The sequence below is a fragment of the Ziziphus jujuba genome, chromosome 3 (assembly GCF_031755915.1).
Source record: "Ziziphus jujuba cultivar Dongzao chromosome 3, ASM3175591v1".
Taxonomy (NCBI): domain Eukaryota; kingdom Viridiplantae; phylum Streptophyta; class Magnoliopsida; order Rosales; family Rhamnaceae; genus Ziziphus; species Ziziphus jujuba.
The window spans coordinates 13876985-13944932 of NC_083381.1; the positions used below are offsets into that span (position 1 = coordinate 13876985).

At 32.8% G+C, this 67948-nt stretch overlaps 2 protein-coding genes and 1 pseudogene across 3 annotated transcripts in view; all 3 read left to right on the forward strand.

Annotated features, from left to right (window-relative positions):
* LOC107422344 (pentatricopeptide repeat-containing protein At4g14050, mitochondrial) overlaps nt 1-295 on the forward strand; it is a 2330-nt gene extending 2035 nt beyond the window's left edge. The window contains exon 1 of the mRNA XM_025075459.3: nt 1-295. This exon is cut by the window's left edge and continues 2035 nt beyond it. The gene's annotated coding sequence lies outside the window, so the exon portion shown is untranslated.
* A 26398-nt stretch (nt 296-26693) lies between these two features.
* On the forward strand, nt 26694-28910 carry LOC125423186 (disease resistance protein RPM1-like; annotated as a pseudogene).
* A 3299-nt stretch (nt 28911-32209) lies between these two features.
* On the forward strand, nt 32210-36009 carry LOC107435805 (disease resistance protein RPM1-like). 2 transcript variants are annotated; one of them, XM_060815954.1, is made up of 3 exons: nt 32210-33579; nt 33664-35151; nt 35474-36009. In XM_060815954.1, the coding sequence occupies exons 1-2, from the start codon at nt 32328-32330 to the stop codon at nt 35115-35117; spliced, it is 2706 nt and encodes a 901-aa protein (XP_060671937.1). In that variant the 5' UTR covers nt 32210-32327; the 3' UTR covers nt 35118-35151; nt 35474-36009. The 2 variants fall into 2 exon arrangements, with proteins under 2 accessions (XP_060671937.1, XP_060671936.1); XM_060815953.1 differs by having other exon boundaries at nt 32210-35151.
* The last annotated feature ends 31939 nt before the right edge of the window (nt 36010-67948 follow it).

The following is a 67948-nucleotide window of genomic DNA, read 5'->3' on the forward strand; positions in this document are numbered from 1 at the left end:
ATTTAAGCTATCTCAGCTGCTTATTTGAAAGCTCTTGAAGTTACAATTTTCTTGGCCAAGCAATTATACATCAATTTGTGTAACTTGGTTTGTGCTCTATAATTCTTTTTCATTTTCTTAAATCATAGTTTGCTCTAGGTTTATAGTTTGTAACTTGCCTGCTTCATTTATTCTCTCCCAAAACATTTCCTGTTTTGTTTCTATCTATTACTTTCACATATGTACTCTTCCATGAAGATTCATTGACTTTGATAGCTACAAAATAGATAAGAAGTATCTGCTCACTTTAACTAAATATTCATGTGTATGATTTCATTTATTTTCCCAACTCCATTGTTCTTGATAATTTAATTGATTACTGGTATTTTACATTCCATTTGGACTTTGCTATCAGTATATCCATCTTTTGACTTGGTTTAGGAAAATATAATACACTTATTAATAGTTGGCTTGTGCTTCTTTCATGCTAACAACTTTAATTATTTTTTAAATATATATATACATACATACATACATATATATATATATATGTGTGTGTGTGTGTGTGTATTTATATCTTTATGTCCAGCGAGTACGCAAAAGTATAATAGAATCAGAAGTCAAAAATCTAATGAAGGAAAGCGAATTTAAAGTATTTTTAATGTAGCAATGGTTGTAATATTGCATTCATCTCCAATTCCTCCAACAAAAATGAATTAGTATAATTAATCTAATAGAACCAAAAAAAATAACCCACATTATGACATTATTAGCTAGAAGAAGACCAGGTCAAAAGTCTCCCGGTAATTTTTATGTCATATCATAACAAAGGGCTACTTGAACCATACCCACTTGCTGCTATAGATAAAAATTAAGAATCAAACTGCCTTGTATGGGCCCTGCATTTTAATTCAACCACTAACAATTATCTTGTTCTGCTCTCTTACTCTGAAATAGAGAGATTAATTCCAATAATTTAAATGACAAAGTTGCTTCCATTTTAACTAGATGCAGTGATGTATATTGGAGGATGGTCTGGTAGGGTTTCTTCTGCGATCAGGGCTTATTAAGGGTTTCGGTAAAGAATCTTAGATGAGTCCTGACATCAAGTGATGTTTCATTAGGCTTTCTTTTAAAGATTGTGCAGTAGAACTTCCCCAGGTAAAACCATCCAGAATTCCTGTTAGAATTCTTGAGGCAGATCTTATTAATTCTAGACTGAATATAAAAGATATTGGGTATTTTAACATAATATCATACAGAGAAAAGTATAAAATGACTGCTTCCGTTTTCCCTTTTTTTTGTTTATTTTATTTACATATAGTGTGTGTATATATATATATATATATATTACAGAACCATGCCAATTTTTGTTCAATAGAAACAAATATAATCACGTATATATAATAAATTATTTAATAGGTACCCCCCGCGTGGGTCTCTCTCACAAGCACATATCAATTAATGGTCCTATGGATCCTAAATGTGTTTGTGAAAAAGGCTTACGATAGACAGGATCTACTAAATAATTTTATTCACATAACTTTGAAAAACCTGGCTATATTGGGAGGTGGTCTTCATTGTCCGCAGTTGTGCGAGTACACAATCTGGCAAAAACGTGTCTATCAATAATATGCCTGAAGAAGTTGATTGTGGAGTTGATTACTTGTTTTCCCTTATCCATGATTGGTTTGATCTGTTGGTGGTTGCAGTGAAAAGTACATAGCGCGACAACGAACAGAATGCCAAAAATATTAATCAACAGCCAGTATATTTGATTACCGAGCAGGATGAAAAGAAGTAAATCACAGGCGAGGGTTCCAAGAGCTATAAATATCTTGTAATACATGGTCGAATTTTCATTAGAGATGTTTCTTTCAAGAATCATGTTGAGCAAAAGTACGGCGTAGATAAGTACCACCACAACGAAAAACGAAGTCATGGAGCTATGGTCTCTGAACAGAATCATTCCTATTCCTTGATACTTTATTCCCACAAGAGTAAGAAGCGATGTTATGATAAAGGCAAAAGCTGTATGAAACTCAATATTTGAGGGCCTTTGCACTTGCACGCTTGCAAAATCAAAGACAGAAACGGCAAAAGATTAAAACTGGTGGGAAATTTTTTCTCTTTTCTTTTAAAAAAAAAATAATAATAAGATTTATAATTTTAAGTACCTTTTTTTTATTAATATATCTTCTAAATTAAAACCAACAAAAAAATCTTCATGTACCCTTGTATCTTCTTTTACTTTTATTATTCTTTTCAAACCAAGTTTCATGCAGAAGAAATCATGAATTAACTTTTCAATATGGTATCTTTCGAATTCAAAGAGTTCCAACCGAATTGGTGAGGCGCAGAGAGGTTTGAATTAGTCTTATAAAGTTGGTACATACATATATATATATATATGCGCTGATTACCCCAGTTAATCAGTGCTTGGTTAGCATACACAAAAAAAAAAAAAAAAAAAAAAAAAAAAAAGGAAAAGAAATATCTTATATTTTGCATATAACATATAGATAATCTTCGATGACTTAGCTAATTAATTGAATGTTCTTATCAGTTTCGAGCTGAGATGAGTGTTGGTTGGATTGGAGTCAATAAGTAGTTTGTTAACACTGGTCGAGTTAGGATAAAGGATTGTATTAGGTTCGTCAAAAGCGAACCATGACTTACGTCCTGTTACTGTTTCTGATAGGATTAAAGAAGGTAGAGAAGGATATGGTCGTATATATATGGTCATATATATTGTAGTATATACGTAGGCTTAAGAATTTTGGTGCTACCCTTAGTTTATATTTGTAAAAAACAAGCTCATTAGGGCAAAAACTTAAAAACCGCAAAGATGAAAACAAAATAATAATAAAATAAAAAAACATTGTAAATATATATATGAAATTACCTCGATTCGGTGGTCTCCGGCATTTGGTCGTCTTCCTTTCGAACCAACTAGTTTTAGATGATGAACATAAAAGGACTAGTGTAATTGACTTCAGAAAAAGTTTCGCCCCTGACTTCCCATATTAATGGTATATGTACCATTGAAGCTCTATATATCATGTGGTCGCACCAAAGACCAAACTAGTCAAATGTGGGCCCTCCATACTTTTTGTTTCCTACTATTTAGTCTCCGCCTCCACCGCCACTTGATCCAAGCTCATCCTGATCCTTCAAAATTTTAAATTTTTGACGCCAAAACAAATCCAAACAAGCATCTAGTTAACAAATCGGTTTCACACTTGTCTCGCATCAATTTTCAATTAAACACTGTCACAACTCATGGTGTCTGAGCACACACATCACTTATGCTCTCCTAAGCTCTTCAACTCCCATCTTCTAGAATGAAGATGTCCACTTAAATTCAGTCAATTCAAAGTAACCAATTGCAACAAGAAACCTAGATTGACATTACAGGATTTTTTTTTTATGTTTTATATTACGTGCTTATTTAAAAGGAAAAGTCAATAAATTAACAAACTTATAGCAGCTAGGAAATTTGATGATTTTCGATAATGTTTTGTAAATTTAGAATTAATTAATTTGATGAATTTTAATTAATAAACTTTTTGTTTCCTACTGTTTAGCCTCCACCACCACCGCCACTTGATCCAAGCTTATCTTAAACCGTCTGAGCTTTCATACTTTTAATTTTTTGACACCAAAACAAATCTAAACGTGTATCTGGTAACAAATCGGTTCCACACTTGTCTCACATCAATTTTCAAACAAAAACTACGTCACAATTCATGACGTCTAGGCTCACACATCACTCCGCGCTCACCTAAGCTCTTCAATTCAGATCTTCTAGTTTGAAAATGTCCACTTAACTTCAATCGATACAAGAGTAACCAATTGTAACAAGAAATCTAGCTTGACATTAAAGGATTTTTTTTTTTTTTTTTAGTTTTTTATTTTTTTGGTTTTCTAATGTTTTGAATTACGTGCTTATTTAAAAGGAAAAGTCAATAAATTAACAAACTAATAGTAGTTAGGAAATTTGATGATTTTCAATAATGTTTTGTAAATTTAGAATTAATTAGTTTAATGAATTTTAATTAATAAACTTTTGTATATATACAGGGGCACAAGAATGACAAGGTATTACAAGCCACTTTTATTATCAAACACTTATTATTTTGTATAGTCCTCATGCTCCATTTTAGAGTTGAAGATGACTATGGATTATATTGCAGGGTGATAATTAGAATTACATTTATAGAATCCGTCCTAGTAGTCATTCCAGTATTCCCGTCTAAAAAAGTCATACTAGACAATTTTTAGAAAAATAAAAAATCCAATGGAATTTCATCTAAACCAAAAACAACCAGCACATGCAATATTTTATCACCACAATATATATGGGATCTTATAGCTTACGATTATAGCATTTTAAAAAAAATGCTGTCAATAATATAAAATAATAGCCATTTTAATCAATTTTTTATATGTTGAATAAAATTTTACTTTTCAATAACATTTTTAAATGCTATAGAAATCTTTAGCATTTTCAAATACTATGAATATACTTAAATAATATTTTTAAATGTTATCAAATATGCTTAACATATCATTTATGGTTGCTATTAAATTGGAAAATCCTAATACAGTGGCATTTATTTTAACCTCAATTTAATCTAAAATATTACAAATAAATAATTAATAACTAAGATAAATAAGCCATATACTATATTTATGTTACTTGTATGAGTGTTGCTGATTTATTAAATATTGTTACATAAATTATTTTATGATATTTTAAAGTTTATTGGATTATAATTTTGAAATAAAGTTTTTCTTTTTGATATTGTTAGTTGGATAAAAAGAAAAATAATATCAATTAAAGTTGTTAGTTATCCAAAACCAAAAAATTAAAAAAAAAATTTCCAAAATTCTTTCCAAAATTTTAAAAATAATATGTCATTTCTATTCTGCACTGTCGTTGTTGGCCTCAACTATGATCTCTTGGAACTTGTTTCTTAAATAAACTTTCTTTGAATTTTTTTTTTTAAATCTAAAGAAAATTGTGAAAATAAATATAATTATTATGTTTCTATTTTCATTTTTTATTTTTATGGAATTTTTGATATACTCAGCTGGGGACGGCAAGCACTTTGGAAACGTTATGTGGGCAAGCTTCTAAGTAGTACATGTTATACATATGCAGCTTTGGTGGATTGTTCTGATTATTTGCTGTGCTTTGCTTTTACCTCCATATTTCTCTGCTTTTACCTCTATATTTCTCTGCTTCTCGAATTCTAAAGCCTATAGGACCCTCTTTTTTTTTTATATATATATATATTTTTTACTTGCAGGTTTTTACACAATAGCAATAAGAGATGGAATCATTAACGAGGATTATATTTTTGGAATTGTTGTTGTCATTTGGGTTCCTCGATCAAGATTGAATGATCTTTTTTGTAATTGGTGCAGATATAGGAAAGAAACTTGGTTGTGCAAACCTCTTTTTTTTTTTTCCTTCTTCTCTCTCGTGTGTGTGTGTGTGTGTGTGTACATACAGATAACTTGGATTATTATATGTATATTTGTTTATCTTTTGAATAGTTGATAATAATTTATTAAAAAAATCAATTTAAAATTTTTGTTATTTATTTTTGAATATATTACCTTTATAATTGTTGTTTTTACTATTATCGACTTTAAATTTAAGATACCTTTCACTTCAAAAAAAAACAGTATAACTATTCAAATAATAATAATAATAATAATAAATTTGAAACATGAAAAGCACTCTTCTGACAACCAATGTCCAATGATACACGTCCACTTATATCATGACCCCCAGGTACACCACCAGGCCTGCTTTGTTTACACTTTATTTCAATATTCAATCAATTCTAGAGATTTTTCCAGAAGTCTAGTATTTGGCTCTAACAAGAAACCTAGTTAGCTAACGACCACAAAACCCTCCCCCCCCCCCCACCCCAACAAAAAAAAAAAAAAAAAAAAAACCTATCTGGCTTCGCCTTAATGTGCAGGGTTTTCAAAAATGGAAACAAGTTCTAATTTATTTTTTGTCAACATCAAACTCTTCACAATTAGACTTATTCAGATAAAGACTTCAATTATAAATTTAAAGATATATTTTTTAATGGCTATTATCACTACATTAATCTACCAATACAAATGCGGGAAGAATTTGCTTTTTCTCAACTTCTAGAAAAAGGATGACGCTTAGTCTTCTCAAGGCAACATACATCTATTTTTATATATTTTTTGTTTTTTAATTATTTTTTGCTAAATACATCCAAAATTTTTTGGACACTAAAATTTTCAATTTTAAGATTGCAAATATATTCTAAATTAAAAGAAAAGAGGATTTTATCCAGATCCAATTGAATTCAAAATCTAAAAGTATATTTTTAATGATATTACAATTAAGCTATATCTAAGAAATATATTAATCCAGTTAGCAAAATCATATTATCTAAGAACTTGGACTGTGGATATATATATATATATATATATATATATAGTCATATGATTTATGAATAATCCTCCAATCCAGTTTCCCCTTTAGGATAAAAAGTACCCATGCAGACAACCTAGGTTCAAGGGAAAATCTTGGTGGTGTCGTGCCAAGATTTGAGAATTCGTTATATCCTGAGAGACGACCGTTGGAAAACACCTACACCGATGAAATGAGAATAGTCTTAAGGTTACTGTGGTACCACACAGGCCCCAGACAGATCGTTCAACAAACATATCATCAAATACTGAGGACATATAGGTTCCTAATTGAATTTTGTTTATTTTCCTGTATCTTTATTAATCATTCCACATGTATATACATATATTATTCATATATTTTTTAAGGAGGCACGTGGCATCTCGGATGATGTGGCAGTCTACGTATCAGCTAACATCACACCACATGGCCCCACATAGGGTCAAACACATGGCATGCTCTCTAACAAACATGTGTCACTCCCTAGAGGTCAACACGTGCCACCTGTATCCAATCAAGACATGGCATCTCCTTAGTGCTCCATGTGGCACTTGTCAGAGTCCGACACGTGGTCGACATATGTCATCCTGCATAGCATGACACGTGGCTTCACAACTAGACGACATGTGACCTCACGACTGTGCGACACCTGGCGTCGCTAGTATGCGCCACATCGCCTTGCAACTGTGTGGCACTTGTCATCGCCTTATCTCACCGCATGGTACTTTCATATCATGACACATAGCATGCCCATATTCAATTGAGCCAGTATCAAATGGGCCAAGGTCTAATCTGAGCCTTGGTCTTGGGTTGAACAGTAACTTATTCTAATCACAAGTTGAGTTTTGGAACTGGGTCAGGTCCAATAGAATTTTAAATCAAGCCCATTAACCCAGAATCCAGCCCTTACGTAACACCCCATCCCAGAGTACATTGAAATTTTCTTAAGTTGACCGAAGTTGATCAGGTTTGATCGCCATTGACCGAAAGGGATTAAACTTTGAATTTTGACTCAGATAGAATTCTAGGTCAACCAAGGTACCATTGCAAAGTACACATTGACCCGAGTCCGTAGACTGGTAGCACATTGAACATGGAGCTACGGTTTGAAAGTTATGAGCAAAATAAGTTGAAGTCCGAACTGTCCAAGGGTGCTAGAGTTAACTTTTTATTCTTACAAAATTGAGCTTTGAATCATGTATGGTTGTGAAGTACACATCGATACAAGTTCATAGACTAGTGGCACACCTGATTTGGACTTGTGGTTTGAAAGTTACGGATCCGTAAAATTTTTCCCAGATAGGAGTTACTATTCATCAATCTATGAGTGTGTGTGTGTGTGTGTGTGTGTGTGAACAGTGGTGCCACGTGTCAAAAATCCAAACAACCCATGAGTGCACAGTGGCACCCATGGGAGGCTTTTTGATTGGGTGAACACGTGTGAGGTGGAAGGAGTAAAGGGAGAAGAGAGAAAAAGGAGAGAGAAAGAAAGAGAAAAAAGGGGAAGAATCGGCCACCATTCGTTGCCTAATTTTCGACCATCAAACCCTTGTACACACCACCCTACAAGCACCGCCTCTTCATTTCCAGCCAGCCACCCAAATTTCACGGCCAGATCGCCTGCGATGTGCCCGGATCGAGGCGTTTTTCGACGACAGCCCGATTTCCTTCTCCAGACCGATTTCTTCCAAATCAGACCTCCGTTTGCCTCACTGCAGGTTCTATCAGCTTACCCATCCTCCAATCTATCTCCCCATCAAAAATCACTGCCAGTGGCCACCGGACGCGCCGCCGGCGGTGACAGTTTCCAATGACCATGGCGGCTCATAAAAAAAACTTGATTCTGGTGAGTTCCTGATCATACCACCTACCCTTCCCCACTAATTCAACCTCCCTGTGTCCAAATCTGAGGTCGGCTTTCTTCAATTCATGGCAGTTTGTGAGATCCGAGGACATTAAATCTGAAAGTTTTCTGGCAAGATTACGGCCACCACAGGTCCGATCTCTGGAAGGTGAGACTCAATTTTTAATCCTTGCATTGTAAGCTTCGTTTCAATATATTATTTGTGAATTTTGGATACCGTTTGTGTTAGCTCTCATGGGTACCCGTGCATAATGTATCCGAATAAAATATTAATTTAATCGGTTTTGTGTAATATTAATATTTGAGGAGTACGTGTGAATTGTGGAATCGATCTCATAGAGGATCTTGATTGAACTGCATGCTCGAAGTGAGTGATCCGCTTCAAAAATTATTTTTGGATGTTAAATTAATTATATTTTTTGGGATATTTTAATCTTTGAAAGTCTTATTGTATGTTCACTATTAAATGAATTGCTAATTGAATTTTTGATGCCACAATTTGAATAAATTGAAATATATATGTACATTAAAACATATTTTGATTTTGATAAATTATGGAAATTTATTTTTATGAAATTTGATTTTAAGGAAATTGTGAATTTAATTTTATTCGAATTAGTGTTAAAATAAATTGTGAATTTTTATGTGATTTTAATGAAATTCTGTTTATCTTCAATTTTGAGGATTTAAGGATATTGTTTTAAAAATTATGTTTAAGAATATATTTGCACATTTGAATATTGTGGACTTAATTTATTTATGGTGTAATTGATGGAATTTAAGCAATGGATTTGTGATGATGATTTAAAAAGGAATGTAGAAAATTACGGATTTAAATGGAGAAAATAAATCCGGTAGTATTTTATATAAATATTGATTTTTATGATTTACAAGTTTTTAGATGCACCATACACATACTGATATTTTGTGTTGTGGATGTGATTAGCGTGCATGTGGATGTGATTAGCGCGCAGGTGGATATGATTAGCACGCAGGATTATTTATAAGGTTATCTTGTGATTGCTATCAGACCGAGGGTAGGTAAGTTTGATATTGGCCATAGCCACCCCCTTCCATGGCTAGGACGCCTGTTAGCAGCAGCACAATAAAATGCCAAGCGACCGTATGCCGGTTTCTCTTTTTAACTTTTTGTCAAGCTGTACTTGAGACGCTAGGTACTGTCGGGCATAGTTTGGTGCATCAAGTGATTTTCACGACATGATTTTCAAAATAAAATGTTTTAAAAATTGTTTTTAAATTAAAATCTATTTAATGGTGCTTTTCTTATTTGTTTCAAATATGTGATTTTAACATAGATTTTATGAAATTTTATTATGTTATTATTATCTATTTATATTAATGTTCTAAAATGCATCTTATCTTAATTTTACTATTTAAATTGGTTTGGTGTTTTAAAATAAATTCTATTATATTTTCACCATTTATTTTAAATTGATTTAAATATTTCTTTATTTAATTAATTGATCTATTCTATTTATTTAAATATTTCCTAGATTATTTAGATATGAATTTTATTGTGATTTTTGTTTTATTTGTTTATGATATTTTATTTACCATTTAGTAATTGATATAAAAAAATTTCTATTTTATTTCCATTATTATTTCTATTACAAATTTTGGATCTTTAAATTATTGTATTTTATTTGTAACTTATCTGAGTAATCATTTCTTGATTTTGGGGTATACAAATATTGGATTTTGTGAAAAATATTTTAAAAGGAGAACATTTCCAACTGATTGAACTGTAAGGGTTTTTGAGAGAAAAATATTATTTTTAAACTACTTATTATTTATTTACTTATTTATTATTAATTAATCATGTTTATTTTACTATCATATTATTATTATTATCATTGTTTAGTAGATTGGGTTACTCACTGAGATGGTTAGCATCTTATATCTTTAAATTTCGTTCCCCTAGATCCAGGTTAGTAGATGTTGATCGTCCAAACGTGTTTGATTTCGCTGTCGTATTCCGAGGAGTTCTTTCTTTCTTTTCCTCCCTATCTTGTAATAGTTCTTTTATCTTGTGTTGTATTAAATTTCATACATAGTTGTATCTTTATAATGCTTTGTATACTACTTTGGACATTTATTTATAATATTACACTGGTTCCCTGTTTATTTTTTGAAGTGCTGCAATTTGTGGAAAATAAATTGTAATAAGGTGGGAGGAATAAAGAGATATTGTTAGAAGTGTGTTTTCTGTGTAGAAAATTTGTTATAAGTCCTACCTTTACCTTTAAGGGAGATGCTGTCAGATTTTCCATTGGAAGGTTTGGTGGTATTTCTTTGGAATCAAGACTTGTCTAGGGTTCCAATGAGTGATCTTGGATGAGTCCTGACACCTTACCCATTTATCCGTTTTTTGACCCGTTTTCAACCTCCAGCAGGGTTTTTTCGATTCATTTCATTGATAAATGGGTCTACCAACCCAGTTTGAATTTTTTCTATATTTTTTCACTATTCCGGCCACAAAAAACAACCAAAAAATTCATAATATCATGAGCAAACAAATTTATGGAAAAAATTTTGACAAAACAAAAATAGATAAAAGCCCACCCACAAAATTACCTTCGGGTTCTTCAAAATATATATATATGTTTTTTTTTTTTTCCTTTTCAAACCTGTTACAAAAATGTAAATCCATAAACATGTATAAGAAATTAATCACCAAAACATCAACATAAATCAATTAAAACAAAAAAATAAAATTAAAAGCCCATCCACAAATTTATACATGAGTTTGAAACCAAAATTTTTAAAAAAAAAAAATTCTTCCTTTTCCATCAACAAATACATAGATCAAATATAAACAAAAATTCTAACATCTACATATATCTACATATATGGGTATAGTCTTAAGCTTGTAGAAAAATATATGAATAATATATGTATATACATGTTGAATGATTAATAAAAATACAAGAAAATAAACAAAAATAAATTAGGAATCTGTATGTCCTTAGTATTTGATGATCTGCTTATTGAACAATTTGTCCGAGGCCTGTGTGGTACCACAGTGCTCTTAAAACTATTTTCCTCCCACGGGTGCAGATGTTTTCCGATGTTCGTCTCTCAAGATATAACGGATTCTCAAATATCAGGCAAGACACCACCAATACTTTTCTCTCGAACTATCAGTATACCTTTGTTTTTCCACTCTTAAAGTGCCGAAAAAATTTTCTCTATCTGTTTTTTCAAAACTCACGTGAGGGAGAGAGCTAAAAAATCAATCCCTTTCCTATTTCGAAAAACCCTTTTTTCCAATTACAAAATGGTAAGCAATTAAAGGCCTATTACCACAATTATGGAAAATCATATCACACATTAATTACAAATCCGTTACACATTCTTTGTAGCGTTGGCAGACACTTCCCCCCCCCCCCCCCCCCCCCCTTTCCTTTTTGGGTGAAAGAATAGCCTTGGTAGACATGTGGCATGGCCTTGGAGACTTGAAAATGAAAATAGTTTTTATTTTTCTTTTTTACATTTTTCTTTTTTACATGGGATAAGATCAGTCATAAATCAGCTGCAAATTGACAATTCAACGATAGAATACTTCTATGATCACAAGGAAATAGACAAGACACACACAACATTTCAGAACTTCTTGCTTGTATGAGCTGCTCAGCCACTTTCCACAGTCTCAATGTTGTACATCTGGCCAGTTGAGTATTCCTTAGCAGTTGGAGGAGCAAGGGAAAAAGTTGGTAAAGATGTGTTTAAACCATTCAATAATATGATCAAACAATTTGTGTGCAAAGCTGAATACCCATTTTGCCTTATCCATGAGTGGTGTGCTTTCTTGGTAGGAGATATATATATATATATATATATATATATTATGTATAGCAGCACACAATATAAAACTAAAATTATATCAATCAATATCATACCGAGGCGCTTGATCAGTAAGCTGAGAAGTAATTGGGAGGCAATGGTTCCACAAATTAGATATATGTAGGTACAAATGTCTGAGGAGTTGTTCTCAAAAGCCTTCTTCACCAAACATAATGTGTACATACTTTCCATCATAATGAAAAACCATAACTTGAGGATATGATCCTTGAACAAAATCACTCCTAAACTTTGATTCTTTAATCCCAGAAGAACAAGCTCTGATCCTAAGATAATGCCAAAAGGTTTATGCAACTCCTCCCAGGACGACCCTTGCACCCCTTTGCAATATCAAAAGTATATGCTTTAATTTTTAAACCTTAAACAAAACTTAAAAACAAAATAATTTATGTTACATATAAACTTCAATGGCTTAGCTAAGTGAATAATGGAGCAACTAGTATGTTTGAGTGGCACGCTTAGGAAATTCTTTCAGAGGGGGCCCATTAGATTTTTATTTTTATTTTTCCCCTTGTGATACTAAAAAATAATTAAATAAAAATTTACAAATATTATTGTTTAAAAATAAGAAAAAAAGTTTAAAAAAAGACTTCATAATTAATTCTCTATAAAATGTCAAATGATAATAAAAAATATTTATATATATTTTTTAGTATAGATAAAGGGCCATTACGCTAATTAAACAAACACAATTAATGAAACCTTAAAAAAAATTTAAAAAAATAAAAGTCCAAATTAGACATGGTGAAGAAGAAATTTCCAGTTTTATAGCGGGCACAAAAAGTAAAAATGCAAATATATATATATAATAATATAAAAGTTATATGTGGGCATATATTTCTGATATACAAAAGCGCTTGCAACTTCAAAAACTCAAGTAATCCTTTTTGGGTTCCTATACCCTAACAGCACACCTCCACACCTAAGTCTTAATGTCCGTTTGGTATAGTTTATAAAAATAAAATTTTTATTTATAAAATTTTGTATTAAAAAGTTAATAAGTATTTAATTATAAATTTAAAAAAAACTACATTAAATGCTTATCAGGTTTTTTAGACAAAAAAAAAAAAGTTTTTAAAAAAAAATTTAAAATTTAGACTTTTTTAAAACAGTTTAAAAAAAAAATTTGTTAATAAATGCTTGTTGATTCTTACCAAACACCCTTATTTTCGGATAAAAGAGTTTTTGACAATCAAATGGAGCTTATGAGCTTTTAAAAAAAAAAAAAGAACATAAAAAAAAAACTCTACTAAACGGACTCCTGACCTCCATATATTGTTTCAAAATCTTCCCTATGCAAAGCAGAAATTGCAGTCGTGTAACTCTTCACCTAAAATTTCTATGCATATCTTCACAGTCTAGGTTGATAGACCACTATCTTCTTCCCTATCGGAGAATACTAATATTGTTATATATATATATATATATATATTTATATATATAGTTGTGCATGTGTGTGAAAATCCAATGGTCAAAAATATTTAAATCTTGAATTTTATTTGTAGATTCAAAAAAAAAAAATTATTGTAAACGACCAAAAAAAAAATAAAAAATATTGGTAGATCAAAAAATCATGGTTTAAAATATCCAAAATTTCCTCAAAATTTCTATTTTTTTAAGGGGAAGAAATAAAATTTAGATTCCAAGTGGAAATAGATAGAATTTCCATAATATTCATTGAAAATTTTGAAATTTCGCCAAAATTTCTATGAAAATTTTCATAAAAATATCCACATCAAATCTTTAATAATTTGGTTGAAAAATCTATAATTTCCATGAAAATTTCTCAAAGTTCCATGAAAATTTTTGAAATTTCCATTGAAATTTTGAAAATATCCATGGAAGTTTTTTTATTTTTTTTTTAAAAATTCGTAAATATTATTGATATTTAATAAAAAAATTTATCAAATTAACTCCATTGATAATTTTTTTACCCTCTAATTGCCTTTTAAACATTTAGTGATATAAGTAAAATAGAATGAATTGAATAGAATAAAATTAATAAGTTCTATTTATTGAATATCGATAAAGCGAAAATACAAAGATTATGCATTATATTTTTGAACCTAGAAAGTCTTATTATCAGGAGTATCTATTTTACAAATATGGGTAAATAGATGATGAAATATATACATGGAGATGTCACAACAAGAAGAGGATTCGATTTCTATGAATTTTGAATCAATAAGGATTGGAAGTCATTTTCATAACTCTTATTTAATGGATATTTATGGAATGTCATCAAGTAACAACTCATTGATACCATCTCAAACTCAATCATCAGAGAGTAGTGGTTATGCACTTAGTCAACCAATAATACAACATTCATACGGTCAGCGTATTAATAATCATATGCAAAATTATTAGGAAGGTACATATTTTCATAACTACTTCTCACATTTCACATCTCAAAATCAAAATAAAGAAGAAACTAATGATTTTCAACCATCCAGAAGTTCTATGTGATATTAAAATGACATTTATGAACTACAATATAATTGTAATAATGATTTTATGTCAGGACCCGTCCAGAATTCCTCCCCGGAACCCTAGACAAGCCCTGATCCCAGGGAAATACCACCGAACCTTCCAACGGAAAATCCGGCAGTACCTCCCCTAAGGATAGGACTAACCAAAAAAAATTACCTGCACTGAAAACACACTTCTATAAACATCCCCTTATTCCTCCCACAATAGTACAAATTGATTCCACAAATTTACAGCACTTCAAATAACAACAGCAGCAACCCAGTGCATAATAAAATATATAAGTGTCCCATACAGTATACAGAGCTTCATGAAGTACTACTAAGTATAGAATACAGCAAGAGTGAAAGAAATATTACAACTGCAATAAAAGAAGAACAGGGTACTTCACGAACTAAAACAGTGATGAAGATCAAGTCCGCTCCGGGTGAACACCGACAACCTGGTACTTAGAGGAACGGAATTTGAAAATATGAGATGCTAATCATCTCAGTGAGTGACCCTATCTACTATACAATATAATACCACGGTAATAAGTAGATAAATAATAATAAATTGGAAATAATAATTTCTCTCAAAACCCTTACAATTCTCTCGGTTGGAAAAGTTCCCCTTTTAAAACCTTTTCCCAAAACCCTTTGTTCGTATTCCTCAAAAACCAAGACATCAAATAAATACCAGAAACGGTAATAATTGTATTTTTGATTCCAATACAGTTTCAAAATATTTATTTTTAAAAAATCACAGTTCTGAAAATCAATTGATGCACCCACTATATACAAGTGGCGCCAACAGTACCCAGCGTCCCAAGGTACCGCCAGACAGGAGGTTATAGAAAGAAACCGGCATACGGTCGCGTGGCGTCCCACTGCGTCGCTGCTAACTGGTGTTCCGGCCATGGAGGGGTGGCCTACCCTCATCCGATGGCAACCACAGGACAACCTCATAATATCACCTGTGCGCTACTCACACCCATGCGCTAATCACATCCGTGTGCATAATATCCATATCACATATAAACAGAACACCAGTACGTGCACGGTGCATCTAAAAATCATAAAATCCACATATTTAATTTATATATCAAATTTCACATTTTTGCATAACATAGCGGGTTTATTCCATCCGCTTGAATCCAGAAATTCTCCACAAATTCTTTATAATCAACACCATAAATTCCATGATTTTCAAATCCACCAACTCCCAAATATTCACATTTTCCCAATAGCATAAATAATTCTTCGAAATATAATAATTAAATCTCACAATATCCCATGGGCATATTTTATAAAAATTGGAATCACCAACATAAACAAATATTTTCCTTGAAATATTTGAAAATCAAATCATGCCCGATTTAATGTTAAAACCACAAGAATTTCAAAATTCTCAAGACCATAAAATAATTTCACATGGCATAAATTTATATAATGCACATTTTCTTAAATCCAATAAATTCACCAATAATTCCACAATAAATCAAATAAATATTTGGCACATAGAAATTAAATTCCAAATATTCAGACCACACACAATAATCACAAATTTAAATTTCCGAAATTAATTTGAAGGTGGGTCACTCACCTGGAGCACGCAATTAACCTATGATCCACCATGGGATCAATTCCATGACTCACCCGTGCTCCTAAAACACAATTCACACACAGTCAAATAAATTAATATTTTAATCGGGTAAATAATACCCGGTACCCGGGGGAGTCAAACATAAACGTTATCCAAAATTGACAAATTATATGTCTATGGAAAGCTTGTGAGATGAGGATCACATTACCGACCTCCATTGAGTTCAATTCGACTGGCGGTGGCCGAAATTTGGTCGGAAAGATTCGGCCAGTTTTGATCCCTTTGTATCTTGCAAATCAATGGGAGTTGAGTTAATTGGAGCTCAGAATCAGAATCAGAGGGTCCAAATTAGTGGGAAAGGACCGGTTGCACGACCGGTGGCTACCGGAAAATGGCCAAACCAGCGACACACCGACCGCCGGCGTTGGAGGCCGATCCCGGCGCGTCCGCTGGCCATTCGGCCGGAAATTTGGCTGCCGGTGTCGCCCAGCTGTGGGCTTTCACGTCAGCCGGCGCGTGAGTGGTTCCGATGGTTGGAAAATGTGCAGCAGGGAGAGAGAGAGAGAGAGACGGCCGGTGGGAAGGAAGAAAGAAGGAAAGAAAGAAGAAGAAGAAGAAGAAGAAGAAGAAGAGGAGGAAGAAGAGGATCGGGCCCCTGGCCCTTTTTTCCCACGTGGGGGAAAAGAAAAGAAAAAGAAAAAGAAAAAGAAAAGAAAATAAAAAAGAATAAATTAAAAATAATTAAATAATATTAATAATAATATTATTATTTAAAATAATAATAAAATAATATGATTTTACACATGGTTGACATGTGGCTTCTCAACATGGTGACACATGGTCACCTTCATTAAGTCACACGTGGCACATCGTTACACGTTCAAAAATAATATTAAAATAATATAGTATTTTAAAAAAACTCTACAGATCCATAACTTTCAAACCACATTTTCAAATCGGACGTGCCGCTAGTCTACGGATCGACGAGTACTTCACAACCATGCATGAGTCAAAGCTCAACTTTGCATGAATAAAAGTTAACTCCGGCACCCCTTGGACAGTTTGGACCTCAACTTGTTTTGCTCATAACTTTCAAACCGTAGCTCCGTTTTCAACGTGCTACTAGTCTACGAACTCGTGCCAACGTGTACTTTGGAATGATACCTCAGTCAACCTAGAATTCCAACCGGGTCAAAAAGTCAACTTTTGACCCCTTGGTCAACGGTCAACAGTCAACCTCGGTCAACGTGTAAAAATTCCGACATGGTTCGGGACGGGGTGTTACATTTTATATATTTTAGTCAATAAATAATTTTATCATATATATATTTTTTGACATATATATTTTTATTAATAATAATTTATCTATGGTTATTAATGCTTATTATAAATTAATTCACCAAAAAGAATATAACATTCATTCAATATTTTGGCAAGTTTTATAATCGATTTGATAATTGATGGATTAAATAAGTTAATTATAAAGTTTCAATAAAAATTTTCATTTTTTAAAACAAATTTTCATAATTTTTTATCGATATTCGATATTTTTCAATATTTTAATGAAAATTTTTGTATTTTAAATTCTCAATATTTTAATTGATATCGATTTTTTGAACTTTGCGGAAGATTATATAACACAAATCCGAAAGTTAATTACCTCATCTGTCTCCCATGAGAAAATCTTGTATGAAGCGATGGTCAGGGAGAAAATCTTGTGTGAAGCAGTGTTACCAACTCAACTAATACCACTTCAAACTATTAAACGCCATATGTTAAAAAATATGCCATGACATATAAAAGAAACCAGCTCACCACCATTTTCTTTTTTTCTTTTTTTCTTTTTTGTTTTTTCCCCCCATAGACAAAACTTGCAGCCTTGTTTTCTTTGCCCTTTTGGAAGCCGTTTCTTCTTCTTCCTTTGGTTGTGGCCTGTCTTCTCCATCTCCATTGTGGATAAAAATAAACATTTGCAGCGTTGTACCTAATGAATATTTGTTTTTTTAGACTCTTTTCGAAAGATAAAACATTGCTTTTTTTTTTTAATTTAAAAGATAAAAATATGTAACATTTTGAGACGAGCTTGGGTAAAAATACACTTCTGTGATTGCGTCAATCTGAGGACGAATTTGGAAACCGATCTTTATTTCCATTATTCCTAGAAATTCAGAGCATCTAACTACAAGATCTCTCTTAGGTAAAGCCATCAATGAGAAGTTTCAAATCCACTTCATTATAGCTATCTGCAACCAAGAATGTCTTCCATCAATGAGCAAATCTTGGGCCACTTCCATCAACGAACAAACAAGATTTTGCTAACTCCAATCTAGAAAATCTTTAAATCATGGCAACAATTAAAAAGAGTTTTAAGATATATTTCTCTTTGTCTCTCATCAAATCAAACAATTTTGAGTCACTTCTAAACACCTCTCTATGCAACAGCTGAAATGGCAGAAGCTCTTGTTATGAAGAAGCCAACTACAATGAATGAAAGAAGAAAAGGTGTTGCAGACGCGAAGAACACGATGGTGCAAATATTTGTCTTTAAAATTAAAAAACTAAATAAAAAAAAAAACAAAGAGCTAGTGAGCTGGTTTTTTTCACATGACATGACCCATTTTTAAACACATGGCATTTAACCATTTGAAGTGGTACCAGCTGAGCTGGTAACACCGCTTCATACAAGATTTTCTCCCATGCAACAGCTGAAATGACAGAAGCTCTTGTTATGAAGAAGCCAGCTACAATGAATGAAAGAAGAAAAGGAGTTGCAGATAGCGAAGAACACAATGGTGCAAATATTTATCTTTAATTTAAAAAAATAAAAAAAATAAAAAGAGAGAGAGAGAGAGAGAGAGAGAGCTAGTGAGCCTGTTTTTTCACATACCATGAAACATTTTAAACATATGGCATTTAACCATTTGAAGTGGTACCAGCTAAGCTGGTAACACCGCTTCATACAAGATTTTTCTCCCATTCTGACATATAGTTGATCCTCTTTCCAATGAAGAAATTGATTGACCTTTAATTTAAAAAAAAAGAAAAAAAGAAAACAGAAAAGCTCGATTACCAGTGCAGAAAAAGAGTGATTCAAATGAGAGTTACTTACATCATTTCCATCGATTTCTTTTTTTTCCATAATTATCGACATTGTTGTTTTGTTATATGTTCGAATTTGGATAGGAGAATATAAAAAAGGATAAGAAGGTGGCTCTTGCATGCGACTTCTGCCGCTGATTCCATCAAGGGTTTCTTCCATCATTTTATTTGATGGGTACATAAAATGCACAAGTAATTAAAGAAAACCTTCTTTTTTTCTTTTTGCATAAAATTTTTAAATTTGCATAACATTGCGAAGTTGGCTTTGGTATTTATACTTATGCTGAAAATAAGAAAATAAATGAATTAAATTAAATTAAAGCTAAGATTTGCAATTTAGGGATACGAAAGGTGGCGAATTCAAAGAGAGAGTTAAGAGAGTAATAGCATAACAAAATTTGTTTTATTGCATTTTTTGGGGTCTACATCAAGGTATGTATCCATAAAATAAAACTGAAAAGCCTTTTAGATTTGCAATTTTGGGGTTAGAAAGGTTGCAAATTGAAAGAGAAAATCAATTTAAGAAACTAAAACAAAAATTGTTTTATTCAACTTTTTTTTTTTTTTTTGGTTGGGGTCTACATCAATAATTTCAGTTGGTATTATGTGGTTAGAAAGAGAAACAAGATGGCTCATTTGCTTGCTAAATTTGCTCTCACTTTAGAGTCTTTCCAGTCTTGGAATAATGTGAGACTGAATTGGTTCGTTCAAACTATTCAGTCTGATTTACGTATTGAAGTTTTTTTTTTTTTTAATTAATTAAATGTGAGTTTTATTCGCCAAAACCAAAAAAAAAAAAAAAAAAAAAGTACGTTTCCTTACAGAAAAGAGAAGAAAATTTAAAGCTTTAAGATTTGCAATTTTGGGGTTACAAAGGTGGCAAATTCAAAGAGAGACTCGGTTTAAGAGCGTATAACAAAATCTATTTTATCGCTTTTTTTTTTTTTTTAATCCTTTTTATATTGTTTTTGGGGTGCAAATTCGGATTATCTAGCCCAATCCAAGTCTAAAAATTCGGGCTTAGATAGGCTTGACTCGCCTCTTTTTTCTTTTTTCTTTTTTTTTCTGAACTAGAGAAAGAATTTAGATCAAATTAGATTGGATTCATATTCCAAATTTAAAAGCCTGCTATGCAATCCTATGGGTATCAAGTTGATTAGTTTTATAATGATGAAATAAAAATAATAGTTTAATAAATAGACAATGCTAGGAATATTAAATTTATTAATCGAATTTTTTATATCAAATGATGTGGTTGTTGATGTTGATGCTTCGTTCAATCCAGGAAATTCTAAGATAGGGATGGGTATTGTTGTAAGGAATACTGCTGGAGAACTTATGGGGGCTCTAGTAAACTTTTTGAAGCAGCTCAGTCTGTGCTTCATGCAGAGATTATTGCAATTCGGAAGGCTATGTTTTTTGTTCGGAGGCAGGTTTCAAGTGCAGTGAAATTATTAGTGACTGTCTTAATGCGGTTAATTTGGTGAACTCTGAAGCAGACGAAGATCACTTAGATCCATCTTGCTTTCTGGTAGAAGAAATAAAGCGACTGCTTTCTGCTCATGCAAAGTTGACGTGCTCCTTCAATTTTAGAGAAACCAATATTGCTGCACATTGTCTTCCGAACTATGCAAAAAGTTTATGTGTGTATAAATCTTGGCTTGAGGTTGGCCCTTCGTGGCTAAATCATGTCTTCCAAGCTGATAATTGTAACTGGTTTTCTTCATTAATAAAAGTATTCTGTTTCCTCCAAAAAAAAAAAAAAAATGATGTGGTTTTTTTATTATTGATTTATATATTGATAAATGTTTTAAAATTATGGAAAACAAAACCAATGAATAATAAAAAGTCATTGGATATCAAATAGTTGGTGAATATAGAATTACTCTTAATAAATTATTTTATCTTACCACAAACAATAAATAAATATAATTTAATATATAATAAATATTTATTATATATTACATAAAAATATAAAATAAAAAAATTATAAAATTATATCGGCCTGTATTTCAACTCGGACATCAGGCCTGGTGCATGATAAAAATTTAAAGTCCGAGTCCAATCCAAAAAGAAATGGGAGATTCAAGCTTGGGGCTAGATTTGGACCCCATTTTTGCACACTGCTTGTCTTAAAATAAGAAAAAGGGCGTCAGTGCTCTGCCATTGGAATGGCTAGCGATGGGTGTGCTTATTAAAAAGCCGAAGATTTGCCGGGAGGAATGAGCTGCAGAACATGTAGCTTCAGTTAGATATAATGGTGGTTCCATTAGAGTAACTAGTAGAGAAATTCAACATGCAATTAAAAGTATATTGGATGGTGCTTTTTATCTTAAAGAATCTAATAAAATAAATAGTAATTTTTTTTTTTTTATCAAATTCCATTACCACTTTTTATCATTACTTGTTATTTTTCATTTTCCAATAAACAATTACTTTTTATTTTTACCACATCCAATTATAATTTAAGTGTTTTTTATAGGAAAAAAAATATGAAATTAAATAAAATTATTAATTGTGATTGAAAATTGTAGGTACAATAAATATATATGTGTAAAATTTTTTATATAAAAAATGGGTTTGACTCTCTATATTTAAAAACTAAACTTCATTGTCAATTTTAATCTTTTAATTTAAAGAACCTATTAAAGTTATAAAAAATGGATATAGCTTTTTAAAATAAAAAAAATTAAAACTTTTAAAACATCTGTTGGAGATGCTCTTAATATAGTCGGGTGGCATGTAAAGTGTCATTAGCCTTCTAGATTTCTGAAGTATATGGCGTCCAAATAAGGATGGATACAGTCGTTTTTCTTTCTTTCTTTCTTTCTTTCTTTTTTTTTTTTTTTTTTTGTTTTTGAAAAAGGGATGGATGCATATCCAACTCAAGAAAAAAAGAAAATCTGCTTTTGAAAAAATCTAAATTAAAAGGGTAAGGATGTAAAGGGAATTTCATCTACTTTCTAGATAATGGGAGGACAAAAACCTAAAATTTGAAATTGGGAGCATGTATCTTCAATAAAAACATTTTTATGTCAATGTACAACCTTCCATTGATTATCAGATACGTAATATTTTTTTACTTATATCTTTTTACTTATTATCAGACATGTAATATTTTTTTATTTAGAATCCTCATATTTTAATTTATCATTATATAACATTGCAAGTGATTATAGGTGAAAATTTTAACCTGTTTGAACATGATAATTGAAAGTCATACCACATCAACATATATATCAGTTACATAAGATACTTTTTCGCCGTCAATGGATCATTGGGGCAGTTTAAGTACCTCCTGCTTGCTGGGTAATCCATACGCGATATCACCAGCCTTATAGTATTCTAGGCACTTGTCTTATTTAGCCCTGTCAACCATCTTGGACCTTTGGGCTGGGCTCTTGATGAACAGTACTTACCGCTGTACTACTTTTGAATGGGTCTAGTGGGCTTAAGACAGGGAGCCCATGCCATTTTCAAAGGCCCACAGAAAGTATAATTAATATACATATGTATACATACATATATATATATATATATATGAACTGACAGTCGGCATGCACACGTATATAAAGTTGATATTTTTCAAATACAAATATTAATTTTATTATATATTATATACATCAAAATCAATATTTATATTCAAAAAATATTAATTTTCAATACGATTTTTATACAAACGGTCGGCAACATAAAATTCTCTTTTATATATATATATATAAATCAAACAAACAAGGGCAATCAATTTCCCCGTTGGCCAATTAGAGAGGGATGCACGTGGAACTGTGGAAAAACACCACGTAAGGACCAGCCGCAATTGGAACACAAAGCAAGTATGACTTTCTTTTTTTCTTTATGACTATTTTGTTGAAAGTAAATCATTAAAAAATGATTATGACTTTCTTTTTTTTGAGAAATTTTTTTCTTTCTTACCGTTCTGTGCGAAGAAAATTTATTACAGATATAGACATTCAATGACGTGGACCGAGTCAAATGATTTGGTCTTTCTAAAGTCCAAATATCAGTCCAGCTATTTCGATTTTTTTTTTATAATTAAAGAATCAATATTAATCTTTTTTTAAAAAAATTTTATATCTATTAAAATAAAGTTGAATGTTAAAAAAAATTGTAAAAATTAATATTTTACAATTAAATGATATTATAAAAACACAATTCTGACATTTAAATTTTTTTTAAAACAAAAAACAGGGTTTTAAATATTTTGTATATTTAATTAGAATTCATTTTCCACCTTCAACATGATAAATTTGATTTCTATTTCGTCATTTTTGGATACTTAGGTCAAAGCATGATGCCCACACAATGTTTCCAAACTTTTTATTTCTCCATCAGCATTAATCAAAATATATTAATTTTGATCCTTAACCATTAATCCTAGCAAATTTTCTTTTTCTAGTTCTTGTTAACATCTAGAAAAATATCTTGATTAAACATCAATTCATCAGGAAAAAAATAATAATAATCATTATATATAGTTTAACTAATTTTGCTAATTTGTGTTTGTCAAAACCATATATTCAGTATAATTACCCAAAAAAGAAAATCACCGTATATTCAGAATGCAACCATAGAGAGGGAAAGTCAAAAAAATAAAAATAAATAATAAAAAAGGTCGTTCGGGTGTCTCCATCATCAAGGCAGGTAAACATAAAATAAAATAAATTAATAATAAATTAAATTAAATTAAGGGACCGAGAGTGTATCCGTGTTTTTCAAAGATATGCAACAGCAAATAACCGGTTATGGCCAGCAGTTACTTCTTCTTCTTCTTCTTCTTCTTCTTCTTCTTTTTCTTTGTTTTTTAAATTTTTTATTTTGATTAATTAATTATGTTAACTTTAAAATAGGTTAATGGGCTTATCAGTCTTTTTTTTTTTTTTGCCCCTATTACTTTGTCGCTTAAAAATTTAGACACTCTCAATTATATTAAATTAATATAAATATGCATGTTAATTTTAAAATAAACACTTATTCACTTTATTGCAAAAAAAAAAAAAAGAAAAAAAGAAAAAAAGAAAAAATAAAAACTTAGTAAAACAATTGATACCATGAATTTTTAATCAAACTTTATTCTTAAATAGTTACAATAAAAAATAAATCATTTTTTTTACTTCATATATATAATAAAGAGCAAAAACAAATTAATTAAAATATAATCTAAATAATTTAAATTAATAAAAAATATTAAAAATAAAATTAGTTAATATTAATTTATGGTAATATTACAAAATTGTAATTATTGTACTGAGTCTGAGTCATGTTATCAATTTCGTAGTCATATTAGGAAAATTGTAGTAATGTTACTTAGTGTGCGGCATGTTACTTATTTTGTGATTATGCTACAAAAATTACAATTATATTACAAAAATCGCTGTCATATTATTTAGTTTATTGCATGTTATCTATTTTATAGTCATGTTATGAAAATTATAGTCGTGTTACTAAAATTGTAGTTATATTACTTAGTTTGTTATCAATTTTGAGTAATTCATGTTATAAAAATTATAATCATATTACTTAATTTGTGGTATATTATGTATTTTATGATCATATTATAAAATTATGTTTACGTTACAAAAATTGTGATAATGTTAGTTTATGGCATGGTAGCTATTTTATGGTAATATTATGAAAATTTTAATCATGTTATTTAGAATTATTTTATTAAAATTATTAATGTAGAAGATGAATAATTATTTTTTTCCACACCCAGTATCTCAAACCCGCAATCTCTCATATGTGGGTGTAAGTGGTGTATCACTTGACTAAATAAAATAAAATAGATATTTTATTTATATCTAACTAGCTTATACTAAAATCAAAAGTTTTTTTTTCCGAAAAGTTTCTATTATCTAAAAAAAAAAAAAAAAAAAACTTTATCTTCTCTATAGTTATGTAACTTACAATTTTGTTCATGTCTTTTGATCATGTCTAGAAATAACAGAATTATAAAGTTTTTACTAGTGTGTTTCTCTGACTTGGTTTAATAATAAATCAGATTTTATTATTTTCGATCTTCTCTATTTACTATTCTATCATGGCCACCCCCTGAGACTTTGGGGGCCTTAGACCAACTTTATAGTTTAGTTTTTTTTTTTAATCAAGATTTAAAATAAAGAATATCATTTTTATTAGTAATACTAAATAAAAAACACACATATACTATATATGTATACATATCCTATGGGGTATTGAGAGATGTAAACTGAGTTTATTGAGATTGTATCCAGGAGTTCATCTCTATAAAATTCATCCAAACAAATGGAGAGCTTAAGTGAGGTTGGATTTTAAACTAAAAAAGTTGAAGATGGTTAGAAAGATTTAAAAGATAAGAAATAAGAAGAGTAAGCGTCTGAAGGAGATTTGTATGTTGTATTATATCAAAAAACTATAAATGTTAATCACAAAAAATCAGAGCTTTATTGAAAGGGAAAAAAGAACAAAAAAGAAAAAAAAAAAATTTTCATTTAAGCATATAGATGTCTAAACATTTCATTTATTTTCCCAATCATTATATTCTTCTTTATTTGGGGATAAGATCTTTTTTTTCCATTTTACTGTCCTCATTGTTGTCTAACTAGTGATATAATATCACCCATTTAAAATAACTAAGCCAAGAGACAGAGTAAACTAAGCTGAATGAGAGTAACTGTTTTTTTAAATGACTTAGCCTTATATCAGTAGCTGGATAGTAATGGGAACATAAACAATAAATAAATAATTTTTTTAAAAAAAAGGTCGATCCATTATTTAGCTACTAGGTATCTTTCACTATCAAGTTATCCCTCTTACTTTTCATAAAAAAAAAAAAAAGTTATCCCTCTTACCTCTTGTTTAGGAAAATATAATACACTTAAATTAATAGTTTGCGTACAGTTGTGCTTGATTGATGTTAACCATATTGGATTATTTAATTTAAAAAACTATTTCTCTGTCCGGTTAGTACTCAAAAGTCTAAGAAGAGCAAGTCAAAACTCTTTGGATAATGTAATGTGGTTGTAATGTTGCATTCAATTTCAATTCCTCCAGCAAAAATCCATCTACTTAATAGAATGAAATAAATTAAATAACTCACAATATCTAGAATTAAGAAGTCCAATGTCAAAAGTCTTTTTATAATTTCACAGTTGTCTTGTTGATCTTGGTGTTCCTGAAATAGTGTAAACTCATTGTATTTAACATGACAAAGTTACCGGAAACATTATTAGATCCATTAATTGGTGAGCAATGACATATTCTTATTTTCTTAGCACCCAACTCCAGGTGGCGTTTCAAATAGAAGATGTCATCGATGAATATATATTTCACATGGGAAAATATCCCTTCCCTCTTCCCCATGGCTTTGTGTCCCTCCGTAAAATTGGTCATGCCTTCGAATTAAAGCTACACAGACTCCATAGTATTGTCTCTCATATACAAAAAATAAAAGTTAAAGTTCACGGAATTAAGGAAAGAAGTGCAAGGTATGTATTCGACACCATAAATAATAAGCAAGGATTTCATAATCATATTGTTGAAAGATCACCTGCATGGTATGACCCTCGAAGGGCTTCAGTTTTCTTAGAGGAAGCTGAAGTAGTAGGTATCGAATATGATAGAGATAAATTGACTGGTTGCTTGGTAAATAAGTCACCACATCACACTGTGGTTTCAGTGGTCGGGATGGGGGGCCTTGGCAAGACCAGTCTTACCAAAGTTGTTTATGATCGTGTGATAGCAGATTTTGATTGCCATGCTTGGATCACAGTTTCAGAATCATACAACAAGAGGAAGTTACTGGAGCATCTCATGGATAAATTATGTTCAACAATGGAGGATACTGATCCTGCAACAACTAGTGGAACAGATAGGGAGGCAGAAATGATAAGAAAGATAAGAGAATTTTTGAAAAACAAAAGGTACGTTGTCTTTTTTGATGATGTTTAGAAAGTAGAGTTCTGGAAGGACATAGAACATGCTTTATCTTATAATAAAAATGGTGGAAGGATAGTGATCACGACACAAAAGATGGATGTTGCAAATTTTTGCAAAACATCATCATATGTCCATATCCACATGCTTCAACCTTTGCCTCCACAAAAAGCTTGGCAGCTCTTTTGCAATAAGTCTTTCCAATTTGAATTCTGGGGGCACTCTCCTTCTGAGTTAGAAAATTTGTCTCACAAGATTGTTCAACAATGCCAAGGTTACCGCTGGCTATTGTAGCCATAGCTGGTCTTCTATCGACCAAAGAAAAGATAGTTGATGAATGGCAAAAATTGCATGATAGCCTTAGCTCTGAGTTAGAGACTAATCCTCACCTTACAAGTATAACAAAAATCTTATCTCTAAGTTATAATGGTCTGCCTTGCAGCCTTAAATCTTGTTTCTTGTACTTTGGCATTTATCCTGAGGACTACTCTATCAATTGTTCGAGGTTAATTCGTCAATGGATATCTTAGGGTTTCATAATCCCAAAGAATGATAAGACTCTGGAAACAGTTGCACAAGAATACTTGACTGAGCTGATAAATAGACGTTTGGTTCAAGTATCAAGAATAAACTCCAGTGGAAAAGCTAAAGAATGTTGCATCCACGATCTTCTTCGTGAGATGATTCTTTTGAAAATGAGGAAGTTACATTTTGCTTGTTTGTTGCAGCCTGGGTTTAGTTTTATGTCAGGAGTTACTCGACGCTTATCAATTGAGAGCAAAACATTCTCGTGTTCGTACTATTCTTATTTTCAATAGATATGAGACACTTGATTTTACTAGAACTAAGTTTGCTGCAAATTTTAAGCTCCTCAAAGTACTAGATTTTGAAGATGCCTCTGGTCTGGCTCATCTTCCTAAAGATATTGGAAACTTTGTTCACCTGAAATATTTAAGTGTGGCACACACTTCTATAAGGGTGCTCCCAAAGTCCATAGGGAAATTGCTGAACCTAGAGACATTGAATCTAAAATACTCATTTGTACGTGACCCTCCAGTTGAGATCAAAAGACTTCACAAGCCGAGGCATCTTTTAGCATACCATGTGGAGACCGATACAACTTATCCTACTCCTTGGTATGTAGGTGTCAAAGTGCAGGAGGGCTTTGGGTGCTTAGCAGCCTTGCAAAAGTTATATAATGTAGAACCCAATGATAAGACAGGTGTTGATGAGCTAATGGCTGAGCTTGGAAAGTTGACACAGCTGAGAAAGTTGGGCATCTTAAAACTGAAACGTGAAGATGGAGGGAGACGTTGTGAGTGCATTAACGAGATGAAGAATCTTGAATCTCTGTTAGTTTCCGCAATATGTGATAATGTAGTTCTTGATTTGGATTCTTTGTCATCTCCCCCTGAATTTCGCCGACGTTTTTGCTTAGCGGGTTGTTTAAGGAAATTGCCTGGATGGATCTTGAAGCTCCATAATCTAGCCAAGGTCAAAATTCAATGGTCAAGATTGAAAGATGACCCGCTGAAAGACTTACAAAATCTGCAGGGCTTGCTAACACTTAAAATTTATGAAGAAAGCTTATGTTGGTCAGCAACTACACTTTAAGCAAGGAGTATTTCCAAGATCAAGTATCTCAAACCCAAATCCTTGATTTACTTGAATTCCTTGGTAATAGAAGAAGGAGAAATGTCTACTCTTGAACACCTAAACATCGCGGCCTGCGGCGAACTGAAAAAGGTGCCTTCTGGTATCCGACAGTTGAGAAACCTTAAAAAGTTATCGATTTCTGATATGCCATCAGAATTCAAAAGAATGGTGAATCAAAAGGACAACATTCTTCTACTGTTCAACATGTATCACAAATAATTTGGTACTAGTGATGCTGCTTTGGTTTGAAGAAACAGAGAGGTCAGTCTTGATCTATACAGTTTGCAATTTGCATATTTATTAAGGAGTTTTCACATCTTATTTTTTGGTAAATGAAGTTTTTGCATCTTCTAGTTAGTGATGTTTAGTGCCCTCTGTCTTAACTCTGCTTTTACCATTTGACAGGTTGATGAATATATGGCATAACAATTTGATTAGATTAACGTATATCACAAATAATTTGGTACTAGTGATCCGGCTTTGGTTTGAAGAAACAGAGAGATCAGTCTTGATCTATGCAGTTTGCAATTTATATATTTAATAAGGAGTTTTCCTATCTTCTTTTTCGGTAAATGAAGTTTTACCATCTTCCAGTTAGTGATGTTTATTGCACTGTGTTTGAACTCTGCTTTTACAATTTGACAAGTTGATGAATATATGGCATAACAATTTGATTAGGTTATATTGCTGTTTCTTCTCTCACACCCTGTCATTGTAGTTGTGATAGACAACTCTGGTGGAAAAAAAATAAATAAATAAATAAATAAATAATCACAGACCAACACTCCTCTTGCAGAATGTATAGGATTTCTGGATATTGCTGGAAACCAGCAAAGAAAACAAATGGAATTGGTGTTCTTGTATATATTCAACCTCTTGATTTATCGTTTTAAACAAATGGGTGTATAAAAGTTTGTATTATATGAAATATATTTGTTATTTTTATCTGTTGATTTCCCCCCTTTTTTTTTTTTTTTTTTTTTTTGCATTTGAAACAAGAACTTAAAGTTTCACTATAAGATATGCATTTTTGACAAAACAAAAAATCAAAAGAAAAAAATTTCCAAAAGGGTGCTTGTTTTGATAGAAATTAATTTCATTTTAAACAAAGAGTAATTTTTCAAAACTAAAATATCTTGAACACCAATTATTAATTCACTTGAATTCATTGGTAACATAGGAAGGAGGATTGCCTATCCTTGGACAGCTTACGATCTTAGCGTTTGGCTGGAAATTGAAGGAGGTTCCATGGGGCATCCAACATTCAAGAAACCTTAAAAAGCTTTCAGTTTCTTGGTATGTCATCAGAATTAGTGGAAACTGAGTTGCCAGAAGGATCGCATTATGAGATCGTTCGACATTACCAGAGGTGGTCTGGAAGTAATGCTGAGATTTGGATTGAAGAAACAGTGAATTTGTCTTGAGGCAGTTACTATTTTCGTTTTTATACATCAACTCCAATTGTGGCCTAGCTAATTCTTTTTCTGCAAAACCTGATAATTTGAGTGAATATTTGGTTGATCAGCTTTTAAGTTCATTTGATTTGTGATAGCTCTGAAGAACGGCTGCTTGTTGCCAATTAATTACACAGTTCAATATGTGTGAACCTGAACCAGTTAGGAATTTGTATATTTTTGGACTGCTTTGATTTTTTGTTAGTACAAGGAATAGTAATGATGCATTTGATGTATGTATATATATATACATTTATGGAAATGCTAAGTGAAGGAATTGATATATATGTATATATATATATATACATAGAGTTTTATAATACACTTTTAGTTCTTTCAAGCATTGTTCTACTATGCACCAACACTACAATTTTCAGTTAATCTAATAATCTTTAATATTACTTATATCCATTGGCATTTAATAGGACATAAATATAATAAAAAAAGTTTGAAAATAGATAAAATAATAAATATTTATTGAAAAATGAAAAATTAGGACAAAAAAAAATAAAGAGTGTTGTTGGATTTAATATTCTCATTCATCTTCATTAAACATGAAAATCAGTTTTCAATATGAAACCGACTAACCCATAAAACCAAATCTGAAAATTTTTTATATTAAAGATTGTTTTCATATAGAATGAAAGATTAAAAAAATTATTAGCGCAAATATGAAAAACATTAGAGAAATTATGTTTTTTAAAGGTTAACTGAAAGTAAAGCTCACAATACAAAGCCTTGGCAAATGAAGTTTACGATATATGATACGAAGCCTTTTATAATAAAATTCTAGATAAATTTATACAGTCAATCTTTCATATAACCTGTTGTGAGGGGGAAAAAAAATAAAAAATCTACAACAATGTTGTGTGAGATGGGTTTATAACTAATCACATATACATATGTATATTATAAGGAGTGGGCTGGATTGAGATGCTTTTAACCCTTTGCTTATAAAAGGTTCCATTCAATTTTAGGAGTAATATTTTGATAATATCTTAGATATTAGTGGGCCTACTTTCTCAAACCACTAGCTTAAAAAAAATGCAGATAAAAATCAGGCTAAGTTGCGATAATCTTAACTCTTTGCTTATAAAGAGTCCCATTCAATTTTGGGAGTAATATTTTGACAATATCTTAAATATTAGTGGGTTTACTTTCTCAAACCACTAGCTTAAAAGAAAAAGCAGGATAAAGATTAGGCTAAATACCCTTTGCTTGTAAAGATTAGGCTAAGTAACCTTTGCTTATAAAGAGGTTCCATTCAATTTTAGGAGTAATATTTCGACAATATCTTATATAATAGTGGGCTTACTTTCTCAAGCCACTAGCTTAAAAGAAAAAGAAGGGTAAAGTCTGAGAATAATGTAATGATAAAAAAGTCTTTGAATAACTTGGTGGATGCAACGCGGCATTCATGCTCAAACTAATCGAATAAAGATGAAGTAAAATATATAAAAAAACAAAAAAGAAAATGATGAAATAAAATATAATTAATCTAATCTCATCAAACATAATTACCCACGGGCCACACTTAAAAAAAAAAAAAAGCAAGTAAATACAAACACGCAATTTCCACAAAAATAAAAAAATAAAAAAATAAAAAAATAAGCAAAATGTTTCCATTCATGCCCAATCAATCACCATATTAAAAATTAATGGAATAATAAATCTAATAGAATAAAAAAATAAATAAAAAAAAATGACCCACACTAGCTATGACAATAGTTACCTTAAAGAAAAGGAAAAAAGCAAGGCCAAAAGTCTTAAGATAATGAAAATATTCAATACAAAAATGACAAATTCTATCCCCTCCAACAAAACTATAGATCCATTAAAGAACGCTGTTATTCTTATACACTTCTTACAACACAATTCCTGATCATACAAATAAACAAGACAATTATTTAGCTTCACCTTAATGGCAGAGATTGCTTTAGGCTTGGTTGTAGACCACCTAATTCCAATCCTGTTTCAAGAAGCAAGCTTGCAGAAAAGTGTTCATTCAGAAGTTTCAGAGATCAAATATGAACTCCAGATCATCCAATGTTTCCTCAAGGATGCAGATTGGAGGGCGGAAAACGAAGGAGACACAACAAGAGATGGTGTTAAAGTATGGGTGGAACAAGTGAGAGAAGTGTCATTTCAAATAGAAGATGTCATTGATGAATACACTCTTCACTTGGTACAATTGCCCTGTCATCATCACCGCCATGGTCGTGTAGTTGGATCCCTCCATAAGATTGGCCGTTCCGTCATCAAAGTAAAACTGCGCTCTGATATTGTCTCTCACATACAAAATATCAAAGCAACGGTTCTTGAAATCAAAGAAAGAAGTGCAAGGTATGGCTTCGATTCCATACACCACCAAGGAAATTGGGATAGTCATACATGGTATGACCCTAGAAAGGGTACAGTTTTCCTAGAGGAAGCTGAAGTAGTTGGTATTGAATCTCATGGAGATAAATTGATAGGTTGGTTGATGGATAAATCACGGGAACGCAGTGTTGTTGCAGTGGTCGGGATGGGGGGCGTAGGCAAGACCACTCTTGCCAAACGTGTTTATGATCAAGTGATAGGAAATTTTGATTGTCATGCATGGATCACAGTCTCTGAATCATACAACAAGATGGAGCTCTTGGAGAAGCTGATGGACAAATTCTGCCTACCACCCTGCATGGGGTCCAATCGTACGGCAATGGAAGAAACAGAGAGGGAGAAATTGATGATAAACAGCATAAGGAAATTTTTGAAGAAGAAAATGTACGTTGTTCTTTTTGATGATGTTTGGAAAGTAGAATTCTGGAGTGATATAGAACATGCTTTATTTGATAATAAAAAAGGTGGAAGGATAGTGATCACAACACGAAGGCAGGACGTTGCGGATTTTTGCAAAAAATCATCATTTGTCCATGTCTATATGATGAAACCTTTGAATCTGCGATATTCTTGGCGGCTCTTTTGCAACAAGGCTTTCCAATTTGAATTTGGAGGGCGTTGTCCTGTTGAGTTGAAGAATTTTTCGCATAAAATTGTTCAACGGTGCAAAGGGTTACCGCTTGCTATTGTAGCCATAGCTGGTCTCTTATCAACTAAAGAGAAGACAGTTGATGAATGGCGAAAATTGCATGACAACCTTAGTTCCGAGTTGGAAAGTAATCCTCATCTTACAGGTATAACAAGAATCTTATCTTTAAGTTATAATGATTTGCCTTATTACCTCAAATCTTGTTTCTTGTACCTTGGAATGTATCCAGAGGATTACGAAATCAATTGTTCACGGTTAATTCGTCAATGGATATCCGAGGGTTTCATAGCATCTAAGAAAGACAGGACACTGGAATTAGTTGCACAAGAATACTTGACTGAGCTTGTGAATAGAAGTTTGGTTCAAGTATCAAAAGTCAGCTTTGGTGGAAAGGTTAAAGAATGTTGCATCCACGATCTTCTGCGTGAGATGAGTGCTACAAAAATGAGAGATTTACATTTTGGTTGTCCATGGCAACCTTATGAGTCTGAGCCTACACGACTAACTCGACGTTTGTCGATTGACGACGCACACTATGTTCTCTCAACGATGCGATGTAGAATTAAAAGTCGTCACATTCGAAGTTTGCTAATTTTCAACAAAGATGGGATACGTACAATTTTTTTGGAGACAACATTTAGTGCAACTTTTAAGCTCCTAAAAGTACTGGATTTCGAAGGTGCTTCAGATGTGAATGATCTTCCTAAAGATATTGGAAACTTATTTCACTTGAAATATTTAAGTGTGGCTGGCACAAAGGTAAAGGTGCTTCCAAAGTCCATAGGAAATTTGGTGAAACTGGAGACATTGGATCTACAACACTCATCGGTACGTGAATTACCGGTTGAGATCAATCGCCTTCAAAAGTTGCGGCATCTTTTATCATCCCATGTTCAAATCACATTGTATAATAGTTTTGTTTTGAATGGAGTGAAATTACAACAAGGGTTTGGAAGCTTAGCAGCCTTGCAAAAGTTATACTATGTCGAACCGAACGATAAGCTTGGTGTTGATGAGCTAATGGCAGAGCTTAGAAAGTTGACACAGTTGAAGAAGTTGGGCATTGTAAATCTAAAAATCAGAGATGGAGGTAGAAGTCTATGTGAGTGTATCAACGAGATGAAACACCTTGAATCTCTTCGAGTCTCGTCGGTGATTATCAATGAAATGGTATTTGATTTGGATAACTTATCATCACCACCTGAATTTCTTCGGAGTCTCTACTTTAGAGGGCGTTTAAGGAAGTTGCCTGAATGGATCACAAAACTTCGAAATCTTGCCAAGTTAGAAATTCGAGGTTCAGGACTGAAAGACGACCCTATAAAATTGTTGCAAAATCTTCACAACTTGGTGATGCTTAAAATGGCTGAATGTGCATATGATGGTGAGAAACTACACTTCAAGCAAGGAGTGTTTCCAAAACTCAAGTATGTCTATCTCCAGACCATGGCTCAGTTGAATTCATTGGTAATCGAGGAAGGAGCCATGCCTAATCTTGAACAGCTCTTCATTTGGTTCTGCCAAAGACTCAAGGAGGTTCCCTTTGGTATCAAACATTTAAGAAACCTTAAAAAGCTTTGTTTTTTCAATATTCCGCCAGAATTGGAAAAAGGGTTGCAACCTGAAGGAAAATATTACCATGTCGTTCGACATGTCCCGGAAGTGGTTTTCCAGATTAAATGATGATTAAATTTGGTTCAGTTGCAGAAACGTTGAGGTTAGTCTTGATTAATCCGGTGCAAATTTTCATTCTATATATTATTACTTCAATTATGGTCTGCTTTCTAATTGATTAACTGATGGTTATTGCACTACGCTTAGCTCTGTTTTAGACACTTGACTAATATTATTATTATTATTATTATTATTATTATTTTATTGAAATATAGGATTCGAATTCAGAATTATTATTGTTTAAGAAAACAATGCATTAATTAATTACCACTGAACAGTCTAGAGAGAACAATTGGCTAATTTTGAGTTCACAATTTAAATCAGCTTATATTGCTTTTCACTTACATGCCCTGTAATCTTATCAGTGATAGACAATATTGAAGAACTGCCAGGCTTGTTACCAATCAAAGATATAAACATGTATGAGCAAGCAGTTTTGGGGAAAAATTCAATGCTATATATTGAATTGTTTAATTTCAAAGGGCACCAAGATAGGAGTTTGTATATTAATTCTTGGAGAGCTTTGATTTGTTTCTTTAGTACAGTATGGTACTTGTTGGAATATAAGTCTGAGTCAGCTGATGAGCTGGCAATGCTCTTGTATTCATTAAACCGGCTTTTATTAGTTGGTTGTTAGAAAAAGGGGTAGGATAAGAAGCTTGTTAGAAAAGCTGCCTTACTCAATGTAAATTTGCGTGGAAGATTCTTAGAAAACACAGATTTCTTTTTCTCTCTCTCTTTCTCTTTCTTTCTCTCTTTCTCTCTTTCTCTAGAGCTAGTATTTTCTTGCCCTTTCTTGCTTCTCTAATTGTACTGGTAATGGTTTTGATATTTATTCATTGAAAGGCTAAGAGAAGAAAGGGATTGATATATAAATGACACTTTTAGCTGTTTCATGTAATTGGCTTGCTTGTGTAAAGACTTTACGTATTATATTTTGCAATGTGTTGACTGCACAAAATCATGACAACGTAGAATTTGACTCTCTAGCACTATTTTGAAAATTATTAAAGAGGAAAATTTCTTGGAGTTGCTTTTCCTCTTCCTTCAAGAAGTACTAAAAGTAATCTAGAATAGATACTTTTGGGACAAACCTAATCAAGGGTCTGGTCTCAATACATATATACATATATATATATATATATATTATAAAGAGCCATATTAATTTGGGGCTAGTTCAACCATATTCCATGATCAAAGAGTAAAGGAATATTCTCTAAGTGTCTATATAGCATTGTTTGAGTAATAATGGGGACCCTTTTTCTGTTTTGAATCATGGCACATCCGAAAAGAAGGCTTTTCACCTTATTGGTCTTGTCCTTGTTATACTACTTCTCTTCTATCACGAACTCTCAGCTTATAATCAGCTCACTGAGACTACAACTCATACAATTCGTGAGTTTCTGAATAATTTTGAATTTTATTTATTAATTAAGATAAAATAATTATTATAAATATATTATATTTTATAAATATTATTTCAATATTCATAGAATTTTTAGTTAATTGAAAATTATTAAATTATTAATCTTTTCGTCAATCTCACTTTAAGATGTGAAATGTAAAAAGTAATTATTAAAATATATATTTTTTTGATAATTTTTTATGTAATTATTAATATGTCAACCATAAAAATATAGTTGTCATTGATATTTAGTATAATATGTTCTATCATTTTTTATTTTTATTTACTTAATGTTATTAACTTAAATGCTACCAATATCAATTTTATATAATATTCTATTTTTATTTTATTCCTTTATGCTATTATTTTTCATTTTTATATAATCAATTATTAACTTGTAATTATGAAATTTTAATGAATCCATCTTATACAAAATGTATTGCAAGTATATATATATTTTATCAATTAATAGAATCTATCAAGATTATTAAATTTAATTTATTTCATTTTATTTATATCATTAAATACTTAAAAGATAATATAAAGGTTAAAAAAATCACTAAAGTTAATTTAGTGAAATAATTTATTAAATATTAATAATATTTTATTTTAAAATTTTTTTATAAAAAATATTTTAAAAAATTTCATAAATATTTTTAAAATTTTCATAAAAATTTTAAAAATTTACATGTAAATTTTTGAAATTTTAATAGATATTATAAATTTTTAATTAAATTATTAAAGATTAAATATGAATATTTTGACTGAAATTTTCATAAAAATTTTGATAAAATTTTAAAAATTTAAATATTTTGAAACTTTTAACATTTTTAATCCTTTTAAAAAATCAAACATTTTTAAAAAGTTTTTAGAAAAATTTTAATATTTAAAACTTTTATCTAAATACCATAACCCACCAAACACTTGCACTAGCCAACCCATCTGAAGGCCTGAAAGGGTGGGTCAAGCTTTGTCCCAAATGCAAGTCAAACTTTCACGTTATTCGAAGCATTCTTTAGCTATTGAAAAACCTATCCTCACAGATCAGTTATTTTTTTATTTATTTATTTTTTTTTTCACTTTTTAACTCTCTCCCATCGGCTCTCTATCCCAATATATTTAAAATTTAAATGATAATATAAAATTTTTTTAAGAGCTTAGAAACCCACTGCTTTTGTGCGTGTGTGTGTGTGTGTAAAGTTTCTGTCAGAATTGTAAAGAATAAGTAAAAATATAAAATGGCTTCTATTTTTTTTTTTTTTTTTGGGAACTTGAAAATGGCTTTTAATGCAATGAAATAGTTTTTGAAAAGAAATTATGCAAACCAAACAAATAAATATTTATTTATTTTATTTTCGTGATATAAACATATATTGAGTAAACGTAAATATTTTTTTATAAAAAATTAAATTATAAATTTTATTTCAAAATTTTTTAATCAAATCTTATCTGCTTCAAACATTGGCCAGTAGTAAATATTGTCCAAGTCTGTCTCAATCCAGTCCATGGAAAAGCGCCATACATAAAATAAGTTGGATATCATCATTTGAGCAATTCAATAAACTTGCAATCTAGAACAAAATGGATAAGCATATATAGAATTAGGTTTAAATTAGATTTTCAATATGGAGGTTAATTTTAAAATTTTCTTTTTCCGTTATTGGATAACATCATAAAAATTTAAAATTATATTTATTAATTATCGAATCCTAACGTGTTCACTTTCTCTAAATGTAATTTTTAATATATTATTAAATTTATATTTTATTATTTTTTTAATTTTAAATTCTGAAGCGATCTAAAAATTAATAAATAAAAATGTAATTTTGATTAAGCATAGCTATATAATAATTAAACATATATAGAAGGAGTACTTTTGAGTTACTGTGAATCTAATTTCAATCTTATATTTAACATCTAATGACATAGTTAGTGCTAAAAATTATTATTTATCAATTTTAGTACTAATTCATTAATTAAGACAGCACTGTAAAGAGAGAAAAAATAAATCAAATTGAGAAACCATCTACTACATATATATCTCACCTACATAAATTTTGCCTAAACCTAGCTGCGACCATCAATTTCCTATTGGATGTGTGCAATATTTTCTTCCCTGAAATATAACATCAACCCAATTTTGGTATTTTCATCTTTAGATGATCACAATAAGCAAAAAGCTATATCCAAACGAGTATAGTTGATGGGGAGAGAAGAAAATTAAAGCAAAAGGTTGTTGACTTAATGTAGGTATTATCAGCTTTAGAAAACCCACCATTTTAGGCTTGGATGCTGGGTCGTATTCTGCTTTGATTGGATCCTCCTTAGTCAATTTCGCTAGAGAATTTAACAAGGGGAAAACAAAAAACACTGTCCCACTTTTTTTTTCTAACTAAGAAATTGAATCTTCAATGCATCAATAATGTGGTTTGAAAATGATACAGTTAGAACCTCATATTCTATTATTAACTAAATGAGTATATACAAGGGTAAGAGTAGTTTTCAAAAAGAAAAATAATAATAATAATAATGGTGAAACACATAAGAGTGAAAATCTAGTGGTAATATTTACACTCTTCTTCTATACGTGAGATCTTAAGTTTGGGTAACCCTATGATAATAAAAATGAAAAATAAAAAAATTAAATTAAGCTGAATCATGGCATCTAAAAATAAAATAAAAAATAACTGTTTAGTTTGCTCATTAGAGAAATACATAAATCAAGAAGTTTATCATAAATTAATTTACTTATTGCATATGCCAACTAATCAATTTTCCTTTTCTACACATTTGTTGGAATTTAGAAGAAAAAAGCACGGACAAAAATTAAAAATAAAAATAAAAGGCTTACATGTTTAGAGATTTTATATGCCAATTAAAAATGTTTTTTTAGATGTATTAGAAAGGTTTAAAAATATTAAAAAATGGGTCATATGCACTTTATTGGTCTTGATAATGATTTTGATTTTATAAAATATAAACTATATTCTAGCATTGTTGATGAAACATTTAAATTAGGGCTACCTAGTTATCTTTAATATTGTTGATTATTGAAAATATAAAGATTTCAAATTCAAAATTATTATCTAAAAGATAACAATGTTTTCCTTTTAAGCAGACCAACAGAGAAAACTGGCTAACTTAACTAGTTAGTGTTCTTCAATATATAAAAAGATTCATCAAAGAGCCTTTGCTTCGGATAGTAGGAATAATCTTCATTCTTTTTCTTGTCCTCCAATTGGCGTTTGTCTACCACAAGTTTCTGGTACTGAACCTATTTAGGCTACATCTCAGGAAATTATGGTTCAAGAAACTCAGTTTAGAGATCAAGTTGATGTTCTTGGGGCCTGGAAATCATTTAACATCCACGAAGGAGTTGATGTTGGAGGTGACTATACTGAAGGGTTTCCTAACAATGAGGAGTATGAGCAGTTGCATAATATTGATCATGATGATAATTACAATGCAGCAGGGGATGATGTTGATCATAATGATGTAGATTTTGATCATGAGTTGCCGGACAATGATAATGATATGCATCCTGAAATGAACAATGAAGGAGTTGATGATGTTTCGTGCTACAAGTGACCACATATCATCGAGCAACAGAAGTGGTTCTATGGCCATATTTTCGTCAAAGTTCACTGACTGTGAGAGCATAGTAGTTGGACAATTATTTCGCAACAAACATGACTTACAGAATAAACTGAGTATCTATTACATGCGTGAAAATAAAGAGTTCAAGGTGACACAGTCAACTACACAACGGTATGAGGTTGTATGCTTGGAAAATACTTGTAAATGGCGACTACGTGCAACCACATTTAAAAATATAGAAATATTTGTTGTGAGAATTTTCGATAATGTACACAGTTGCTCGTTAGATATTGTGTATCGAGAACATAAGCAGGCCAGTAGCCAGGTTATCGAGCAATGTATCAAATTTAAATATGAAGGTATTGCACGTGTTTACAAACCCAAAGAAATTCAACATGATTTTTTGCAGGAATATGGGGTGAATATAAGCTACAACAAAGCATGGAGAGATAAAGAGTATGCACTTAACAGTATTAGGGGATCTCCAGAGGAGAATTTTGCTAAGTTGCCTGCCTACTGTTATGAGTTAGTGTCGAAGAACCCTGGGACTTTTACACGTATCAAAACAGACGATAATAACAATTTTGTATATTTCTTTATGGCGATTAGAGCAAGAATTAAGGGATTTAAATCCCACATAAGACTCGTGTTGGCTGTTGATGCAACTACATTAAAAGGGAAATACAAAGGGTACATGTATATTGCATCGGGCATGGATGATAATAAGCAAATATATCCTCTGGCTTTCGGCATTGGAGATGGAGAGAACGAGCAAGCATATACATAGTTTTTCCAAAACCTCAAGGATGTCATTGGAGATTTCCCAGATTTGATGTTTGTGAGTGATAGACACCCCGCCATTAAAAGGGCATTATGCAAAGTTTTTCCCAATGCATACCATACGTTGTGCACGTACCATATAAGCAGAAATATTAAAGCAAATGGACATGCGAAAGATGAAACAATAATACAATGTTTCATGCTTGCAGCTAGTGCATATTTGGTTGAAAATTTTGAGTTTTGTATGGAGCAAATTGAGGAAAAAAACAGTAGGACTGCCCAGTACATTCGATCATGTGACCCTACAAGGTGGGCACGTTCTCTTTCTCTACGTAGAAAGTATACTATCATGACCACCAATATTGCAGAAAGCTTGAACAGTATTTTGCTAGATACGAGAGAGATGCCAATAGTAGCATTAATTGAGTACATATGAGATTTACTGCAAAGATGGTTTTATGAATGACGTACTGCAAGTGCAAAATTGACGAAGTTTGTGACTGACCATATGGAAGAACAACTCAAACTACAAAATTTGGAGTCCATCGGACTACGTGTGAAAGCCATTAATATGCATGAATTTTTTGTGGAAGGTGGGAGTTTGAGGGGTACAGTTAATCTTCAATCAAAAACATGCTCATGCAAAGTCTTCGATCTTGATCAATATCCTTGTGATCATTATATTGCCACTTGCAGAGACTGCAAAATTGCTTCTTATAGCATGTGTTCTCATTACTCCACCGTAGATGCATATCGTGCGGCTTATGCTAAGTCCATTTACCCTGTGTTAGATGAAAAACAGTGGCATACCCCGGATGATGTGGCAAGTCGTATTATTCTTCCATCAAGATGGACACACAAGCGAGCCGGTAGGCCAAGGATGCAACGCATACCATCCGAAGGTGAAGATGTTATTGGACGTAGATGTAGCCAATGTGGTGGTGTTGGACATTATAAGCAAAGATGTATAAATCCATTGTCTTATGCTTTGAATTAGAAAGTTTTAATTTAGTGTTATGGTTTAATATGTTTTGATAATTATTTCATATCTTGGATATTATATTTTCTACTTCACGGTGGAAGATTTATTAGCAATCTTTTTTTTTTTTGAATTTAATCCCAAATGAAAAGAGGCTTTCTGTAGTTAATTTTAAATCTTTAGTTTACATCTCATTTTATGAAATGTCCAAATGATTTTGAAAAGAAAAACAAATATATATCATTTTTTCTTTTCTTTAAAATGGTTATTGATTTTAAATGTCAATACATTTTTTGTTAAATCCATCTTCATCTTATATAATATTTGTCTCCACTCTCAATTTTTTTGCCCAACTACTAACTCAAATAATCTATTAGAAATTGATTTTCCAAGTGGAGGAGATTAGTTTCTGATAGGAGTAAAAAATTTTCAACGATTTCCGCTTGGAGGAAATGTTTTCCAACAAGAGGAAAACGATTTCCGCTTGGAGGAAAAATTTTCCGCCTGACGGAATATTATCCAGAGGCTTCAATTGATCTCCATATGGGATTTCCGACTGGAGGAAAAGTTTTCGGCCTAGGGAAAATATTTTCCGACGAGTTGAAATTTTTTAGAATCTGCAATTAAACTCGTAAGACATTTGTGCATAATAAAATTCTAATAAATAAACATGGCACATTTTCTATAAGGTCAATTAGTTATCATTACATCAATCACACATCGTTATCTTTGTTAAATAAACATTATAAGCCACCATTATCTTTACAATTAAAAGTCTAATATAATATGGAATATGCATGTCAGAATCCGTCCAAAATTCCTCACCGGAACCCTAGACAAGTCCTGATCCCAGGGAAACCCTACCGGACCTTCCAATGGAAATCCGGCAGAACCTCCCCTAAGGGTTGGACTTACCATAAATTTCCTGCACTGAAAACACATTTCTATATACATCCCCTTATTCCTCCCACATTACTACAATTTGATTCCACAATTTTGCAGCACTCCAAATGAATAACAGTAAATCAGTGCATAATTAACAACTAAATGTCCAATACAGTAAACAGAGCATTATACAAATAAATGTGGAATTAATACAATGTCAGATAAAGGAGCAATACAAGATGAAGAGGAAAAAGGAAGAAATGTTTCTTGGACTTTCGGCAAAGAACTGAGACGTCGGGCTTGTCCCGGACGATCAACGTCTCCCAAACCTAGTACCTAGAGGAACGGAATTCAGAAATATGAGATGCTAATCATCTCAGTGAGTGACCCTATCTACTGTATAATTATAACCGTAATAATAATTATAGTACACTTGATTAATTAATAATAAATAAATAAATAATAATTAATTGAAAATAATATTTTCTCTCAAAGCCCTCACCATTCACTCCATTGGAAAAGTTCCCCTTTTTAAAACATTTTCGCAAAACCCGTTATTTCTATTTCCCGAAAACCAAGGAATCAATTAGTCAACTAAATATCCAATAAAATATAATAAATCGAGCATCCAAAATTTATAATGAATAAATTGAAATAAAAATAACTTATAACAGTTACTAATAATTAATCCATGTCATAATAATTAATACCAAAATATTAATAAAACTCACATTAAAACAATTCATGAAATAATTGTTTAATTAAAATGAATTAATTTCTTGAAGAATTAAGTAAAGGAAAACTTAAATCAAATTAAAACCTCAATTTAAGATAAATGGTAAAAACATAGTAAGATTTTTTTAAAATCACCAAATCAATATAAATAGAAAAATCAAGATGAAATGCACTGTTAAAACACTAATATAAATAAGAAATCAAAAACATAATAAAATTCCATAAAATTTGAATTAAGTTTTCCAATTGAAATAATTAATAAAAACAATGTTAAATACAACATATACAAGGTACCATACGACGTACCAATTTGTAAACCGTGGGATACACCCACCTCACGACCCTCAATATATAAACAGTGTCGTAGGAATGATAATAAATAAACCGTCGGGACGTACCCAACCTCACGGTCCATGGCAATAATAAACCGTTGGATGATACCAACCTCACGGCACCGTGGTAAACCCAGCACGCTGTAATATAATACTGAACCAAACTCTGGTACTATATGGTACATCGATTAAAATAACCGATACAGTATCCTACTGTATCATAATCATAATTTAATTGTCAAGTTCAACCGCTTGTTCAAATATTTCAAAATCTCAAAGTATCATTTTATACGAAAACCAGAAATACCACAGTGAAATATATTCACCATAAACCAATTTTAAGCACCTAAAATTATAAAATATTTGATTGTGCTTAAAATTATATGATTTTCAATCTGGTTTCTCAAACCAAATAGTTTCCAAAATGATTTAAAATCTCAATTTAAATACCAAAATATTTAACTACTCCAAGTTCACTTATGAACCCATTAGAATATAAAACCACTTAATACATTGTCAAACCTTACGTAAAATGACAACTCGTATTTAATAAGGCAAATATTTTTATATGCATAATCCAAACATTCAATCAAATGGTATATAAGCCAAATTATTCGAACACATATATATTATGTTATACCCCAAAACAATTTTTAAAACTAATAACCATAGCAATAATTACAATAAATCAAACCACAATTTTTTTAAATTTCCAAATATATTCTTTTGGCACCAAAACGTATATTAAAAACATTATGAATTAGCAATACCATTCTAGATAGAAATTCTCATGATATCGAACACATAAACATATTTTGGAAATATTCAATTATGAAATATTCCAACAAATTAATTTAATAATTAATAATTTCAATTCAATTTCATAAAATTCTCTGAATCAAAATATTTTTTAATATATAAATATTTTGATTCACTCAATTGGGCATCAAATTTTCACAAATAAAACCACTAAATATTTGGCACATAAAATATCAATTTCAAATATTCAATTCACACAAAATATTCACAAATTTAATTCCCGAAATTAATTTGAAGGCGGGTCACTCACCTAGAGCACGCCATTAAACCAAGATCCTCCATGGGATCAATTCCACGATGCATCCGTGCTGCTAAAACAACAATATTACACAACTCACATAAATTATTATTTTATTCGGGTAAATAATACCCGGTACCCGGGGGGTTAAACACAAACGTTAACCAAAATTGATCAGTAATATACCGAATCGAAGCTTGAGTGACGAGGATCACGAATCCGGTCTTACTTCCCGGAGATCAGACCAGTGGTGGCCGGAATATTGCCAGAAAGTTCTCGGTCTTTAGAGCCTCGATTCTCCTAAACCGTCGCGAATTGGAGAAAAATGACACCGGATTTGGATTCAGGAGGTCGAAATTAGTGGGGAGGGACCGGCGATGCAACTGGGTACTCGCCGGAACTGGATTTTCCGGCGAGCCGCCGCGGTCACCTGCAACTGTCGACGCCGGTGGTGCGTCCGGTGGCCGATGGCTGAGATTTTTGGGGGTTTTGTAGATCGAGGGGAGAGAGTTCCAACAGGATTGGCGGTGAGGCAAATGGAGGCCCGACGATGAAGAAATCTGGGTTTGAAGATTTTCGGCCCCTCGCCGGAAACTACTCCGATCCCGGCGCGTCGGAGGTCCGGTGGGCGTGAAATTTGTTGGGTAGGCCGGAATTCCCACAGGTGAGAGACCGGTGAGGCGCGTGTGGCTTGGGGTGGGCGGAAACTGGGCAAATTGGCGGTGGCCGATCCCGGCGTGTTACCGGCCGGTTGGCCGTGAGATTTGGGTGGCCGGTCCGAATTGAGGAGGCGGAGGCAGTGGTGTCAGGACCCGTCCAGAATTCCTTCCCCGGAACCCTAGACAGCCCTGATCCCAGGGAAACCCTACCGAACTCTCCAACGGAAAATCCGGCAGAGCCTCCCCTAAGGGATTTACTTACCACAAATTTACCTGCACTGAAAACACACTTCTAAAATTGTCCCCTTATTCCTCCCACAGTACTACAAGTTGGTTCCACAAATTTCAGCACTTCAAAATAAATACAGTAATCCAGTGCATAATAAATACAACAAGAATGAAAGAAATAGTACAACTACAATAAAGAAGAACAGGGTACTTCACAAAGTAAAACAGCGAGGAAGATCAAGTCCGCTCCGAATGAACACCGACAACCTGGAACCTAGAGGAACGGAATTTAAGAGTGTGAGATGCTAATCATCTCAGTGAGCGACCCTACTACTATACCATATAATATCACAGTAATAAGTATAAATAATAATTATTTGGAAATAATAATTTCTCTCAAAACCCTTACAATTCTCTCAGTTGGAAAGGTTCCCCTTTTAAAACATTTTCACAAAACCCTTTATTCATATTCCCCGAAAACCAAGACATCAAATAATTAAATATCGGAAGCAGTAATAATTAATTTTATTTTTCCAATACAGTTTCCAAACATTTTATTTTTAAAACACAGTTCTGAAATCAGTTGATGCACCCACTATATACCAGTGACACCAACAGTACCCAGCGTCCCAAGGTACCGCCAGACAGGAGGTTATAGAAAGAAACCGGCATATGGTCGCGTGGCGTCCCACTGCGCCGCTGCTAACCTGGTGTCCCGGCCAAAGGGGGGTGGCCACCCTCTCCGATGGCATCCACAGGATACCCTCATAATATCACCTGCGCGCTACTCACACCCACCTGCGCGCTAATCATATCCGTGTGCACAATATCCATATCACATATACCATATCACATAATCAGAACACCAGTACGTGCACGGTGCATCTAAAAATCATAAAATCCATAAATTTAAATCATAAAACAAATTTCACATTTTTCATAAGCATAGCGGGCATAATCCATCCGCTTGAACCGGGAAATTCTCCACAATTTCCTTATAATCCATACCATAAATTCCACGATTTTCAAATCCACCAACTTCCAAATCCATCAATTCAAATATCCATATTTTTTTTTCCAAGCATAAATAATTTCTCGAAATATCATAATCAAATCTCATAATATTCCATGGGCATATTTTATAAAAATTGAAATCACCAACATAACCAAATATTTTCCTTGAAATATTTGAAAATCAAATCGTGCCCAATTTACCATTAAAATCACACCAATTTCAAAATCCTCAAAACCATAGCATAATTTCACATGGCATAAATTTGTAAAATGCACATGTTCTTAAATCCAATAAATTCATAAATAATTCCACAATAAATTGAATAAATATTTGGCACATAGAAATTAAATTCCAAATATTTAAATCACACATAATATATTCACCAATTAAATTTCCCAAAATTAAATTGAAGGTGGGTCACTCACCTTGTGCACGTATCTCAATCAAGATCCTCCGCAGGATCGACTCCGCTACTCGCACGTGCACCTAAAACATCCACAGTACCAAAACCACAAATATTAATATTTTATTCGGGTAATCCCCAAATGGGTACCCGAGGAGCGAACACCAAACGATAACTAAAATTTACGAATTATATACCGAATCGAAGCTCGAGTGATGCTAATCACAGATCCGGTCTTAATTTCCGATGATCGTACCCGACGGGGTCGGAATTTTATCGGGAAGCTTTTCGGGTTTCGGCTCTGCAATTCTCCCAAACCGTCGCGAAGTCTCCCAAACCGTCGCAATTCGGCGGAAACGGAAGTCGTATTTGGGTTCAGGAGGTCGAACACTGCGGACTGGAGCTGGCCGGAATTTCGGGTACTCGCCGCCAAACTTCGGACGTCCGATCTGGGCGCGTCCGGCGGCCGTTCGCCGTGAAATTTGGAGGTTTTGCCGAAAATGAGGTGGGCAATCTGGATGGCCGGCGTGTGTACAGTAACTAGGCCGGAAAACGTGAAAATGACCGGCGGCCGGTGACTCTCTCTCTCTCTCCTCTCTCTCTTTCTCTCTCTTCCCCGAGTGTTTTAACAAATAAAACCCCTGCATGACACTGTTCATGCCACATGGACCAATCAGAAGCTGACACGTGGTGTTTCACTGTTCACCAACATTAAAATAATACGGTATCCGGTAAACTTCAAACGTCCATAACTTTTTAACCGGATGTCCGTTTTGAGCGTGCCGCTAGTCTGTGAACTCGTATCGACGAGCACTTCACAACCATGTATGAGTCAAAGCTCATTTCCCCAAAAATAAAAAGTCAACTCCGGCACCCCTGGACAGTTTGGACTGCAACTTGTTTCGCCCATAACTTTCAAACCGTAGCTCCGTTTTTGACGTGCTACCAGTCTACGAACTCGTGGCATCGTGCACTTCGCCACGGTATCCTAGTCAACTCAAAATTCTCACCGAGTCAAAAAGTCAACTTTTGACCCCCTTCGGTCAACGGTCAACCTCGGTCAACGTGCACGGATTCCGGTGCGATTTGGGACGGGGTGTTACAAGTGGGGTGGCGCTTGTGGCCCTCTGGTGGTCGGACGATGGCCAACTGATGGTGGCCGGTGGTTTTCTCCTCCTCTCTTTCTCTCTCCTCCTTCTCTCTCCTCTCTCTTTCTCTTTCCTCCCCCCCCTGTTTTGCCAAAATAAAAGTCACCGTGGGTGACACTGTTCACCACGTGGACCTCTCAGATGTCGACACGTGGTGTCATTGTTCACTTAAGCCAGATATATTAAAATATTACGGTAGTCGGAAAAACTTCACACGTCCATAACTTTTTAACCAGATGTCCAATTTACGCGTGCCACTAGTCTATGAACTCGTATCGACGAGCACTTTACAACCATACAAAAGTCAAAGTAAAATTCTACAACCATAAAGAGTCAACTCCCGGCACCTTTTGGACAGTTTGAATCTCGACTTGTTTTGCCCATAACTTTCAAACCGTAACTCCGTTTTTGACGTGCTACTAGTCTACGAACTCGTGCCAACGTGTACTTCATAATGGTACCTCAGTTAACCTAGAATTCCATCCGAGTCAAAAAGTCAACTTTTGACCCCTTCGATCAACGGTCAACCTCGGTAAAAGTTGAAAAATTTCCGTTGTACTTTGGGACGGGGTGTTACAATGCATCTGTAAACATGACAAAAGGAAAGAAAAATGCATCACCACCCAGCTCATATGCTTAGTTCTTTGTTGTAAGTCTCATATGCATACTTCCTCCTAAAAAACTCTATGTCATCTTGTGTGAATGTCACTGGTAATCTAGCATGTAAAAACTCGATGGTCTTGAGTGTAAACATGCCACAATCACCACTACAAAAAAACAATTATTATAACATATATTAGTATTATTATAACCATATTCAATAGTTAATATTTATTCAACAAACATGTACATATTAAGGGGCTTTACCCGTTACTTTGCTGAGGGGAATTTTGTGCCAATTCACATGTAAACTCATCAACGGAGTCTACAAGATTCGTCTGCTACTCATAAAAGGATGAAGACCGCAGTAAATAAGGTAACATAATGCATAATTTCTGGAAATAAATTTCTCCCCTGTTTCGGTTGCCAGCCTTATCTGAGTCATATACAGTTGACGCTCTTTCAAGTCTACGTGCCTTACAAGCCAATGTATGTTACGCTTGTTTAATGGAAACAACAACTGTCAATACATTACAGGATTTCAGTTAGCACAATAAATAAAGGAAGGCACATGAATAAATGAATAGTTAACATTACACAATTTGGACATGTATATTGTACATGATTTATGCATTTCCATGGCTTCGACTCCTTCATTCGAATCCCCGATACATATTCTTGCATTGCATATGAGAATTGGAAATTAGATGGACTGGCGAGGAACTTTCCATAACACGGCTCAATGTATATCTACAATAAAATAAATTATTAGTTACCCAAAATCACAATAGCTACATATAGGACACGTGGCCTTTAATACTTCATTACTTACCCAAAATCCTCCATCTATCACCTCAAAACTAGGATCATAAACATTAGGGAATCGATTGGTACGTACACAAAATAAGTAAGGCAGGACTTACATATGCTGCATTGTAAGAGGAGTTAATTTTAAATTACATCCATATCAACCTTTGCTGCCCAACCGGACTTCATAAATTGGTCAAAATTTTTTACAAGTCGCGTGGGTACTGGTTTGTATGGGTTAAACTTCAAAGTAGAAGATGCACCGAGTAAAGTGCGCTGTAGTTTTTTTCGCAAGCCTCCAACACTATAAGGAGTTGTAATAGCTGTTGCCGCCTTCCTATCCCGCCTCCCAATATCTATACTTTGCTTAGCAGCTGCTATCTTTCTTGCACGTCTCCCGGCTGGAAACTTTGATGGAGACACTTTCTCGATAATCTTAACACTTGGTCCTACATCGTCTACAATAGATGGACTTGACTATCTATCAACGGGGGTCGCATCGGGACCAAACTCTTCTTTATTTTCATCCCCTTCAATGTCCTCTTCCATCCCATCCCCCAACCCGTCAGCACCAACTCCCACTCCTTGGTGCTTCATTAACTTATCAAACTTGGTCTCCAAACTTGCAAACTCTCTAAAGCATGGTAATTCTTAAATCCTTAACATCTTGCCGTACATTAGTCACTTCACCTTCAAGGATAGTTAATCTCTCTCTTAAAGGTACCTAAAAGAAACAATAATGATTAGTACTTGTAATAATAAAAAACATAAACATTCATACTATTTATTCAAAGCTCATCATGAGATGGAGTCGTTGGAGGTTGGGACGAAGTCGATGGTTTAACACGAACATGAGCAGCAACTCCTGCAGTTGATGATGAAGGCTGGTCTGTCGGCTTATCTCCCATTCGCCGCCTCCCTCCTTTACCCTTACTTTCCACAGACGCCTGTTTTCGTTTCTTACTTCTTCCACTACTTGAAAGTGGAACACCTTCATCTTTTTAACCATGACTTCTCTGTGGTGGCTTGTCTCAGATAGCAGGTGCAACACTGTATGGAGTAGTGTCATGATGTACATCCCATGTAATTTTGCCAATATATGCATGCTCAAATTCAATTACATTCATTAAGCCATGAACGTGATACTGCAAAAGAAAAAAAGGATTATCATCAAGGGATTATTAAGTAATACTAATATTACTACAAATACTGCAAAAGTCTATAAATAATATTACTATGTTGGAATGTATATTTATATATATATATATATATTTGTACATATAAGTGAAAGAACTCATATACTTACATCACGATGATCGAAGAGTTCAGTGGCCTTCTCAAATCTTGGCACTTGTGAAATATGCCAATTAAGAATTCGAGGGAATGCCATGTCCGGCAACTTCTTTCCAAATGCTTGACCTAACGAAGGAATTGTCTCAAAACCCCAAATCGGTCAAACAATTAATTAATAATGAATAAATAAAGAAATACACACCATAAATACAAGTGTAACAAACTTTAAATAATAGTGTAATAAACTTACCACGAAAGCCAAAGGAAACCCACAAACACTATAACTCTTTGACTTGTTTAAAGCAATGGACTTTCTATGCTCAAAGTGGTGGTATATGATAAAGTATCCCATGGATAGTTATTGAAGTACTCTAAGTTGTCTACCATCTCCAAGTGATTATAGGGTGCGGTGGTCATGCTTTTTTTGCCTAGAAGAACCGTCTCTAGGAAATATTATAAAGCCAACTTCAATCTATCATCATCGACTTCATCATCGTCTTGACACTGTGCAGTCATGAAAGCTTTGGTTATCTCCGAGTTAGTAACCTTTCGTTTTCCACCAAAATACATGTCACTAATACGAGTAGAGATGTTAACTCGCCTATTGGGTTTGTAACCAAACTGTAGACTTATAATTATGGTGAAGTCTCTCCGCGTAAATCTAGCACCACGCCCTCCAAAATTGAATACCATAGAATCCTTCTCATCGCAAACACACTGCCTATACAGCATGCTGTTGACGATGTGGCCACTAAATTGTATCTCGTTGGCCTTCAAAAAGTGGCCAAAATAGTTATTCTCGAATTTCTTTATTTGTGCTGGAGTCAGCTTGAACTTAATATCCGACACGGCTTTCCAGAAGTTCGATACAATAACCTTTGCCCTCGATATCTCCGAGTCCCAAAACTTTCGTTGGTAATCTGAATCCATTTATCTGCAAATCAAATACAACAAAGCATAACATATGGAGGAAACGTTTTTTCCAACACGAGGAAAGCTTGGAGGAAAAATTTTCTGCCTGGAGGAAAAGTTTTCAACCAAGCGGAAAATTTTCCAGAACCTAAATGACATACACCTAACAGGATTTGTGCAAAAATATAATGAAAATGGCTAAAGAATCTTTTCAAACCAGCGCATATATGGATTTAAAAGCTACAATATCTTCTATATATTAGTGTACATTATACATTAGGAAATAAACCAACTATAGGCATGTGACATTGCTTCCTAAGGATAACCTATAGTTCTAACACATATATTATGGTTTCACATTCAAACCTCCCATGAAATTCAAACAAAACACAACTTCATAATAGTTTTAATTTCACATTTCACATTCTAACCATGCAACACAAATATTTCCGTCACACCGAATAATACAATATTATAAGCATAGCTCATAATGACAAAGGTTCAAAATTGAGCAATTTATAAAGAGATGACTTATCATCTCTAAAATAATCCATCATGGAAATTATCAACAATTCTGAAAAATCATTCAATACAGCACAAATAAAGGTTCTTAGATTAGCTCGTTACATTAAAGCGAAATTAGTTTACAACAATTTTTCTCTTTTGTTTAGAGAAGCAACTTACATTAATGGGGAACAAACCGCCACCAATGCTTCTCTATCTATTTATATATCTCTCTCTCTCTCTTTCTCTATATGTGTAAGTGTATGTGTAATTTTCTCAGCAAACACGTGTAACTTTAACGATGGCAACTTTTGTGCTTCAATTTTCTGCTCAGTCCATCACTTGCTCCTCCAATGCTGAAAAATATAGAAAATCAATGTTAGTAAGGATCCTAAAAAATCTTTCCTTCGACAACTACTAAAGATGAAAGGGAAATTCCAGCACCTGAAGACAAATTACAACAACCTCTATATAAGATCAATAGGGGTAGAAAAATAAATATAATACACAATTCATACATAGTTCCAGTTGAAAAAATGCATATGTGAAAAGGAAATCCAACAAGTTATATGTTTTTCAACGTATGCTCAATGAATCCTAGAAAAGTAGAGAAGGAAATATATAGGCTAGATCCCAGTGGTATTGACCACAACAATTACAAGCAATTTCAATGATATAATACACCTACAATTCACGAATTGAATTAGAACAAGTTACTAATTCAGAAAAACCAATTAGAATTACAAGATTAACAATCCCATATACAAACAGTTTTCCAAGAGCAAAAACCATATTTGCAACTTGTGTAACCTCTTTTTTCTATACATGTATTTTTAAACGACATCTGAATTTAAGCCATAGAAACATAAAGAGGTTAGTTTCTAAACGACATCTTGTTTGCATAGCCTTTTAAGTTTGTAAAAGACATGCATATTATAATTGCAGATACACAGCAAAAGGCTATTCAAAAAATCAATAAACAACTAGATCTTCCTTGCATTGTTAAGCCAGAAAGTTTACATGCTTAAGCAAGCAAAAATAATTTTCTATAAGATACTCTTATGGTGATTTTAGCAATCAAAATCTTCTCATTCTCAAGAAAATATCTCATTAATAGCTACAGGTGTTTGCTTTGTCTCCCACAAAAATCAAGAAAAGGTTTCCTCGAACTAGAAATAAAGAAATCCGTGGACCAAGAATAATATTATGCATATCAAGCTTTTAAAATCAAGTTATGGTATCTGCTAAGGGTCTGTAGAGAGTAAAAGAATGATTTCTTCACCTATGTGCTTCAACTATAAATGATGAGTTGCACATCTAAAATCTTATTCAGGTACTTGGAGAAGAACATGCCAAATGCCTATAGAACACCCTAACCATTTCAATTTCACACTACTTCCCAGATATATATGCGTAGCACTGATGAATTCCCTTCTTCAAATCATCACCATGTGGGCTAGACTAGAGAGAGTAATTGGCACCAACTTACACAATAAAATGAAACAGTCAACATCAAATATTTAGGCAAGTTATCCAAAACAAAATGCTCTAAAAACCATATCAGACACAAACACGACCACTATCATCATCGTCTTCATCACCATCATCACCTCCACTGTAACACCTCGTCCCAAACCACATCGGAATTCGTACACGTTGACCGAGGTTGACCGTTGACCGTTGACTGAGTGGGTCAAAAGTTGACTTTTTGTTCCATTTGAAATTTCTAGTTGACCATGGTATCATGGCGAAGTGCATGATGCCTCGAGTTCGTAGACTAGTAGCACGTCGAAAACGGAGCTACGGTTTGAAAGTTATGGGCAAAACAAGTCGAGGTGCAAACTGTCCAAAAGGTCCCGGGAGTTGACTTTTTATTGTTGTGTAATTTTTTTTTGACTTTTGTATGGTTGTAAAGTACTCATTGATACGAGTTCATAGACTAGCGGCACGCTTAAATTGGACATCTAGTTAAAAAGTTATGGATGTTTGAAGTTCGCCGGATACCGTAATATTTTATTATATCTGGCTTAAGTGCACAGTAATGCCATGTGTCGTCACCTGATTGGTTCACGTGGGTGAACAGTATCATTCACGGTGGCTTTTATTTGGCAAAAACGTCGGGGAGGAGAGAGAAAGAAAGAGAGAGAGAGAGAGAGAGAAACGACCGGCCGCCGGAAATCGTCCAATTTTCCGACCGATCCTTGCTACACGCGCCGGCCAGACGGGATCGCCTTCCCATTTCCGGCCGAACCCTGAAATTTGACGACTGCCGGTCGCCGGACGCGCCCAGACCGAGCCGGTGAAGCTCGGCGGCGATTTTTCCCCTCCACCGCCGGCCACCGCCGTTGACCCATTTTCGGCCACTTTCAAGCCACACGCCCCTGACCGGTCCCTCACCCGTGGCAATTCCGGCCTACCCACCAAATTTCACGGCCACCTGACCTCCGACGCGCCGGGATCGGAGCATTTTCCGGCGAGGCGTCGAAAATCTTCAAACCCCGATCTCTTCGCCGTCCGGCCTCCGTTTGCCTCACCGCTGGTCCTGTTGGAATCCTCTCCCCTCGATCTACAAAACCCCCAAAAATCTCAGCCAACGGCCACTGCAAGCGCCGCCGCCGACGACGGTTGCCGGTGACCGCGGCGGCTCGCCGGAAGTCACTGTTCTGGCGAGTACCCAGTTGCACCGCCGGTCCCTGTCCACTAATTTCGACCTCCTGAATCCAAATCCAACATCCTTTTCCTCCAATTCACGACGGTTTGGGAGAATTGAGGAGTCGAATCCCGAAAGCTTTCCGGCGAGATTCCGGCCACCTCGGGTCCGATCTCCGGGAAGTAAGACCGAATCCGTGATCCTCATCACTCAAGCTTCAATTCGGTATATTAGTCGTAATTTTTAGTTGTCGTTTGTGTTCGCTCCTCGGGTACCCATTTGAGAGTTACCCGATTAAAATATTAATATATTTGATTGGTGTACTGTGGATGTTTTAGGTGCGCGTGCGAGTAGTGGAGTTCATCCTGTGGAGGATCTTAGCTGATATACGCGCTTAAGGTGAGTGACCCACCTTTAAAAATATTTTGGAGCAATTAATTATATTTAATTGGTGTTTAATTGATATTTGAAATTATGCTCATATGGTTTTAATATTATTTTTGGGCATAATTGTTTTAAATATTTTATAAAAATATTTGTTTAAAGTGGTGGTTTAATTTTTATAATTATGCCCATGGTATTTTATTTGTTGAACCTCATATTACAAGAAATATTATTGTTTTACTGTTATCGATGTTTTCGTACCGGTTGTTAAATGAAAATATGTGGGATGGTAAATATGAAAATTGGTATATTTTCCACGGAAATTTTGGAAAGAACGGTACGGTTATAATTAATTTAATAATTATTTTAAACACATTCATACAGTATTGGTGTTCTGGTGTATGTATATGGTTAGCGCGCAAGTATTATGTCTCCCATGAGTTGCCATCGGACCGTGTGTCAGGACCCGTCCAAAATTCCTTCCCGGAACCCTAGACAAGCCCTGATCCCAGGAAAATACCACCGAACCTTCCAACGGAAAATCCGGCAGCACCTCCCCTAAGGGTTGGACTTACCAAAAATTACCTGCACTGAAAACACACTTCTATATTCACCCCCTTATTCCTCCCGTAAAACTACAAGTTGTTTCCACACTTTACAGCACTTCACAACAATAATAGTAGCCCAGTGCATAAATAAAACATAAGTGTCCAAATAGTATACAGAGCTTTATGAAGTGCTAATCAACAGAAATACAACAAAGATGAAAGAAATAATACAACTGAAATGAATGAGTACAAAGGTACTTCTCGAAACACGATAGCAGCGGAGAATTGGTTCGCTCCGGAAGAACGTCTACCACCCCTTGCACCTAAGGGAACGGAACTTAAAAATGTGAGATGCTAATCATCTCAATGAGTGACCCTAACTACTGAACACTTTTAATGATAATAATAATAATAATAACAAATAAGGGAATTGAATTAATACCAACAATTAATAATTAAATAATAACAGTTGGAAATAATAATTTTCCCTCAAAACTCTCACCAATCACTCCGTTGGAAATGTTCCCTTTTTAAAACGATTTCACAAAACCCGATATTCGTACTTCCCGGAAACCAAGGGATCAAACCATTTGATAAACAATAAATAAATAATACCCCAATATATAATTAAAATGTAATAAATTATAATAAAATTTTTTTTTTGAACACCTTTGGGGTTTGAAACTTTATTTGAAAATTACACTTGACGCATCACACCATATACTGGTGATGCCCTCCGATACCCAGCGTCCTGAGCACCGACTGGCGGGGAGATTAAAGAGAGAAACTTGCAAACGGCACTTCGGCGTCCCGACAGTACCGCTGCTGAAACCATCATCCCGGCCAAGGAGGGGGGCGGCTGTGGCCAATAACAAACTTGCCTGCCCACGGTCCAATGGTAACTCAAGGGTGAAATAATAATACTTGCGCGCTGAACCACATATACATATACCAGAACACCAATACTGTATGAATGCGTCTAAAATAATTATTAAACCAACTGTACCGTTTTCCAAAATTACCATGGGAAATATACCATAATTTCACACTTACCATCCCACATATTTTTTTTTAACAAATTGGTACGAAAACATCGATAACAAGTAAAACCATAATTTTCTTGTAATACGAGGTTCAACAATTAAAATACTGCGGGCATAATTTATACAATTTAAACAAATAATTTCATAAAATATTTGACCCAATTATGCCTGAAAATAATACTTAAAACCTCGTATGATTATTACCGAAATATACTTTGCTCATGCATAATAAATAAATTAAATCACAATAAAACCATAACTAAATCGCACCACATGAGCATAATTTAAATACCAATTAAACATAATTAATTGTCCAAAATATTTTTGAAGGTGAATCACTCACCTTAAGCGCGTAACTCAGCTAAGATCCTCCGCAGGATCAACTCCACTACTCGTACGCGCACCTAAAACATCCACAGTATACCAACCAAATAGATTAATATTTTAATCGGGTAATTCCCAAATGGGTACCCGGGGAGCGAACACAACGATAACTAAAAGTTACGAGTTATATACCGAATCGAAGCTCGAGTGATGAGGATCACGGATTCGGTCTTACTTTCCGGTGATCGGACCCGAGGTGGCCGGAATCTCGCCGGAAAGCTTTCGAGTTTTGACTCCTCAATTCTCCCAAACCGTCGCAAATTGGCAGAAAAGGATGCCGGATTCGGGTTCAGGAGGTCGAACACAGTGGACAAGGATCGGCGGTGCGACTGGGTACTCGCCGGAACAGTAACTTCAGGCGAGCCGTCGAGGTCACTGGCAACCGTCGCCGGCGGCGGCGCATGCGGTGGCCGTTGGCTGAGATTTTTTACAGATTTGTACATCGAGGGGAGAGGAATCCAACGGGACCGGCGGTGAGGCAAACGGAGGCCGGACGGCGGAGAAATCGGGGTTTGAAGATTTTTGGCCCCTCGCCGAAAAAAGTTCCGATCCCGGCGCATCGGAGGTCCGGTGGCCGTGAAATTTGGTGGGTAGGCCGGACATGAGGAGGTGGTGAGGGGTGGCTTGCGTGTGTGGCCTGAAAATGGCCGGAAAGGGGTCAAACGGCGGTGGCCGGCGGTGGAGGGAAAAATCCTCGCCGATCTTTGCCGCCTCGATCCGGGCGCGTTCGGCGACCAACGGCAGTGAAATTTTGGGGTTTTGCCAGAAATGGGGAGAGGCTTCCATCTGGCCGGCGCGTGTAACGTGAATCGGCCGAAAAATTTGAAGATTCCGGCGGCCGATCGGTTTCTCTCTCTCTCCTCTCTCTCTTCGCCGAGATTTTTGTCAAATAAAAGCCACCGTGTGATACTGCTCATTCCACGTGGACCAATCAGGTGCTGACACGTGGCGTCACTGTGCACTTAAGCCAGATATAATAAAATACTACGGTATCCGGCGAACTTCAAACGTCCATAACTTTTTAACCAAATGTCCGATTTAAGCGTGCCGCTAGTCTATGAACTCGTATCGATGAGTACTTTACAACCATACAAGAGTCAAATCAAAATTACACTACAAGAAAAAGTCAACTCCCAGCACCTTTTGGACTGTTTGCACCTCAACTTGTTTTGCCCATAACTTTCAAACCGTAGCTCCGTTTTCGATGTGCTACTAGTCTACGAACTCGGGGCATCATGCACTTCGCCACGATACCCTGGTCAACTAGAAATTCCAACTGGAACAAAAAGTCAACTTTTGACCCGTTCGGGCAACCTCGGTCAACGTGCATGGATTCCGGTGTGATTTGGGGCGGGGTGTTACACCGTGGGCAGGCAAGTTTGATATTGGCCACAGCCGTCCCCCTCCTTGGCCGGGATGACGGTTTCAGCAGCGGTACTGTCGGGACGCCGAAGTGCCGTTTGCAAGTTTCTCTCTTTAATCCCCCCGCCAGTCAGTGCTCGGGATGCTGGGTATCAGAGGGCATCACTGGTATATGGTGTGGTGCGTCAAGTGTAAATTTTTCAAACAAAATTTCAAATCCCAAAGTGTTCAAAAATTATTTATTATATGTATTTACATTTTAATTACATTTGGGGTATTTATTTATTTATTTATTGTTATTAAATGGTTTAATCTCTTGGTTTTCGGGAAATACGAATATCGGATTTTGTGAAAATGTTTTGAAAATGGAACATTTCCAATGGAGTGATTAGTGAGAGTTTTGAGAGAAATTATTATTTTCAACTACTATTATTTATTTACTTATTTAATTGTCGGTATTAATTAAATTCCCTTATTTGTCATATTATTATTATTAAAAGTGTTCAGTAGCTAGGGTCACTCACTGAGATGATTAGCATCTCACGTTTTTAAATTCCGTTCCCTTAGGTGCAAGGGGTGGTAGACGTTCTTCCGAAGCGAACCAATTCTCTGCCGCTATCGTAGTTCGAGAAGTACCTTTGTACTCGTTTGTTTCAGTTGTAATATTTCTTTCATCTTTGTTGTATTTTCTATTGAATAGCACTTCATGAAGCTCTGTATACTATTTTGGACACCTATGTTTTATTTATGCACTGGATTACTGTTATTCTTGTGAAGTGCTGTAAAATTGTGGAATCAATTTGTAGTATTGTGGGAGGAATAAGGGGATGAATATAGAAGTGTGTTTTCAGTGCAGGTAATTTTTGGTAAGTCCTACCCTTAGGGGAGGTGCTGCCGGATTTTCCGTTGGAAGGTTCGGTGGTATTTCCCTGGGATCAGGGCTTGTCTAGGGTTCCGGGGAGGAATTCTGGACGGGTCCTGACATCCACACCCACCACCACCTTCACCACCACCACCACTAATGCCGATGCTGGAGATCTCCTTATCAAACATGGACATCAACGTCTATTTATTTATTATGTGTAGAAAACTTTTTTCCTTATCAAACCTATAAAACCCAAAAAAAAATCAGCCAAAAAACAAACCACTTTTTTGGTATATAATGTATAAAAATGAAGAGGGAATAATAAGGAAAACAAAAACCCAGTTGAGAAGCGGAATCAAATTGAAAGTTTTTATAGGGAATAGGTGGATGTTAAAGTGAAGGTAAAAAAAAAATAATAATAAGAGAGAGAAACTAACCTTTGAAGAAGTTGGACTGTACAGCATAAACAACGGGAAAGGAGGAAGATTTCTAGATCCCGAGCTTCCTAGTTTGGACTTGTGAAACAGAGGTTGCTTCTTCAACCTCAATAACAAATCGGAAGAAAGGAACTGTGAGTAGAGTCGAATGGTGTGTTTTGAAAAGAAAAGGCTAAAAGAAGAAAGGAGCGAAACTAACCTTTGAAAAAGTTAGACTGTGCAACATCAACAATGGAAAAGGAGGAAGATTTTTGGGTCCTTAGCTTCATAGTTTGGACTTGTGAAAGCAGAGGTTGCTTCTTCAACCTCAATAATGGATAGGAGGAAAAGAATTGTGAGTAGGGTCAAATGGTCTATTTCAAAAGGAAAAGGAAAGTCCTAGCTGTGTTTGAATGGTACATATGCAAACAATATGACAAATATATATGATTTAGCAATTAAAAAGAACAACAGTTCTTAATTGGCAATAGTATATGTAGGACACATATTCATCACCAATTCAAATATATTGCACCACAGTACGTATGCCATGTATAGTGTATGTATATAATCAATTTAAAATATACATACAATGTGCAATAAGAAAATTAAAAGATGTCAATGAATTTCGACAATTAGGGAAAAGGTATAATATTCAGAAAGTTATATAACGGCAGATAGAGATCAAAATGATAACATATGTTATGTGAGCAATAAGAAATATACAAATTCACATAAATCATAAGGAGCTAAGTATAAAACCAAAATCTTCAATGTACAGATTATAGACTACATAATTGTTGAAGATTTGTCCTTAATCTTGGTAAGAGGCTCATGAAAAACGCAAAATATATATATATATATATATACACATATATCAATTAACATCAATATATATATATATATATATATATATATATGCATTTTACAATAAAATATATAGATATAATCATATCCGAAACATAAAACTTAAAATGTAAAAAGTAAAATGTAAATTAACAATTATATACTTTGGTTAATTAATAAGCGTGGATACATGCAGCACAAAATTGATGCCCTTTGAAAACTTTACATGATTACGATTTAATAGAAGGGGAGAAATTAATACTTAATAAATTCATCTGAGGATAGATAAACTAACTTGCATATATACAAGTAACTATAACAAAATATAAAACATATATTCTATATGTCAAAACAACTTTCATCCATTTTATTATTATTATTATTATTGATAAATAACAACATTCATCCTTATAAAGAGGACTGTAGGTATATCTATACAATATTCATCGATCCAAATTAAGTATTAATAAAAACAAGCACTAATTACATTTAGTGAAAAAAAAAGCACTAATTATAAAATACATAATCGTAACTTATATATAAATACACACAACTCAAGTTTAAGAAAAATATAGATCTACCTCAATTAATGAAAGATAAAACATGGTGCTTATAAAAATATAAAAAATATAGAAGAAAAATAAAAGAAGAGAAGAATAAAGAAGGAGAGAATGATGATATTATTAAAAAATATGTGATTTACAATGTGAAGGAGAATCCTATTATAGATTTTTTTTTTTATGATACAAATAATTACAATTAAGAAAAAATAATTAATCTAGAAAATACAAGATAAATTCATCTCATAAATATCTTATCTAATAGGCATCCATAACTGATATTTTCATAACAAAAATCAATTTCTTTTGCGATAGAGCAAAATGTTGGACGGCACATGGTAAGCCTTAGACATATGTAGGTGGATTCAGCATATGGGTCCATACAAATAGAAATGTCGATGTATCATATATCGGTCTCACCAATCTCAATATGCTGTTTGCTGCTACATATGGGAATGAACAAAAAAATCCCATGGTTCAATCATAAAAAAGAACCAAAAAAAAAAAAAAAATCTGATGGTACCAGAATTACATAGTCTTTCACTAACAAAAATAAATGAAACCCAGTTCACCAAAAAGATAAAAAATAAAAAAATGAAACCCATATATGAGATCCATAAATCTTTTTTATTTTTATAAATAAAGACCATATAGTTCCTATCCATAGAAAATTTGCTATATATGGAAAGGGATAAAAAATAAAAAAAATGAAACCCATATATGAGATCCTTAAATCTTTTTTATTTTTATAAATAAAGACCATATAGTTCCTATCCATAGAAAATTTGCTATCCAGAATTATAAAGAAAGTAAAAATATAAAATGGCTTTTAATTTTTTTTTTTTTTTTGGAACTGAAAAATGGCTTTTAATGCAAGAAATAATTTTTGAAAACAAATTATATAAACCAAACAAATATATATTTATTTATTTTATTTTCGTGATATACTCATATATTGAATAAACTTAAATATTTTTTTATAAAAATTAAATTATAAATTTTATTACAAAAAATTTTAATCAAATATTATCTGCTTCAAACATTAGAGGGTACTAAATATTGTCCAATTGTGTCTCAATCCAGTCCTATAGAAAAGTGCCATACATAAAATAAGTTCGATATGATCAGATCCACAATTCAATAAATTTACAAACTTTACAAAATGGATATATACAATTGGATTCAAATCATATCTTTAATATTAAAATTAATTTTAAAATTTTCTTTTTCAGTCATTATATAGTATTAAAGATTAAAATTTAAAATTATATTTATTAATCATTAGATTTTTACTTTCTTTAAATAGATTTTTATTGCGTTGCTAAACTCATATTTTATCCTTTTTTTAATTTTAAATTTCAAATTTTAATATGATTTAAAAAATAAAGATCTAATACCTGATATTAAAATTATGAGATGATTCTAATGTGAGTCTAACTCATATATATCCATTTGATATATAATAATTATATATATAGAGAGAGAGAGAAAGAAAAAGTACTTTAATATGTTGGAAATTCTATTTTATGCTTAACATCTAATAACATAGTTAGTGCTAAAAGTTGTTAGTTATCAATTTTAATACTTGTTCATTAATTGAGGCAGCACTGTAATGAGAAAAAAAAAATCAAATTAACCATTTATTACATATATATCTCACCTACAAAAATTTCCCTAAATCTAGCTGCGACCATCAGTTTCCTATTGGATGTGTGCAATATTTTCTTCCCTAAAATATAACATCAACCCAATTTAGGTATTGTCATCTTTAGATGATCACAATAAGCAAAAAGGTATATCCGAACCCGTATATTTGATCGGGAGAGAAGAAAATTACAGCACAAGGTTGTTGAATTAATGTAGGTATTATCAGCTTTAGAAAACCCACCTTTTTTTGGCTTGGATGCTGGGGGTCGTATTCTGCTTTGATTGGATCCTCCTTTGTCAATTTCGCTAGAGAATTTAACAAGGGGAAAACAAAAACACTGTCCCACTTTTTTTTTCTAACTAAGAAATTGAATCTTCAATGCATCAATAATGTGGTTTTGAAAATGATATAGTTCAGAACTTCATATTTTATTATTAACTAAACGAGTATATACAATGGTAAGAGTAGTTTTCAGGGGAAAAATTAAAAAAAAAAAAAAAAAAGGGTGACACGTAAGAGTGAAAATCAATTGGTAATGTTTACACTCTTCTTCTATATGTGAGACCTTAAAAAACCATTGTTATCTCTTAGACAATAATTTTGAATTTGAAATTTTTATATTTTCAATAATCAACAATATTAATGATAGCAACAATATTAAAGATAGCTAGTGTTCTTCAATATAAAGAAAGGTTTAAAAATATTAAAATCCATTAGAAAATGTTGAAATTATGAAGAAAAAGTAAGGGAATTTAGCATTGATCTGTCTAAGGAGTTTCAAAGATGACTGCATATTTAATTGCTCTTTATTTTTTTTTCTTTTGGGTTGAAAATTTAATTGTTCTTGTTAATCATAGAAGGAAGAAATATTTTATCACCCATATATAAAAAATAAATAAAAAATTTAAAAAAAAAAAAAAACCGCAAAGGAAAAAGTCACTTTTTTTGTAGTGGAGCAAAATGTTAATGTCAAAAGAGATAAGATTGATTCATTTTATTATTATTATTATTATTATTATTATTATATATATATATATATATATTTTTTTTTTTTTCTTGCCTTTACAAAAAGTTGTTGAACATGTACTAATTTTAAAACATTTTTTTCTTTCTTGTCCTCCAGAGAAAAGAGGTTCGGTGGAACAAACATATAATACCACTTAAATGTATATGGGACCATATACATTTAAGGCATATCATATGTCTCATAAATACATATATATATCTAAGGCATACCATATATCCATTTCAGTGAAGAACTTTTTACCCATTAAAACAAAGGGAAATGGCCTTCTAACTAGTTAGACCAAGTCCCTGTTTGGTTGGTGAGACAACGACTGCATAGGACTATCATAATCCCAAAATGCTGTTTGCTGCAATCCATAATACATGGAATGGGATTAGAAATCCTGATGACCAAAGTAGTCCCACAAAACACAGGACTAGCTGACCTATGTGAAGAGGTGTGTCATGCTTTATTTCAAATACACGTCAAACTTTTACGTCAGTTTGAAGAATTTCTAAGCTAATTGAAAACCCATCCTTATCCCGTCATCTATCAGTTCCATTTATTTATTTATTTTGAACAGTTTTATGTTAATATAGTTAATGATAATATAATATATTTTTTTATTCATTCATACATTTAAAGATATTTAATTATCTAGATGTCTAATTTTTTTTTTTTAAGAGGCAGAACCCATTACTTGTGTATTTCTTTCCTTTTTTTTCTTTTTTTTTAAGATAAAGAAAAGTTTCTGTCAAATTTGTAAAGAAAATAAGTAAAAATAAAAATGGCTTTTAATGAAGTGAAATAATTTTTCAAAACATATTATGTAAACCAAACAAATAAATATTTATGTTGTTTTATTTTTGTGATATAAACATATATTGAATAAATTAATATTTTGAAAAAAATAAATTTATATTTTTTGTTATAAAATATTAATATTCTCCAATCCCGTTCTATCCAAAATAATAATACTGTCATGTCTTACATATCAAACGAATCCTAAAATGTAGTACTTAAAGTAAGCTGGATATGAACAAAATGGAATTTTTTATTTATTTATTTGTTTTGCAATGAAAAAAAATCAAAATGTAATTCAACAACTTACAAACTCTGCAAAATGCATAAGCCTATATCATTTATTATTAAATACTTAATTTGAGCATGATGGTATCTAAATATACAAGCATAAAATTGTCTAAACCAACTATTTTTGGCTTGGATGCTGAGATTGTGTTTTGCTTTGATTGGATCAAATGTGTTTTGCTATGATTGGATCAAATGGGAATTCTTTCTTATAAGTAAACATTTTATTTAAAATTCCAACTTATCTTCCATTTATCTCACTTTTCTACGCCGTTTGCTGACTGTGGTCTTGGTTTCTATACAATCTCAACGCAATAGACTCGTGCCTTCTTAATTAACGAAGACACCACTGCATTAGATATTAAGATTTTTTTGGAAATGAGGTATTAATTTTTCTTTTTTCTTTTTTTTTTCTTTTTTTTTTTTTTTAACTTACAAAACACTTTCTTCCTTTTTGGCAAATTATTTTTCCACACCTTCTATACCTTTTTTTGTTAAAGTGAGAAGCCACTGACACTATTTTTACTGTTTTTTTTTTTTTTTTTTTCCTTCTTGTAAGGATACAAATGATCTTACTTAGCTTATGAATCGTTCTAATTGGTTCAATATTTAACTTAATAAATAATGGCGTAGATGAAAGCCTTTTCTTTTGGGATAAAGTAGATTATATATATGTATATATATTGATAAAAAGATAAAATTTGGAACATTTAATAGAATTGTTAAGAAATGGTGAACATAGGGGGGAGGGGGAGAGAGAAGAAGGGGGGGGGGGGGGGGGGGCGGGGGAGAGAGAGAGAGAGAGAGAGTGTGTGTGTGGGGGGGGGGAGGGAAGAGAGAGAAGGAAGAAAAAAAAAATTGTGTCCCACTTTTTTATTATTTACCACACATCATATAAAAATGACTTTAACTAAAAACGTCGTTAACTTTTCTTGCTATGTATACAGTGAAAAACCACATCTTAAAAAGCAACTATAAATCATCTAACTTACAAGCCAACATCATGAAATTATTTTTTAACTTATGACCCTAATTAGTAAAGAGATGGCACGATTTTATGCAGAGTTTTATTAAAAGATGCTACCATTCGCCAAAAGCAATTACACACAAATTAAAAAAAATATATATATATATATATTGTTTAAGTGTGATAATATATTTATATGTATAACTTAAACCAATATTTATAAGCCAATTTGATTATTTTTATGTCACTAGCCGTTATACACATTGCAACTCATATGTATATTTTAACAGTACCACGCATACTTAAACTACTATTATTTTTAGTTCATGATCTTCAAATGATTAAAAAAGATTTGGAAAATAAACTACTTTTATAATGGTTTGATAATAGAAATTAAATTGATTGATTAAAAATGTTTAAATAATCTTATATATAAGTTATGATTTTGTATTCACTTTCAAAATACATAACATAAATCTCTGAGAGCTATGAACACGGTTCATGTGTGGAAATTTATGTTTGCAATAATGGGTTTGAGAGTTCTTATAATACCAGTTAGAGTAAAAGCAAATAATAAATTTCCCTTTTCCTCTTCCTCTTCCTCTACTTCTAATTCTCTTCCTTCTCCACTACCTCCTATAGCCTTATTCATTCATCACATTCGTTAAGTCATTTTGTTAATAATTTGGATAAATACACAAAATGTTGTGCTTATGTGCTGCAAAAATGTTGCCACAGAGCAAACATTCACTACATAAATGTGCAAGAAATTGTGCTTTTACACACTTCCAAGCCATTTATTCATGTACTAGTCTTGGTTGTACATAAAGTTCTTCATCAACACAAAATTTGGTCTGGTATGTTTTTCTAACTAGTTTATAATATTCTTAATATAAACTAATTTATAATATTCTTAATATATATATTTTTTGAATAGCTTATAAAAATGGTAAGATAAAATTTTCCTTCAAGGAAATAATTTATTTACCATATTTTAAATTTATTTTGTACTGAAACTTATGGGATTATTCTTGTTTGAGCAGATGCGGCCAATGTTGAGAATCGTATGGAGACCTACTACAACTATATATACATGAAATAAAAGAAAACAATCAATATCCTGCTTTTGAAGCAAAAAGCCACGTTTTTAAGTAAAAGAAAACAATCCATATCCTGCGTATGCAATTCTCAATGTTTATTTACATATAAGAAATTATTTTGTATATAAGGCCTTATAGAAACACAAAAAAAAATTTCTTCCATTAATTATTGATTTACCTTCTACTCTTTACAGAGTTTCTTTCTACCTAAAAATAAATAAATAATAATAATAATAATAAAACTAGAGCCTAGAAGAATAAAGTAGTTTAGAGCAATGTTTTTCTTCCATCATTTTTGCCTTTTTTATGCATAATGTTGATTTTTTTTTCTTTTTGATAATAAGGATAAAAATTCAAATTTGAATTATTGTTTGAGAAAATAATGATTTTTATCGTTAGATTATTTCGAATATAAAATGATGGTTTAAATCGGACGAATTTGGATAATTAAGATCTTTAAGAAATAATATTTATAAAAGGTAAAATTGAGATTAAAGAAAAATATTTATATGGTATCGTTGCTGAACGAAATCGATGAAAAATAGAGTCGTCTAAATGTATTTAATGAAAAAAATAATAATATTATTAAAGTTTACAAATGTAATGATTGAACAAATGTTGACATTTGGTCTG

What these genes read in the sequence shown, in the direction of transcription:
- LOC107435805 (XM_060815953.1), top strand. Translation starts at nt 32,328, where the DNA reads ATGGCAGAGATTGCTTTAGGCTTGGTTGTAGACCACCTAATTCCAATC.